Source organism: Populus trichocarpa, chromosome 3, assembly GCF_000002775.5.
Source record: "Populus trichocarpa isolate Nisqually-1 chromosome 3, P.trichocarpa_v4.1, whole genome shotgun sequence".
Taxonomy (NCBI): Eukaryota; Viridiplantae; Streptophyta; class Magnoliopsida; order Malpighiales; family Salicaceae; genus Populus; species Populus trichocarpa.
In genome coordinates, this window is record NC_037287.2 from 4,090,294 (window position 1) to 4,162,382 (window position 72,089).

Genomic DNA, 72,089 nt, shown 5'->3' on the forward strand with positions numbered 1-72,089 from the left:
TGTTTCTTGGAGCACCAAGAGATTAGGTTGTTGCTTAGAAAAACTCCATAGCCGCTAGTAGATCTTTTGTTGTCTGGATTGCCTGCCCAATCTGAGGCGCTGTAGGTATGTAATTGTAAATGAGATGGTGTATAAAACAGTCCATGATTTACAGTGCCCTTTAAGTACCGAAGAACTCATTTCATAGCCTGCCAGTACGGGATTCTTGGCTGGTGCATATACTCACATAACTGGTTAACAACATAAGAGATATTAGGACGTGTTATTGTGTATTATTGGAGTGCCCCAATGATTTGTCGATATGAAGAAGGATTAGAAATGAGTGCTCCTTCTGTATTGAACAATTTGGTACTGGCCATCGTAGGTGTTGCAAGTGGCTTGGCACCAGCCATATGAGTTCAGTTTAAGAGATCACAAATATATCTGATTTGACATAAATGCAATCCATGTGGTTGTCTATCAGCCTCTACACCTAAAAAATAAGACAGAGAACCAAGATCTTTGACCTGAAAAATACTCTGCAGCTGTTGAATAAGTTTGGTAATTTCTAATTCCGCAGATCCTGTCACCAAAATATCATCGACATATATTAAGACAAATATTCTAAAAGTATCAGTATATAGAGTAAACAGCAGGTAATCATTGATAGATTCCTGAAAAACAAATTCAATAAGCTGTTGTGATAATCTGCGAAACCAAGGTCTTGGGGCTTGTTTAAGACCATAAAAGATCTGTGTAATTTGCAGACATAGTTTGGTTTGGTCTCATAAACAAAACCTCTCGGTTGTTCCATAAAACCTCTTCATCTAGAAATCCATGTAAGAATGCGTTCACCACATCTAATTGTCAGATGGGCCAATGAAAATGAATCGCAATAGCCAAAATTAATTGAATAGTAGTTGGCTTAATCACAAGTGAAAAGGTTTTATGATAGTCCATGCCACTTTTTTTATCATACCTTTTGGCCACAAGTCTAGCCTTAAAACGGTCAATACTGCCATTTGGTTTTCTTTAAATTTTATATACCCATTTGTTCCGGACAACATGTTTATTAGATGGACGAGGACAAAGAGACCAAGTCCTATTTTCCATCAAGGCATCAAATTCCTTTCCCATCACAACACGCCATTGTGGATCAGAAACTGCTTGAGTGTAGGATGTTGGTTCAGGAATATCCAAGATTGTAGAAAAGGCTTGCAAAGGATGTCGGGTATTGTAGAATAACTTGTAATCAGGGAATGATTTTGGTCGAGAGTGACCTGTTTTGGAGCGGGTTTTAATGGGAGTGAAGGTGGGTTGTACAATTGGATTGAGGGATGTATTATCGTAATCTGTTAGCGATTGTGGAGAAAGAGATATTGATGGGATGAGAATACTTGTATCAATGGGGTTCTCAAGAGGTAAAGCAGTAGGAGGAGAAGGATAATTATTTGGTGTAGGAGATGGAGAGTGTTGGACAATGTTGAATGACGCAAGAACTGGTATAGGAATAGAAGGTGGAGAAGAATCAGTTTAAGATGGCATAACTGCAGAAATGTTAGATAATAAGTTACTAGATAAAACTGAACTAGGAATTATCAGAAGTGTACCTGCAGCAGGATTTGTGCTTTATGATGTGGTGGGCACAACTATTTCCTTCGCTGGGAAAGAGTGCTCATCAAAGATAACATGTCATGAGATGTATACTCGTTTAGTGGCCAAATCTAGACACCTATATCCTTTTTGACAGTTGGAATAGCCTAGGAAAATACACTTTTTACTTAGGAATGCTAGTTTATTATAATTATACGGGCGAAGGAGTGGATAACAAACGCATCCAAAAACACGTAAGGCCATATAAGTTGGCTCAGTTTTATGAAGTAAAAAATAAGGAGTCTTATTACCTAAGACCTTGGTAGACAATCTATTTATTAAGAATACTGAAGGAACGCATCAACCCAATATTGGGGAGACAAACTTGATTGACCTAGAAGTGTGAGTCCCATTTCTTGGATGTGTTGATGTTTCCTTTAGGCAATGCCATTTTGTTGAGAAGTGTGTGGGCAAGTCAGCCTATGAAATATCTCTTGTGCAATTAATTTTTTTAAAAATTGGATAGAAGTAAACTCTCCACCGTTATCTGTTTATATTTGTTTTATTGATTTTTTTAAAAACATTTTGGCAATGGTTTTAAATTTAACAAAAGTTTCAAACACATCAGATCTTCTGTGCAACGGATAGAGCCAGGAATATCTTGAATAATCATCAATAAACAAAACATAATAGGAACACCCACCAGTTGATTGTACAGGAGAAACCCATACATCAGAATGAATTAAAGCAAGAGGAACAAAAGACTGGCGACTAGACTCTGGGAAAGGTAGTTGCTAAGCTTTGCCAAGTTGATAAGCTAAGCAAAAATCTAGTTTTTTGGAAGTACCTTTGACAGAGAGCTTATTTAAACGAAAAAATTTATCTAAGATGACTTTTGAGGGATGGCCTAGTCTAGAGTGCCAAATGTCTACATTAGCGCGAACCCCTATTGTTGTTGAAAGACATGTGAGGTTCTTATGAGAAGTCTTGCACCCAACTAGGGGACATAAGCCATTTTCAACCACACTATGAAGTAGAATTCTGCTTGTCAGGTTCTCCTTCACGATAAAATCAGTAGCAGTTAAGATAAAGTAACAATTATTATCTAAACAAAATTGATTGATAGAGATAAGATTGGTAGCTGCTTGTGGGCAATGAAGGATTGTATTTAAATGAAAAGTGGACTGGCCAGAATTAAAAATGGTAGAACTAGTGTTTAGAACTTGCAGGCCTGAACCATTTCCAACAGTGACAGATTCTGATACACGAAGGGGTTGCTGATGAGTGAGATTAGACGAGTCTGATGTAATATGAGCATTAGCACCGCTGCCCATGTACCAAATTTGATGATCAAATGTAACATTAGTCTCAGCTACCATGGCTACAACATCTTGAGGAGGAAAACGACCCTGATATGAATAATCAAAATAGTGAAAACAATGAATATCAGTATGTCTAGTTTTACCATAAATTTGACCAACCAGACAGTTGTTGGGTAGCTGTTAAGGAGTGGATCTGGTTTGTGTGGATCTGGTTTGCTTTGACTGATAATTAGAGGAAGATGTATTCTGTATTTTGGTGGGAGGAAGTTGAGGTCCTTTTCTTTTCACATAAGTAGGTACCTTAGATTTGTTTGCAACAAATGCAAAATGAGAACTATCCACGGTATGAACAGAGTGATTGACATCCAGAAGATTTTCATAGCCTAGCAATTCAACTTGAAAATCTTCAAATGTGAAATTAGTTTTACTGGATGCAAAATTAAAGAGGTGACAAATGGTGTATAAGAGGATAGCAGGCCACCAAGAAGAAAAGAGTACAAGTCTTAATCATCAACAAGCTTACCAACTGCTGCCAATTGATTTGTAAGATTTTTGGCATTTTCAAGATATTCGGTACACGATTTGGTACTTTGAGTCAACACTTGAAATTGACGTTTAAGATGGGAAATTCAGTAGCGTGATTAAGAAGAGAAATGAGTCTGCAGGGCAGTCCAGACTTACTTATATGTTTCCAGTCCATAAACAGTGGAAACAAGTTTTTCTAAAAGAGATGCAAGGATCCAACCAAGTAGGCAAACATCTTTCTTTTGCCAAACAATATAGGCAGGATTTAAAGAGCCAGAGGCACTATGTTTTGGAGGACAGGTTTCAGTACCATCAATGAAGCCAACTAAGTCGTGTCCTCGAAGAAGATTAAGGAACTATATTTTTCATGCCAGATAATTATGGGAGCCATTTAGCTTAACAGAAATAGTGGTGGTAGATGGTGGTAGGACAGTTTCAGGAATGGAGGTGTTGCTGGTGTTGGCTATTTGGATAATGCGGAAGTTGGAGAAAGGATCGTTTGAAAAGTATGAGTTTAAAGCTACTCTGATACCAAGAAAGATATAAAGAACAAAGTGACCAATACAAGAAATATCTTTGGCTTTGTCAAATGAGCCGTATAACTTTCGATTACATTTATAGCTTTACAATGTTAACTGTCAAGCGTATAGTAAGGAAACAAATGTGAGAAAAATAAGGAATCAACATAATCAGATGCACAATTGCAGGAGAGAGTCACACATAGCTGGATCATTTGAATTTGTAGTTGAACAAATGGAGTGAGGATTTGACACAGCAGTTGCTCCTGGATTTTCTCTAACAGATTTTGCCTTTGGGCTGTTAATATGGTTTGAGTGAGCAATTGCACATGAATGGTGAGTTGTTAAAGGTCTGGATGGGTAGTAGTGTTTGTGATAATGAGTAGATTTATCTTGCGTCCTAACCAAGGTATATCTGGGTTGTGTGCTATGGAATGTCCCATAAATTTCACAAACAAGTTTAAAAAACTGATGGATTTTTGATAAGTTTCTCACAGATGATGGTAATTGATGAATCCCAAAATCCAAGATGATTAAGAATAAGACTGATGTGTTAGATATTCAATTAGTCTCGTAGTTCAAACAATATGATGCATTCTTCATAGCCCATGTGTCTGGTAGCTTGATATGAAAAGCCTAGGTGGTTGGTAGCTGGTAGTAGGTGGTGCCTGATAAGACAAGGTGGCTGGTGGCTAGTAGCTGGTACTTGCAAAATGTCACATTTAATGGAAGTGAGGACTTTCTGATGCTTAAGTCAGTAATTTTATAATGAGAAAAAGTGCAATGATATTTTAATGAGATAAACTCTAAAAATATGTATGTTGAAAGTGTTAAGAATGAAGAGATTGTGAACCTTGAATTTGAACGATTTATAATGTATTTATAGCCAATAAGATTTATTATTTTATAGAAAGGAGGGGCTGAAGTGTAATTTCACCATTGTGATATCTTGAACTATATTTTACTTAAAATAATACGTATTGGATCAATGTAAAATAATGAGGGACCCGTGTTGGGTTTTGGAAAAAAAGTTCAAGGGAGTGTTGGGCTCGAGCATGGTGTTATTAGAGGTGAAAGATAGGTTCAAGCGCGTTACTTGGATACAAGCACATTGGGCTCGGGCGTGGTAACCGGAGCCCATGAAGGTTCTGGGGTGCATGCCCAGCATCAAGGGTGGTAGGTAGCATGCCTAGCAAGGTTGGGCGTGTCACTCCCAGTAATGGGCGTGCACCCATACGGTGGGCTCAGACTTCCATTTCTGAGCCAGGGTGGACATCTAGCATCGTAGCCCGAGCCAATGCACGTTGCTAGAATTTTGGCTCGGGCGTGGTAAATTGAGCTCACGAGGATGTTTTTAGATTTTTTTAGATTTTTTGAGCCCATTAACTTTGGATTCACCAATAGCCCAAACACTCTCTTAAATCGTTATAATATTCTCAAATACCTTTTTAAACCCATCATGTACAACCTTTCTATCAAACTGTCACAACCTCTTAAATAACAAATGACTCGTATGCTTAGGAGTAATATCACATAAAACTTTATCATTATATATCCTAATAAAAAAACAAAACCAAAACTTGTTTATTAACTTTCACTTTCCAACATTCATTCAACCACTAAAGTCTATACGGTTTATGATACTTTGTAGTATTCAAATTTAATTATCTAATAAGTGTAGTATTAGCTACCATATCCAAGCCAATGCACCTTGGTAGAAGTTGAGTTAAGGTATAGTAGCCCAAGCCCATAAGAGTGTTTTTTAATCTTTTTAAGCTTTTAAGGATTTGTTTTAGCCCGTTAAATTTGAATCCATCACTATATTATATACCTGACAATCATTTTATTTACAATAAACAACCGATCAATTATGTTGTATATATATAAAACATAATTGATCGGTGTAATTGTAATATTAATTTTTTAACTTATTTAGAGAAAGAAAGTTAACTTAATTTATTTAGGAAATGAAAAGGAATATTTGGTAAAGTAAATGATAATTTTCTTTAAACTTCAGTTTAAAAAATACATTAATATTATTTGTTTTCTCTATGCTATTTTTTTCCAAGGTAATTTTATATAAAAAATTAAAATTTTTGAATTATAAAATTATATATATAAAAAAAATCTTCATTAAAGATCACAACTAAAACGCAAACATATAATCATACACTTCTCTCTAAATTGTATAACTTTAATATTGTTTTTTAAGATGTCAACATGGTCTTTACATAATTAGCATTATTTAATATATTATTTTGTATGTTACTGATTTTTCTTTGAAAACAATTTCATTATCACACACACTAAAAGTATTAATGATTATAGCATTTATTTAATTCAATTAATATTTTTATTCTTGATCATTCGGATTGTTAATTTTTTATAATTTATAACATCTGGATATATCATAAGAAGAATTTTCTTAATATCAATCTCATGACTATCAATAAAAAGGAAAAGAAAATTTAATTAGTAATCAATTATAAATTTTCGTATAAAGTTAATTTATTTAGTTCATATATAATCTTTAGTTCATCACATAGTGAAGTTTTTTTATTTACATGTAACTTTCTATCTTTAAACTAGTTTTAATAACTTCTTAAGTGTTCCCTTAGACTACGCTTTATATATAAAACATATTCTTACATAATAAAAATTATGATTGGTTTTACTTTTGCACATAATTTTACAAATCTCACTCTTTGAAAGGCCATTTGTCATGCCTCCATAACTAGAAGTAAAGATACCGGTATCATCTAGCATTTAACCCAAAATAATATAAAGGTTAATTGCACAAAGTTCATTAAGAACAACAAATACTAAATTTAAAGGTATTAAATATCTGTATTTCATAAATAATCACTTAATAATATCAAGTGTTAGACATGATAAAAATCATACTAAAGAATCTTATTATAAGTTCTCAAAATATTAATAATGAATTTCTAACAACAAGTCAAAAGATGTTTTTCATTAAAAAAAAATCATTCAACTCAACTAACAACTTAAACTTGCAACGTCTACTCCATAGCTCGAAACTCACTAGCACCCCTACTTTAATCCTTAACCTATCTAAAGAGGGGAAAAAAAAGGAGAAAGCTAACCATAGTTTAGCGGGTAAAACTCCAAACATACTACCAGAACAAGCACAAGTTTCATATATATATATATATATATATATATATATATATATATATATATATATATATATATATATATATAGCATTGTAAATAATAAAACAACAACTTAAAATAATTTAAAAGATGTTAATAATTTATAGTTCATAAAACATGCCATAAATCAAGTCATCAATACATGCTTTTATTTGGCATTCAATTCCATAACATGGCCTTACTCTCATATTAAATTGCTATGACCACATTGTACCTATAATTAAGCCATTAGTCAACTATTCATGACCAACTATTGTAACCGTTGGCAAGGGCTATCGCCAATTATTATAACCTATTAACGGTCCATTAGAACTCCTGACTAGCTATTGTAACCCGTTGGCAAGGGTCATCGTCAATTATTATAACTCATTGGCGGTCCATTAGAACTAGTTTCAGGGTCAATAACACCACTCAACATAAGACATTACTTTATTCATAGCCATCAGAAAATCATTATACAACCATTTGAAAATCAAATTCAAAACACTATTTTTCATAAACCAGTTTATAAAACATTCTTATAAAAATTATATACTGTGCATTCACAAACATCACATATAAGCAAACTAATTTGAACACAACAAGTGTTTGGTTTTTTTTTAAAATAATGTAATATATAAGGTAGAGGAAAAATACACAATTAAAAAAATATTTATTATATTTAAAAATAATAAAGTGTGTGAAGATTTACTTACCTCTTTTTTTTTAAACAACTAAAATATAAAATCTTAGCTCAAACAACCTCTTCACAAGCATATAACCTGTTAAGGTTCATCTGACACTTAATTACAATAACATGTCCACGACACACTACCTAGAAAACTAACCACAACTCCTAGAAAATTCAGAATTCTATTATGTTTTTTAGGTTGTAAACTAGTCTTAATTACCTTTCTATCCATATATGATTCACCTAGTAATTCATTTTATATAATTTATAATAAGCCCCAAAATCATTCCTGGGTGCTTTTACAAACAACCTACAAATCCTTTACTAATCTCCATAACTTTCTTTATAAAAATCAGATTTATGTGTTGTTATGGTGTTAGAAACTAGAAACAATAAGATTTTCCAACATATAAAATTTGGTTCAAAAACTTCATTTATTCAATACAATTTCTGGGCTGAACGAAAAACCCGTATCAAACATATAAACTAACAACTTCTCCCTTTTATACCTAATTGTTTACCTAATACTTTCAAAACACTAAACACTCTTAATCCATCTTAAAATATCATATAATCTACCATATTCATTTTATTTAGTATTCATACAAATACTATTTAAATCTCTTTAATTTTATGAACATTTCATATAGAAAAAACTTTAATTAATCCAAAACCTTTCTAAATGAAAGGGATTCATATTTTTTACCTTGAAATCAAGAAAATACAATGAAACTTTAATTCTTCAAGGTTAATCTATTTCATTCTTTTTATCTATACCTATTAAAGAACAAGTGATTCTCAAAACTTGTTTTCTCTCAATTATCTTGAAGTTTATAAAATTAGGGTAAATAACTCTAGAGTTTCATCTATTTTTTTTTTATGAACTATATATATTTATCAAATCATGTGAAATTTCCGACTTCCCCCTCAATAGGAAATAATCATAATTATTCGTATTAGGATAATATTATTTTGCAGCTTAAAATTTTCAGGATATATACATTCTCCTTTAATGAGAATCATCAAGCAACACCTTTCCGGCCCTTTCCATTTCCAAATCAGCCGCCAAATCAGGTCCATTTGTCCTCGCTGAGGCGTTGTCTTCTAGATTTCATCGGCAGACTTCACAGTAAATACACCACTAGCTGAGCTTTTCCAAAACATCTTCCTCGGTCTCACTTAACGGGACTGGATAACTTGCTAGCACCATAACTATTTGCATTGAAATCAGATGCGCGAAGCACTCCCATTTCCATTGCTTACTAGGCGTCACCATACATGCCATAGTTACTTCACTTTCAATATCCGAAATCTCTTCTGATACATGTTGAATAAGTGGCTCGTAACCATCTAACCAATCATCCTTCCAAAATCTGATTTTCCTCCCATTCCCTATGGACCAACCAACTCCTGCAATAGCCTGAGGCCAGACTTTACAGATAGCCTTCCAGAGAGCAGATTCCTTCTTCTTACCCTGTATCTGCTGATTCCAATCCTGAGTCTTGACATAGAGTAATTCTCCTCTCAGCACACTTGCCCACAAACTATCTGGATCATTGCATAGAGTAATTCTTTCTGCAAGAGATAAATTACTGCCTTTCCAGGTAGCTAGTTTCTGATGCAATTTCTCAAGAATATTCTTGTATGTCTGTTTGGTGACCCTTCGATGTAATACAGGAACTCCCAAATACTTTCCTAGGTCCTTTGTAGTAGTAAAACCACTAATTTGACTGAGTGATCTTGCTAACACCTCGGATGTATTTTTTGAGAAGTACATCAATGTTTTATTTGCACTAACTTTCTGTCCTGAAGCTGCACAAAACCTATTTCAACATTCTAGTATCCTGCTCAACTGATTCTCATTAGCCTCTGAAAAAAGAAGCATATCATCTGCAAAAAACAGGTGAGAGATAGATGGTCCCTGCCTGCGCATCCTTAAAGATCGCCATGCTCCCCTCTCAACCTCCTTGTTTATTATATGTGACAGCCTTTCTAAGCACAAAACAAAGATATAGGGGGAGAGAAGATCACCTTGTCTAATTCCCCTTGTAGGATAGAATTTATCTGCTGCCCTTCCATTCCAAAGCACACTGAGTGAGGCTGATTCAATATTTACACCTCATAATAATACCCACCACCGAGTGAGGAATGCCAGCAAGTTCCAAGGTTTCTCTAATAAAGTCCCACTGTAACCTTTCATATGCCTTCTCCAAGTCCACCTTGATAATCATAACTCCTTTTTTTTCCCTTTCATGCTGTGCATGGAATGGATAACCTCGTGTCATAATTATGTTATCCACTATCTGTCGTCCCGGGACAAAACTGCTCTTATCAGGAGACACCAACTTAGGCATAAGAGAGGTTTAAGGCGATTAACCAGAATTTTAGTCAGCACTTTGAAGCTGACGTTGCATAATCCAATGGGTCTAAAATGGTGTATGAATTCTGACTTCGTCGCCTTAAGAAGTAAGACGAGAAAAGAATGACTAACCTCTGCTACATCCTTCTTTTTATCAAACACAGCCCTGACAAAATTACAAACTTCCCTTCCCACTACCTGCCATTGAGTCTGGTAGAAGTAGGGCTGGTAGCCATCCGAGCCCGGGGTCTTCAGTGGATTGAAGTAACTGTTAATTGGTTCTTGGACAAGTTATCTAGCTCAGGAAAAACCGAATATAACAACATATCAGGCATCGACAAATCTTCCTCAGTGAATAGTTTTTGATAAAATTCAGTAGCCATCCTCTGCAGTTTGCCATCTTCCCATACCCACTGGTTATTATCATCTTTCAATCCTATGATCTTATACTTTCGTCTTCTAATTATTGCCTTGGTGTGGACATATGTTGTGTTCTTGTCCCCATATCAGAGCCACTAGCACCTAGATTTCTGGTACCACCAGAACATTTCCTCCTGATGTAGAACCTGGTTATATTCCTACACCAGTTCCTTCTACGATCTGACCATGTATGGGTTTTTTCCTCCACTCAAAGCCATCTGAATACCTCCAATTCTGGCTAATAAATTCTTTCTTACAGTGAAAGATGTTTCCAAATACATCTTTGTTCCAAACCTTTAGTGTGTCTGTCATGTTATTTAGAGAAGAAACCTTAATTAGCAAACATCCCATGAGATGTCCAAGCCGCTTCGAATCTACTTGGTCTCTGCCCATGAATGCTTCTGCTAACAAACTGAATTAGTATGGGGAGGTGGTCCGATTTATAATCTGCAGAAGAACCTTAATATACATGTCAGGAAATTTCAGCCTCAAAATTTGATTCCCAAGGCCCCTATCCAACCTTTCAAAAACCCTTCCATAGCCCCTGCACTCTTGTTCTCGCCAAGTAAACTTTGGAACGACACTTCCCGAGTCAATTAATCCACAACTTTGAATACATGTACAGAATCTAAGGCATCTTCTCATGTCAACTGGAGCTCCCCTTGCTTTTTCCGACGCTGTTACAACTTCTTGCACTTCTTTTTATTTAAAAAAGTAATAACATTAACTAAACACTAAACAGAAAACTAAAAAGATGGATACAAATTTTAAGATATCCGATATCGTGCCTTGGAGTAATTTAATTTTTTTATTTAATTATCTATCAATTAATTTTCTTAAGAGGAAAAATAATTTAAGTTCTTTTAAAACACTACTATAATACCTCATTTTCTTATTAAATACCTTTTTTTGGCAAAAAAGTATTTTTTTAATATATACTATGTTCTTTATTTGATAAAAGAAAGTAATTAGAATAAAAAATAAATGACTTGAAATAAAGATAAAAAAATCTTTATAATTAAAACTCTTTTATCTAATTATTAATGAGCTTCTTTGTTTTATGTCTTTTTTTTTTCTTACCACAATATTTTTTTTAAAAGGAATCATAAAAAAAAAAACTAAAAACACAAGTTATAATGATTTTGACTTGAATTTATATAAAAAAATACAATAATAATAATACAATAATCACAAGTTTCTACGGGGAACTTTGCAAAATCTATTTTTATTTAACAAAAAAAAGAGACAGAGATATTAAAAAAGAGCGTTACTAACATTAAAAAATTGCTAATATTTTATTAAAAAAATAAAAAATTGAATAGTATTTAATAAAATAATATCTAAGATATCAGTTTAATTAATTAATTTTAACAAAATTTTACTAAATTTAAAGGAGGACAATCCAAACATCAATAAAATGAAACAAGAAGTTCGGGTTTGTGTGGGCTAGCATTTAAGCCCACACGTCTAACCCCCTTTTTTTTTAAGGATGCCAAAATCACTAGTAGATAACGGATTATTTATTTTTTTAATAAAAATAAATAAATAACAAGTTATCTACTTTTCTTTAACTAAAAAAAAAAACCACATCATCACCCATTTGTTTTATAGAAAATAGACAACCCGTCATCTATTAGTGAATTTGGTAACCTCATGCCGACAAAAAGTCGGGCTCAACCCTTCTTGACTTATAAAATCATTCTATCACCTATAAGCATCCAAGAAACATTTCGTAAACCTCAAAGTAATCTTTAATAAAAAGAAAAAAAATCATTCCTTATAAAAAAAACAAATCTCAAATAATTATTTGTTTTTTAAGTAAGATAAAAAATAAAAAAAGTGCAATGATACTCCTCCTATCAAGTAAAATTCATTGACACCAATATAGAATTTTTTGTTGTAAAACATGGGTAAATGGTAACTTTTTCTCTCCTCACTTGTTTTTTAATGATTTTCTTTTCTTTTTTTTTTCAAATTAAATGATTGAGATGTGAATAAAATAAAGTTTTAATCTAAAACTAAAATTTTTAAAATAAAAAAGACAAAAAAGGAGCTAACAAAAAATACTCAATAAAAATACACTTTTTCACGAGAAGTTTAGTAAAGCCACACCTTTTGTTTCTAGTTTTAATTTGGTCATTTTCTTTTTGTCTTTGTATCACTATATGTCTTTTTGTCTAATTAAGTTTTAAAATATGATAAAAAAAAACCTTTAAATGTCAAGAATATGCATAGAGAAGAGACCATCAACTCACAAAACATCAAAAATAGCACATGAGAGGAAACAATTGAGAAAAAAAAAAGGTTTAATGACCAAAAAAAAAAGAGCACTGCTCGAATTTGGAAAACCGTCAACTCCTTTTGTTTTCTTTTTTCTAATGTAATTGTAATATTATTTTTCCTCATTCAATTAATTTCATGGAGCAAATGAAAACAATTTTAGTGATGCTTATAATTGAAGTATTTTAAATATGACCAAATAAAACTATTTTATTTAATATGGGAACCCAATAAATATGACTTAATTATTTTTACACAATTTCAATAGTTTTATTTATTTATTTTTCACCGAAGAAAACTCTAAGCGTCAATGTTTTTCCTTCTTTTTTTAGAGTTAGACAAAGAAAATGAAAATTAAATATTTACAAAAACAATTAATAAAAATCACACCCTATCAAAATGATTTATTAAATAAATACACATTATGTTCACTAGGAAGGTTAGTTTTTTGAAAAACAAATATTTAAATTATAAAAAAGAAAAATCAATTAATTAGTAATAAATAAAAATTCAGCCCACTTCATTAATTAAAGGATTTTAAAATCATCTAGGTTCCCCCATGTATTTCTTATTCTGTATGGTCTTTTATTTCCTATTTTGTAGCCAATATAATATCAACCAATCAAATAATACTAAATTTGTTAGTTTTTTGTTCTGCAAATGGACTAATCCAAAAGATTTTAATTATGAGCATAATGAGAATACAACTTAATCCAAGCCTTATTTTTGTCCTTATAAAAGTTTTAACACATGAAAATTTATTTTCCTATTTATATATATACTAGTTTTTACAATACATGCTTTGCAGGTGTTTATGTTGTGATTTCTCAAGTAATTTCCATGCTAATCTATTAACTTAACATCTAAAAACAATTGGGATTCTTATAGTCAACATCATTGTTTATATCAACAATAAAGCCGCACCCTAGCATTTTTTTTTATTTTTTTTAAAAATTTTATTCTTAGACTTTATTTCACTACTAGAAAATTATAAAATAACAACAAAATTATCAATGAAATATTTTATATTAGTAATGTCCGATTCCATTAACGATGGAAAATATTCGTAAACAATTACATACATAATTAGTAATGGAATATGTTCTATCAATAATTATTAATGGAATTGGTGACATAATAATAATAATAATTAAAAAATCAATAAATATTTTATTGGTGATTTCATCGGTAACATGACACGTCATTATTTGCCGATTAAATTACTGAGGAAAGTATTTCTTCACCAGTTTCCATTAAAAATTCCATTAGCTAATTTAGAAGTGTTATAATCAACAGTAGCCCCATCCTCTTTCTTCTTCTTCTTCCTTTTCTTCTTTCACTGAAAAAAATAATAGTCTTTTCTTCCTATTTTGTCACAAATCTAGGCCTTTTCCTTACAAGTTTGGCCACTCCAACAATCAGTAGTGTCAGCATCACTGTCGTTGTTGAATGTTTTTTACATATTTTCTACACCAAGTAAGCAAACCTAGCCATTTTGATATTTTTTTGTATTATTTATAGTTTACTTGTATATTTATGTGTTTTATAACCTTTTCCTAGATAATTTGTTATATTTAATTATGATTTATATGTTAGGGTTTGTTTGGGATTTGAGAAAAATTAAATTTGTTTGTAATTTGATGAAATTTTTGTAATTTAGGTTTGTTATACTGGAAAAAATGATGAGTTATTTAATGGGTACCAATCACATTTTGTTAATTTTATTGTTAGGAAATTTTAAGAAAAAAAAACTTTTCTTATGATAACAATTAAATGGTATTAATTGAGATTGAATTAAACAAATGATAGAGAATTAGGTGGGTATCAATTACTTGTTATTAATTTGATTTATTTAGTTATATTTTGATGCCATATTGAATTTTTGTACAACTAATAATTGGTTATTAGTTTGTGAATTCATTTTTAATCAAAGTTGATTTTTGAATAGATGATTACATTATTAATAAATATTATCATCAATATTCTATATAGATTTTCTAAGTAATGGATGATCGTTCTTGGATGTATCAAGATTTACCCTAAGGGTTATATAGGGAAGATTATTGTAAAGAGATTCATGGTTTTATTAATTTCACATTTTTAAATCCAAAGATTATTAGTGGGGGCGAAATTAAATGTGTAGGTATGAAGTGTAAATATAAAAAGTTCCAGCAATCAGATGTTGTGATAATGTATCTTCTAAAAAAGGTTTATAGAGAAATCCCACCAATCAGATGTTGTGATGATTCATCTTTTAAAAATGGGTTTGTAGAGAAATATTTATATTGATTTACACACAATGAACCTTATGTTCCTTACAAGACCATGTTAGAAAAGATTGTTGGCTCAACATCTAGTTCTAGCAACATATATGAAGTTATAGATGATAATAGTAATTGTTATAGAAGTATGGTGATAATTAAATACAATAGAAATAAATCATGGTTATTCATATGAAGATTCATGTATAGATGAATAACCAAATATAGAAACAACTAGGTTTCTTAAACTTTTACAAGATTTTGATAGGATGAGTGCATAAACCATAATTAATTATTGGCCATTTCAAGAGAATTTACCATTATGTAATGTTACCTAAAATAATAATATGTTAGATTAAAGGTTGAAGAGAAGAGAAAAACATTTTACCTAAAATAATAATAATCTTCGTGTGATGTCTTTTATTGTTAACATGTTTCCAGAGTTATTCTATACTACTACAACATCTAAGTCAAAAGGTACGAGCTATATTAATGAGGAAAGGACTTTTCTTGATTGTAAAAGATAGTACAACGAAGCCTTGACAGTTATCAATTTAGACCAAATAGTTAAAGTAGGGGCTTGGGCCAGCAGGACTTTCGAATAAACTTATATAGAGAGGGGTTTTAGCCTAGTAGATTAGGCCACCATTTTTTTTTTTTGTCTAAGATATGCATGGGAATAGGGCACAATCCAATAGCCTAGTAGGTTCTCAGCATAGTTGTAGCAACTCCTTATGTCAGCCTAATGATATTAACATCTTGGCATGTATAGATTCTCCAATGCAACAAAGTCATGTAACTCCTCATGTTAACTCAAGTTAACCAGTGTGACCCGTGACTTGATCTCTTAGCCTGGTCAATCTCCGAGCCGGTTTAACAATTTTATTTTTTTCCTTTCTTATATATTTTATAAAATAAAAAAAAATAAAAAAAAAAGAAAAGAAAAGATAACAAACTCAGTTAAAAAGAGAGGAGACATTTATACACATATTAAAATTAAGTTATTATTGCAATATGTTTCGAGTGAATTGAAATCATAGAAAAATATAAATGACATGATAAATAATTTTGACATATTAATTGGGGTGAAATAATTATATTATTGGTTAAAAATTAATGAGATTAAATTGATTAGTTATATCCATTTAGACCATGTGTGGAAAACTTAGGTCACGTGATCCAAATATGTGGGTTTTGCGAGCAAATTGGGAGATTGTGGGCACCTAAATTAATTGAAGGTTTAAGAGGATGTTGTAGTCAGCCTTTGATGTGATCAGTTAATCTCCTGTATATTATATGTCTGTAATTTTTGTACTTATTATATCACCTCCTCTACATAAGTAATTTGTATTGGTTTCTCTTATTAAAATGAACAAAATAGAACTTATTTATAATTTTAAAGTAACATTCATATATTATATTGTCATCGATCATTTATACCTCATTATCTTTTAACTTCTTTTATAAAAATTTTAAAATTTCTTGATGATATTACATGATAAGTTGACAAAGATAATAATGTTCACTACATCCCCAAAGATATTTACATGAAAGCTTTACAATGTTGTTATCATTATATGTGTTTTTTCTATGTTTGCAGGTATTGTTTAGGCTCACCGCTGGCACAAAGAGGAAGAAGAGTAAAAGTCGATCTAGATCCACCCATTTTTTGTCTTCACTAGGAACGACGTGTGAACCCACGTGCCGTCATTGTTCATCTACTCTCCAAAATCTTCAAACACTATTTTCTTAGTTACTGCAGCCTCTCTAATTAATTCCCTATCCTCGGAAGGTTGATTATCTAGAACTCTATGTTTCTTATAAGACAATGTTAGAAATGATTATTGGCTCAATATCTAGTTCTAGCAATATGCATAAAGTTGTAGATGATAATAGTAATTGTTATAGAAGTATGGTGATGGATACAATAAAAATGAATCATAGTTATTTAAGTAAAGATTCATGTGTAGATGAAGAACTAAATATAAATATATCTAGGTTTTTTAAATTTTTAAAAGATTTTAATGAATCATTACGGAATGGATGCATAAACTGTAATTAATTATATGGCCATTTCAAAAGAGTTTACAATTATATTAGATTAAGGATTGAGGAAGGCCAATTATAACACCACCATTAAATAAGAAAAAAAAAAACATTTTACCATAATTAATAATAATCTTCGTGTAATGCCTTCTATCAGTGACATGTTTCCAAAGTTATCCTTTACTCCTACAACTTCCAAGTCAAAACGTACGAGCTGCATTAATGAGGAAAGAACCCTTGATAGTTTCCAATTCAGACCAAATAGTTAAAGAAGTGGGCATGGGCCAGCAAGACTTTGGAACAGACTTACATAGAGAGTGGTTTCAGCCTAGTGGATTAGCCACCATTTCTTTGTCTTAGATATGCATGGGAATGAGGCACAATCGAATAGCCCAGTGGGTTCACAACATAGTTGTAGCAACTCCTCGTGTTAGCCTAATGATATTAATATCTTAGCGTGCATAGATTCTCCAATGCAACAAAGTCATGGCACATCACATTCTGCATCGGGGCTTCCTTTTGGGAGGGTTACAAATTAATATGGACTTAAGAAACACCCCATGAAGTTGAAATAGAGGCAGCGAAAAATGAAAGGAATATTTGCTAACGGAAGTGTAACACATACATGTTGATACAAAATGTTCAACTTCTATAGACACGGGTACACAGCAAGGAAATTTACGGTTTTGGCATCAAATTCATTCAGTTGATTCTAATGGCTTTGATAAAGATGCAGAGATTCAGGGTATGCTAAGAGATGGAACATGTCAAGGCCTTGGAGATATACCTTATCTGGAGAAGCACAAGGTTGATATTAGTAAGATCGAGCATTTATAAGGAATTGGAGGACTGGATTGCTGCAAATCAATAGTAAGCTTCTTGTATCTGTTTGGTTAGATTTTAAATTTGTTTTATGAATCTTTTGGCTTGGAATGTTTGCGGGCTAGGGATGATTAATTAGTTAACGTTCCTTCATTCAAAGGACGTTAATTGATCGAGATGTTGGTTTTTTCCTTCTACTTGAGAGGAAAAAAAAACTTGTTCGGCAATGTAGATTAGTTTTGTATCGATTCTGTTGTCAAGTCTTTTCAGGTTGATTTAGTGGAATATAGAGGTCAGTGGGTAGCTATTCTTGGAAAATGTACTGCTTCCTCTTTTCAGTGTATGATTGTAGGAGTTTATGCAGCTAATTCTGTTTCTGAGAGGAGAACTTTATGGTCTGATCTTATTATTTTGAAGAATGCCTTTGAGCTCCCCATGGTAGTGCTGGGAGATTTTAATGGAACTTTGCATAGGCATGAGCGCAGTAGTGGCTTTTTGAATGTGGTCGGTTCTTCGAACTTTGGGAACTTTATTCTAGATTGTGAATTACTGGAGTTTCATCTTTAGGGCTCTCATTTTACTTGGTTTCGAGGAGGCTCCATGAGTCAGATTGATAGGGTTTTTACCACTACAGATTTTCATATCTAGTTTCAGTTAACTCTTACTAGATATTCAAGAGGGCTTTCAGACCATAGTCTCATTCTATTGGGCATGGAAAAGGTTGATGGGGTTGGAAACCTTTTAGGTTTGTTAACAACTGATTGTCTCATCCTGGTGACTTTAGTTTAAGCTGTTTTGGGTTGATAGTACCAGAGAGCATCCTGGTGACTTTAGTTTGGTGAAGAAATTGGGTGGGATGGCCAGGCGCTTGCGAACTTGGAATAAAACAGTTTTCGGTCACCGGGATAAAAAATTGTTTGTTATTCAGCAGGACATTAAAGCTCTAGAAGGATTAGGTGAGCAGCGTGGCCTCACAGAATCTGAAAAGCAATGACTTAGTAGTCTTATATATTTCATATCAGTGGGATGTGAGCGAGAAGGTTGAAAGCTTTTGGAGGCAGAAGTCTAGGCTGAATTGATGTCAGTTAGGTGATAAGAACACCAAATTCTTCCACACAAAAATAAATTCATGATTCTAATTATTTTTAATGTTTTCTCGTCTTATTCGTTTTCTTTTCAAAAAAACTCTATAATTAAGTTTATCATCATCATTACTATAATTAATTTTTAGAAGTAGTTTATTTTCAAGTCTCTTTAATTTTTTATATAACCATTTATCTTTTTTATTGATAGTTTATTTTCAAGTCTCTTTAATTTTTTATATGATCATTTATCCTTTTATTGATTCATTTGATTGGTTTTGTCCACCTTTTAAAATAAAGCAATATATATGCTTAAAAAGAATAATTAGTTTAATCATTTAATAACTGTTATTCATTCCTTAATTTTAAATCTAATATATATATATATATATATATATATATCTTTGTTAAGAAGGGGTTTGCTAATTAACCTCCTCGCTTCCAAGGAGGTGACATTGTTAGTATGTTTGCATTTTTACGTACAATAGAGATAAAAAAACTTGCACCTTGCAAGTCACGTTGTGCATACATGTTGTGGTTAGAGTTTTATATATGTAAGAAATTTGTTTTAAAAATATGGTTGATGGGTGTATTTGAGGTTCATTTATTTTTAGGGTTAATATTTATTGAAAATTATTCTCCAACCAAAATATTTTAACATGAAATATTCACTTGATTAAAATAAATTGTGATTGAATGAAAAATTGATTTTAAAAAATTCTTTGTTGGCATGTTATGTTCCACATTAAAAATTACAAAATTTTCATGTAACTTATATAGTGAAAAGTTAGAGTTAAAATTGGATCTTTAGGGCACCAAAGCTCTTAACGAGAAGAAGCTATGGATTAAGCGGGCTTTGGGCTTAAGCCATGCTCACTCGACTCGGCCCTAGATAATTAAGGTTGATAAATGACGGGAATTAATTCAAAACTAATTTTACATTAATTTTTGTTTCAAAATTCAATATAAATATGTGTTGAAAGAAGATTGTTTTGCAAATATTTTTGGACTCTTATTCACCTTAGTTTTTTCATAATATTGTTTTTTGTTTTTTTTTTCTACTCTAAAGCTTTGATTCCGTTATAGAGAGATTTTGAGTCATATTTTTTATAATTCATGATCCTTGTTTAGCAGTGCAGCTATTCATGGTGGCGGTGTTGAAATATTAGGAGCCTAATTATAATAATTTTGTTTACATCAAAAAACAAATAATAAAGTCTTAAGAACAAATGATTGATCACAATCATATATTTTCTTTTAAATTAGCTTTTACGTGCTTTAATAAGTGTTTTAATAATTTAGTTTTTTAAATTTTCTTTATGCAATTATATTCAAGAATGCTTAATTGAAATGATGAACAGTGTTCACAGTTTACCGATGAAATTTATTCCGTTGGTAAAAATGACACATCATCATTTTTTTTTGCTTTGTTTTAATTTTTTTTCCACTGTAATTCTCTCGGTATTTCCGTTTGTATTTATCGATTTAATTTCTGGTAGTAAATTAGATTAATCTTTTAATAATCTAGTTTTTTAAATTTTCTTTATGCAATTATATTAAAGAATGCTTAATTGTTTTTAAGATTTTAGTTTGATCTTATAATTTTAGTATTTACATACACTTTTCTTATAATCAATTTAAAAAAAAAACTAATTTGAATTGATTAGTTTTTCGATAATAATTAAACTTGCATATTCTTCAATTTCTCGCACAATCGTTAATTGCTTTTTCTTCTGTTTTTTTTTCTTCTCAATATTGAATGATATGTTTTGCAAGAGATTAAGATACTAACAAAATTTCTAAAAAGAATATCATGAAAACTTTATAATATCATCATGTCATATCATATCATATCATATACATATCCATCAATTTATTTGTGTCATGCACTCAATGATAAAAAATTAAAAAAAAGAAGCTATGATAAATCGATAATATCATTAGTTAACATAAAAGAAGTAAAAGAGACTTGCAATAAAGAAATTATTAATTTTTAATAGTCCCGTTTTTAATTTTCTGTGATAACAAAATAGAAAAATATAATTTTTTGTGAGTTATTTTTAACACAAGGACCAATCAAAACAATTTTAATGATGGATATGCATGCATGCATGTATGATATGATATTGTTCTTAGACGAAAAGTATGATTTGAGGTTAAGAGACTTAAACGTGAAGTAAAATCTCTTGTCTATAGAGTTGAGGGTTAATTTGACTTTACGACTAGCAAAATGCACGGAAAATCTTACAAGTTTTACCAATCTATTAAATATATTCAATTCATTGCATTCCAAGTTTTCATTTGCTTCTTGAAATTGTCCGAATTCACTCATCTAAGTTATATATATCATGGTACGACTTAGACTCTCACATATGCCAAAGCAGAACTGAATTTACATTTTTATTCCCAGCTCTCCTTTTGTTTCTCGAGAGATTATTATTGTTTGAAGGTAAGACTAGCTAGCAATGGAAGGAAAACAAAAATTCCTCCATGGAACACTAGAAGCTACCATCTTTGATGCAACACCTTATACACCACCATTTCCCTTCAATGTAAGTAGTCCGCCATTCGAGTAGCTACATATGTAATATTGTTCTTTTTGGCGAGTAAGATTGACCCAAATATGCAAAGGGATAAACCCTTCTTTAATTCTTTCATGTCTCAAGATTTTTGAACTCATCGAGCCTTGGATATGTATGTATATATGTATAGTGTGCGTGTGGTCTTAACAGCGTGCAGAAGATCTCACTTATTGTCCAAAAATTCTGTTCTGTAGTGTATATTTATGAATGGAAGCCCCACTTACGTGACTATCAAGATAGGCAACAAGAAGGTAGCAAAGACGAGCCATGAATGTGATCGAGTTTGGAATCAAACTTTTCATATTCTCTGTGCTCATTCTCTGGATTCAACCATCACCATCACAATGAAAACAAAGTGCTCCATCTTGGGAAAATTCCACATCCAAGCGCATAAGATTGTCACCGAGGCAAGCCTAATTAATGGCTTCTTTCCACTGGTCATGGAAAACGGAAAGCCGAATCCTCAACTCAAACTCAGGTTCATGCTGTGGTTTAAACCAGCAGAACTTGAGACAACTTGGGCAAAAATACTCGACAACGGTGAATTCCAGGGACTAAGAAACGCTACATTTCCTCAAAGATCCAACTGTCATGTTACACTCTATCAAGATGCTCACCATTGCTCGAGTTTTAAGCCTCCATTTGATCTTTGTGGATCTCCTACAAAATTATGGGAGGATGTTTACAAAGCCGTTGAAGGAGCAAAGCATTTGATATATATTGCAGGCTGGTCTTTCAATCCTAAGATGGTGCTAGTAAGTGAAGCTCTATCACAATATATAACCCCATTAGTTTGCATATAGTCTTACCTTTATTTTTCTTCTTGTCTTGAGAAACTAACTGATCAATTTACTGCAACTTGGACAGGTTAGGGATCCTGAAACTGACATGCCTCATGCTAGAGGAGTAATGCTTGGTGAGTTGTTGAAGCGAAAAGGAGAGGAAGGTGTGGCAGTGAGAGTTATGCTTTGGGACGATGAAACATCCTTGCCATTCATTAAGAACAAAGGTGTAATGGGAGTTCACGATGAGGATGCCTTTGCTTACTTCAAACATACTAAAGTAATATGCAAATTATGCCCAAGATTGCACCATAAGTTCCCTACTCTCTTTGCTCACCATCAGAAGACTATAACTGTGGATGCCAGAGCACGTGATTCGATAAGTGAGAGAGAAATAATGAGTTTTGTAGGTGGATTAGACCTTTGTGATGGCCGCTATGACACAGAGAGACATTCCTTGTTTCACACACTCAACACAGAATCACATTGTTTTGATTTCTACCAGACAAATATTGCTGGTGCTAGTCTTCGCAAAGGAGGGCCTAGAGAGCCATGGCATGATGCTCATGCTTGTATTGTAGGTCAGGCTGCTTTGGATGTACTAACCAACTTTGAGCAAAGGTGGAATAAGCAATGTGACGGTTCTGTATTAGTCCCTATCAGCTCCATACCAAATCTTATGCACCAGCCTTTTCCTTCAAGCGTTTCCAATGACAGAAATTGGAAAGTGCAAGTTTTTCGGTCAATCGACCATGTTTCGGCAATCCATTTGGCTAGAAACTTGAGGGTGGAGCGAAGTATACATGAAGCTTATGTAGAAGCGATTAGGCGTGCAGAGAGGTTTATATACATTGAAAACCAATATTTCATAGGAGGGTGTCAATTGTGGGATGAGGATAGGCACTGTGGATGCACAAATCTAATACCTATTGAGATTGCACTCAAGGTAGTGAACAAGATCAGAGCAAAAGAGAGATTTGCAGTGTATATATTGATGCCAATGTGGCCTGAAGGGGTGCCTGACAGTGAACCAGTTCAGGATATATTGCATTGGACTAGACAAACAATGGCAATGATGTACAAGCTAGTAGGAGAAGCATTACAAGAAAGTGGTGAGCCAGGACACCCAAGAGATTACCTGAACTTCTTTTGCCTTGCAAATAGGGAAGAGGAGAACAAGGGAGAGCTTGTTCCTCCATATTCACCGCATCCCTCAACACAATATTGGAATGCACAAAAGCATAGGAGGTTCATGGTATATGTCCATTCCAAGCTCATGATAGGTATGAGTAGAGCTACTGGCTATACATCTTGACTCTCTTTATACATAAAATTAGTGAATTTAACTACTTAACGGGGGACAATCTGTGATCATGCACTAATCAACTATGTTTCATTTCTTTGTTGGTGTTTGATTTTTCAGTGGACGACGCTTACATGTTGATAGGATCTGCAAATGTGAATCAAAGATCAATGGACGGCAGACGTGACACTGAAATTGCAATAGGATGCTACCAACCCAAAAATGGTGAAAACACGAGAAATCCTCGTGACATCCTAGCATACCGTATGTCGCTGTGGTATGAACACACAGGACTTGATGAAGAAATTTTCCTAGAGCCTGAAAGCTTGGCATGTGCACAAAGGATGCGTCTAGTAGGGGAGCAAATGTGGAACGTTTACGCTGGTGAAGAAGTTGTGGACATGGAAGGTGTGCACCTGGTAAACTATCCTTTGAGAGTAACTAAGGATGGTGCTGTTGAAGATCTTGTTGATGGAGGTGGTAACTTTCCTGATACTAAGAGTCCTGTCAAGGGGAGAAGATCAAACATGCTACCTCCTATTTTCACTACTTGACGAATCCTGAAGAGATCGTAGTTTGGAAAACATATATACTATTGTGCAAGAAATATTTGATGTAAATATATGTTGAATAATTTGTAGCTTTTACATTCAATAATTAGAAATGAAAAAACAAAGAAAAGGAAATTTAAATACAAGTAGCTCATTATCATTTTTTTTTTATTAACATAGGTGTTCAGGCCAACTTGCGTACACCTCAATTATATAATTCTATGGGTCCTGAAGTTAACGATCATGTAAACCTTCAATAATCCCAAGGTTTGTGAGACTCGAACTGGTGATCTCTAAGAAGCAAATACATGACTTGATCAGTTGAGTTATACCTCTTTAAAGAGTTCATCATCATTTTCATTGGATGAGTAGCTCTGAATTGAATTCTTCCAACATTTAAAATATTATCTCTAAATTGAATGTATGTTTTTGCATTATAATTTTTAAAAATTTTCTTTTGTTTTAAAAAATATATTAAATTGATATATTCTTAAGTATTTTTAAATGATTTTAATATACTATTATAAAAATTAAAAAAAATTATTTTGATGAATTTTAAATTAAAAAATATCTTATATCATAATACTAAATCCAATTAAAAAAAATGATTGTGTTCACCTGATTAAAAGATATTTTCATCAAATTTCTGATGTTCAATTGCTTTGTGAAACATGAAACTTAATAATGCAAAAGACGTTAGCATCAAATCATAAAACAAATTGATGGACAAAGTTGAACAATGACAAATTATTAGAGTGGTATGGACCCAGGAAGGCATGTCAATCGCTATGATTGGAATGAGCCGATGTCAATAATTGAGTTATAGCAATGCCTTGTCATCTTTTCAATAATTCTCCTCACTGGCATTTGCCCACAGACAGTGACAAGGTATATCCTTTGCCTTGCCCAGGTCATCCTCTTTAATCTTTTCCACACACGTCTCAATCACCAGGTAATAAAAAAAATTAAAAAAAAAAAAACTTACATATATATATATATTTATAAACATGTAACATTTTAAGTTATGATATAAACAAGCATAATTTAATGATTTTATGTTATTTTATCAATAAACCATTAACATTAATTTATTTGTTGTTGATTTGCTCTGATCAAATGTAACAACATTAATATATATATATATATATATATATATATATATTGTAAGAATTAAAAAAAGAAAAAATTACTAAGACAGCATTGATGTCATCGTTCTGACATTGTCATGATACAATTAGCTATTACATAATCTTACGAGGTTTATAGTTGGAGAACTTGGAGTTTAAGATTACCAAATATGATTAGCATCTGTGCCTGTATCCCATTATCTATTGCACTGTTTTCTTTCCCAGGAAAAAAAAAAAAAAAAAACAAAGAATTCTACACTCCCTTTCACTCTGTTTGGTCAGTGAGATACCAAGGGAAGAAAAGAAAGGAAAAGAAAAGAAGCCAGGAGAAAAACGTTCATATAATCACATTAATGATATAGACTTATCCAATTTCTTATCAAGTAGAGTGCTCTTTTGCGTGTGTGTATATATATATATATATCTGTGAATGGACAGAAGCTCAAGCTCTTTGGAAATAAGTGAAAGAATCTGTGCAGTGTTTATACCTTTAATCGGTATTATACAAGCTGTGGTATTGAGTTTTACTGCTTGCTTTGATCGCCACCTTCCTCCCAAGAAGCTCCAATACACCATTGATGACCTCCGTAGGATAGCTAGCAACTCTCTCTGTATGTTTTGCTCTTTTCCACTCTGTCAGGAACTAATGGTTATGGTTTTTAGTTTTTGACGTTATGTGTTTGTTGGTGCTGGTGATATTGCAGTTACAGTCAATGAAGTTGAGGCATTGCTTGAGTTGTTCAAGAAGTTGAGCAGTTCTGTTATTGATGATGGCCTTATACACAAAGTAAATCAAATCTCTTCCCTCTTTTATTTCCTGTATATGCATGCGTTTTTGTTCTGATTTTTCTTAATTCTTATGGGATTTCTTCGTTGAATTTTATGTGTTAGTACTGTACTTAATTGAGATAGATTTGAAGAGCTTTGAGCTAATTTGAAAGGCTAGTTTAGAGAAGTACAATTTCCTTCGCAGATAATAATAGAGATAGGAAAAAAAAAGAAAAAAGAAAAGGTGTTCTAGGCAATTATAATCACTGTAGAAGTCAATTAATATACTGAACTTATCCTTGTTTCCTTTGTGATTTGAAGGAAGACCTCAAATTGGCCCTGCTGAAAACTCCAGCTGGTGACAACCTCATCTTGGACAGGGTAGATTCAGTGTGCCAGCCTATAACTCTTTTTTTCAAATTTACGCACTGTTCGTCCATTTCATATGATTGTTGGGAAGTAAGATCACCAATCTAGTCATGTTGCTAGCCACAAGAATGCATTTCAGTAACTTATGTGGCTTTTTGGATCATGGGGTGGATGTATATGTGCATCAAAGAACTCATTGATAGAGCTCTATTCCCATATGATACTGAACATGGTATCAAGCATCGTCAGTTTCTTTCTTTTACAATCTTAAACTAGTTTGCATTAGGAATACCCTAGCTCTTAGGCTGCAGCTATAGCTTCTTCTTTCTTTCTTTTTTATCCACCCAGCGCATGACTTTCGATCATCTTTCCTTTGGATTTGTAACTCATTAGCTCATACCTCACCATTTCTTCTAGTTATTTGCTCTTTTCGATGAGAAGAAAAATGGGGTAATTGAATTTGAAGAATTTGCCCATGCACTCAGTGTTTTTCATCCTCGCGCTCCCATGGAGGCTAAAATTGACTGTGAGTGTTTTTGCGAATAATGCAGCCTTCTTTAGCTGTTTACTTTATGTGATTAGAGCTTAGATTTTCGTGTTAAAAACCATTGGTTTCTTTCTTCCTTTGGTTTCATGCAGTCGCATTTAGGTTGTATGATTTGAGACAGACTGGTTTTATCGAGCGGGAAGAAGTGAGTATCCCTTTGTTTCTATTATGACTAGCCAGATTGCAACATCAAAATCACGAACATGTGCATGTAATACTGTTCTTTCATGTGTTGATCAGCCACTAACAGGTAGTTTTCAGGTCCGGCAGATGTTAAATGCCATTTTGTTGGAGTCTGGGTTGCAGATCTCAGAGGAAAGTCTTGAAGTTATCATTGACAAAGTAAAGAAAGCTGGTTTCTAAGCTAAAATTTGTTCCTTCTGTGCTTCTTTCAGTTCCACTTCTTTCCTCTTTCCTTTCAAAGCTTTTGACATTCACAGTGTTGGCTTCCATATATATCCCAGACATTTGCAGATGCTGATGCTGACAAGGATGGTAAAATTAACAAAGTAGAATGGAAGGCATTTGCTACTCAGCACCCAAACCTCTTGAAAAATATGACACTTCCTTATTTAAGGTAACCTGCCTCCTCGTCCCCTTCTCATTCTTGTTAAGACAATGATTTCTCTCTGTTACCAAGTTCAGTTTTTGCTAGCTAACTATTTTGCTTAGCATCCGTCGGCATTGATTTTCATCTGTTTGGTAATGATTGTTGTGCTTGAACCCAGCATTGATTCTAGTAAGGACAGAGCACCTGTGGAAAGAAGTAAAATTTTCATGTTTGAAAGGATGTTTCTCGATTTCTCTTTTCAAATTTACTTCCTTGATTTTGCAAAGGGATCTCACAAGGATTGGATTTAATGCTTCTAAAGAAGAGGAAAGATGTGGAACATATGGGTCTTGAAAGAGGTTGATACGGAGGATGGTATAGTAAAAATGTTCATATAGAATTTTGAGGGGTAACTCAACTGGTTAGGTCTTGTGTTTGCTCTTTAATGATCACGAGTTCGAGTCTCCTCAGGATCACTGAAGGCTTGTATGGTCGTTAACTTCAGGGTCCGGGGGATTAGTCGAGATACGCACAAGCTGGTCCGGACACCCACGTTAATTAAAAATAAAAAAATAAAAAATAAATGTTCATATAGCCTTTCCCAGAAACTTCCTTTGGAAGTGAAATGAGCTTTTGCACTTCTGAATCTGTACTTTGAAAGGCCATCACTCATACGGTGTTTGTGTGAACTCATTTTGCAGGGACATCACCACAATGTTTCCCAGTTTTATTTTCAACACAGAAGTTGAGGACTGAGTGTCGTTGCTGCCAATTTTTGACGAGGTCAGATGCTGAAACACGTCTGGCAAGGCTTTAAATCCATGATGACTATTCAAAAATGCTTTCAGCTGGCAACAGATTTTGGATTTTGCTTGGAACCTGTTTATGTTCATGTTGCCTTAACAAGAGTGACTTGAGTTTTAATTGGATGGTAATGGCATGACTGGAATCGCAAGTAGGTCAAACCCATGGCATGCCTTCCTGTAACTCATTGTAAACTTGTACAATGTTTGGGTTTTTTTCTTTTTTTAAAGACATGTTATAACAGTAAATTTAAAAAAAAATTAGTAGAATTACCCGATATCTTTTATGAAAACATCAATTTCTTTTCATAAAAAAAAACCATAATATAAATCAAATTTTAAAAGAATATTGACCAGGAATAGAAATCTTATAATTATAACAACTTTATAATTTTCTAACTAAAACATTATTGTTCCATGAACTTTATCTTTACTCTAAATTTATTAATAAAATATAATTTAAATATTAAAAATAAAAAAAAAACTTTATTAATTATAAATATATTTTACATGAATAAAAATCAATATTACATGTAACCAACTAATTAACTAATATTCACTAATAATTGTTTTAATAGTGGTGCTTGTATTCCTGAATTTCAGCATAATCATAACCCAAATGTTGGAGGTGAAAAGAGAAAAGAAAAATTAGCCACATACAGAAGTTGTTAAGCAATAGAAACCTAATTTGGCACTATTAGTCCCCCAAGCAGTAGCAATGCAAATATTTGGTAGAGTTTGATTAGTATCTTGGGGTGAAAAAGACAATTAAAAAATCAGACAAAACAGATGAAGAAACACTAACAAAATTGTGTTTGAGAATAATATATAAAATAAAATACTTATCTTAATATTCCATTTGGAAAAGAATTGATAAGATAAAATAAAATATTAAAAAAATTATCTTGCTCTTACCTTTAACATGTATTATTAAGATAAAGTATTTATCCTAATATTCTATTTGAAAAATAATTGATAAGATAAAATAAAATATTAAAAAAATTATCTTTTATCAAATTTATGAACTTGAAAGAATAATTGGACATTAATTTATTAGAAAACATTTGCAAAACTGACAAATGCTATTTTTCTATACATTAAAATAATATTTTTTTTAGTTCAGTTATTTTTATTTTTAACATCAATACATTAAAAAACATTAAAAAAATCAATTTAATACTTTTTAAAACTAAAAACACCTAAAAACAGAAATAAAAATTGTGTCAAACACCACCCAACACTAAAACAATGGCATGCCGGTGACTGATTATGTATAGGGGGATATCCCTATAAAAGAAGGGGGAAATTAACAATGAGAACATAGATGAAGAGATGAACTAGTATGCCAGGTCTGTCAAGCAAGCCAGCAAGTGATACATTATGTTATTGTTAGGGATGCTAAAAAGTTAGCACTCGGCCGTTGACATCTAGAATAGAAGCAAGGCAATTTTTGTAACCCACCACACATCCTTCACGTATTGTTCACACTTCTGAGATAGTGGAACATGAGGCCTTGTGCGAACTCAACATGTAAAACCATTCTCAAAATAGTGCACAACTCTGCTATAAAAATTGACCGAACAGATACCAAGTCTTGATTTCGTGAGAACAATATTAGCATCTAGAATTGTTGCTCAAGAAGGCAGGATTAAGGAATTATTCTCGACCAAATTATGTGCCAGGTTCTGGAGAAGTTGCTTTTGATTCCTGCTGGCGGCCTCTGTCCAACCTGAAGCTGTTAAGAGTTAATTTCTTTCTTTTCTACAACACTTGAGAAGAAGAACGAAAATGAAGTATTTGACTAGATTCAATGATAGTATAACGTGTTAGAGCGGGACAATCCCCTCGAGGATTCCCTTCTCCCTTCTCGTCTCCTTCACCTGAGAATGGATACTAGGCAACATGAGATTCACTTTCATATATTGGATAACAAGATAACGTAATGTAGAAAAGGAGGAAAAGGACTATATTTGAAAAAAGGCCTGGTCATGTATTTCCTGTGATGATCTCACCATTCCACTAAAGTTACTGCCCACCAGTTCCTCATCGGTTAAAATAAACAAAATTCTCTTTGCAATACAGAAATAAGTTGAACGTTGAAAAAGCTATACTGCCAGAACCTAACTGGTCAGAATTAGGTGCAAGATGAAGCTCGCCAAAATCCACAAATACAAAAATATGAGAATGCATCTGTGAAAACCATATACTTCAAACCAGCCCCATGCTTGTGAGTAGTTACTGCTAAGCTTGTGAGTAGTTACTGCTACGATGTATGAAACAATGGGAAAGCAAAGCTATAACTAAATTGATCAAAAGTCGAGTACAAACTAGAAACTATAATTGAGATCATGCTTTAGCAGATTGTAGCTTAAAACTTCTCTCTTTTCATGTAGTTTTTTTTAGATAAAATTAACAGTTGATGGTTTCAAAAACCATTAAACATCTACAAGACTGGGAGCTCCTGCCCATACAAAAAAATAAATCCTATAAGTCACCATTTTTGGCTCATTGAATATAAAACTGCATGGAAGGGCATCTGTTTTGAGTAGCATGCTAGTTTGACATTAAAGTTATTTGTTGGTTTCATCATTACAATATAGGTGACTTCGAAAATATTATTGGAATAAACACATTAAAATACAACATTATTTTGATTTTACCTGTCCGTTTTGTTGCATAAAAAAACAGATGACTGCTCTTTCTATTTTTAAATCATTCTAGAAGCAAGGCATAATTTTATCCCGTTCAAAACTCAAAAGAGAACAACCACAGAAGACATATACCTGACTTCTTGCCCACCATGATGCTTTAGTCTCCACGGTACCTCCCTGATTGGCGTTGCATTTTCAAACTTCCTGATGGGATGGGAGGGAAGTGACTAGTACCAAAGAGATTCAAAAACTTTCTTAACCTTTGTCACACTAAGAATCAGTCTTTCATCTGCAGAACATTAAGATAGTATAAATTAAAAGTTATCCCGAATTTGGTAATGTCAAGTGATACAAGAGCAACATACAAAAAAAAATTGTACACAAGAAAATTAATCTTAGAAAAGCTTCGATGATAAATTATCAACTAGACAACAGATGAAAAGATACATTGTGCAGCCTAGGAACTCCATTTCACACCCATCTCTGAGTCCACAATCATACTAGCAGCTTTAATTTATGTCACAGGCTGTTTCACTGAACCTAGTCTCATTTAGTTGACTCCTTTGGTACTTTCACCAAACAAAGAAAAACCTGAGGTATCCTTTGAATCAACAACTCTTCGCCTTCGCCCACCGTGCCTCATAATGTTCAATAGTTACATTTACCTAAAATGACCGTAGATACAGGGAAAAAAGAAACTAGCAACTGTCATAGCTATGAATCTGATGTTTCTTTGAATTGTTGACATAATTCTCAACAACTAGGTGCAGAAATGCCTATCCTGACAATAATGCAATCGCCATTTCACAAGACTGATAAATTTCATGTTATGCCAGAACCCTACTTCAGGTAAACTTCTCACGGAACCTATATCACATAACAAGCTCTAAGATAACAAAAGGCTAATAAACTATAAACTGTAAGCAATAATTGTCCAATTTATACAAGAAGCTGACTATGCTTAGCATCTTCTTTGAACAGAAAAGCTAATTCCCTGAACCTACTCTCGTTCAGACGACTCCTTTGGAGCTTACACCTGACAGATAAACCTGAGATGTCCTTCGAACCAAAGACATCTTTGCCTTAGGTCACTGTTCCGGACATAAAAAGCCCTAAAGTAAGACCACCAAGATAGTTAAGAGGCTAATAAACTAAAATTGCAGGCGCTAATAGTCCAATTTATACAAGAAGCTGACTATGATTAGCATCTTCTTTGAATCAAAAAGCAAAAACTGTAACAAGGTAATAGATTATAAGTTGAGAAGATATTCATCTAAGTTGATAGGAGTCGGCATGGGTGATAAAACACGCAGTTTGTTACACTCATATTAAAGTAAGGCCACCAAAATATGTCGTGCCATACCAAAAGAATGGTTGTGATTATTATCTATACAGCCATTTCATCTACACAAACCAACAGAAGCTGGTTCCTATATACTTGTTCAATTGCTAGAATTATCTCATGGCTCTATAGAAATAGACATGATTTAAAGGACATCAACATCAACCCAAGATCTCTTTGGTCCACCTCTACTACTTCAGCATACTATCTAGTATAGCCCAAAAACCTATCCTGATATTACAAACACATATACTCATACCCAATCCTCATTAATGTCTCAATAAGTAAACATCAAGAGGCAACTATCACAACCTCCAATATATTCAACAATACAATAATTTAGCCAGCCAAATATCATCTCATGCCATCCTCAAGTAAAATCTTAGAGGCTATCTTGCTCTTCTACAATTTCTCTGACATGAGTGGGACAGTCATCCACCTTGTAGCATTTTGAACACCAACTTAACAGATCTATACTGGTTCAACTGCAAAATTCATATCTATGCGCCAAAAAATTACCCGGCAAGGATGTAACTGAAGAGAAAAGGGTTCAACTTGTACAGATGAACTGCAACAAGATATGAGAACTTGGACACCTACAGCCCATTTGAACGACATACTCTTACATAGATCTAAACTAATCATTAAGTATCAACAAATAAATAATGACAGCAAGTAGGAAGAATAGAAGTCACCAAAATTAGCTTTAAGGAAAGACTTTAGAATTTAGATCCATGAAACTCATAACAGAAGCAGAATACCTGCCTATGACGCGTATAGTAGCCAGCCTCTTGTAAGTTGTAACACTACATGCCCATTTCCTTCAGGAATTCCATGCTTTATCTTGATGCATGAAGAAGTGACTTGGTATCCATGGAGGCAACCATTATATATTTGACTAAATTGTGTTGCAGAACAAATTAGATGAAGAATTAGAGAGCGTGTGCTGAAATAAGGGTTGTAACAATGTCGCATAGCCATAGATAGGATGAAAGCCAGGAAAATTTTGATCAGGGAGGAAATTGGCAATCACTTCCATCCAAGATTCAAGTCTAGGGATGTCACCATCCAATTTCCACACACATTTTTGAAGTGCTGAAAAATGGGATGCATACATTCCAATAAGTCCATCCAAGAATCCAAAAAATATACTATACCTTTCCACAAGCTGCACCAATTCTATCTCCACACAGCCACCTCCGGTCACTAATCAAATCCAATCAAAATGGGAAGCTTTAGAATGGCTAACCACATCATACCTGTCAAGTGTCAACTTGACAATCTAAACCCTCTAATATGAGATCAGTTCTTTTCCTTTGTCCAAAATAGCTCCAATCATGAACCACCAAAATGAAAACCAAGACCCTATGGTGTATCCTCCACACCAAAAAAAAAAATGACAGGGCCTAGTAAATAGAGTATAAAAACAGAACGAGCATTTGCAAGAAATTCCCTACACGCATACTCTAAGCTACAACCCTATAACATTAGCAAAAGTCAATCTTCAAAAGCTACTCTATAGCAGTAATCCATACTGCTAAACACTTCATATGGAGTTGTAGGGACCAAACAGTAAGCTTCTATTGTAAACTAAACATGAATAGAAGAATATAAAACCATGTAAGAGATAACTCAAGAAAAATTTCTATCAATCATGAGAACCTAAACAATTCCATCTCAAATTCATGACATCCCAAGCTTCTTGCCTGAAGGAATGTCTAGAGCAGAACAACTCAGTTGTAACCATGGTGCTATTAAACAAGCATTCGTTTTCAAATAGTATCATATTCTGCAACTCCTATACTGCATGATTAAGCTCTGTATCTCATAAGAGAAACTACGACAATGGAATGATTGCACTATTGACGCAGATACATTGCAAAAAGGACTTTCTATCTCCTTATGTGCCAGAAAGGAACAGCATGATCTCCAATCATATACCAACAGAAAATTACTTAATTATGTACAGAATATCCTATGATATACAAAATCTCTTGTCCTAATCATACTGCACAGAATGACATGCATTCAGAACATATCCTTCTACAGCAAGCCACACCCTAAATACCTTGGACCTAAGGAATAAATTGTCTTGTCATGTCTAATAAACAGCAAACCCGCTAACCTATAGCACCTTGAGCACATTGCAATTGCAAAACTGTAAGCTTCAAAATCTACATTTTGTTCGACCAAAAGAATTGGCTGCGCTTATGTAATCCCACTACCTATATGCCTCCAGGCATTACTTCATTGATTCCCTAGCAACTAATATCAAACAAAATTGTTTCTAGCCTTCACCCAGCTCAGTCAGAAGAGATGATTTACATCGATACTTAAAGCTAAAAAGGGCAGTCACAACATTGAAAATTACCATTATATTATGAAATGGAAAACCAAGGTTTCTACTAATTAAATAAAGCAGTAACAAATTCCTATGAAAAAGCATTTTAGAATAGCTAGAAAAGTTGATCAATAAAAGACTACTGGTTCATCATACACATATAGATGAAAGACACTCCTCGACTATTGAGATATTGGCAGGAACAGGCAGCCAGAGTAACAACTTTGCACTTCTTGGATTTGAACAGAACCATCTCAACGACGAGGCATGCGGGGCTTCTCCCATGAAGCAGGACCAGGGCCATAGAAAGGACCCTTGTCAGCAGCACCCTGAGCAACAAAGTAAGTTTTTTTTTTTTTTTCAAAAAAAAAAAGAGCATTCAACTTGGTAATCACTAAAAACACAAACCTAATTCCTAATTATACGAGCGCACCTACCAGATGAACTGCATACCCATCCCCATATGGAGGAGGAAAAGCCCCTTCTGGAATACCGAACTTCATCCCATATGATCCACCTTCCACCAAAACAGATCAAGTTAAGGAGATTAGAAGCAAAGCTATAGTGCTGACACCAACCAAACAAGGAAAATGTACTAAATATTTCAGCTAAGTTGATGAAGAATGAGCAAAAATCTGTGGGAAAGACAGGATAAGGATGTGTTGAACAGCAAGAAGGCTTGATATAGTCAATCTCAACTCCCATGTGAACAGGAAGTCAATTATATGATAGATGCACTGGCAGGAGAGGGTAGATGACTCTCTCCATCACAATCAGAAATAGAAACTAATCTCGACTTTTGTTAAGCTAGAGCACATTAAGCTCCAATATTGACAAAATGAGGAGAGGAAAGTTGAAAGAAACACAGAACAAGTATAAGAATTCAACACATCAGTTAACAGCTAAACTAAACAATAACAAACATACAACACAGTTATACCAGCAGCAGCACTCCAGGGTGGTCGATTATCAGAACTAGAAAGCTCTACACGTAGCTTTTCAACTTCACGTGCCATGGAAACCAAATTCTTCTCCATTGATTGTCTCTGCTCCACCAACTCAATGTTGGCCTTCTTTTCATATTCAATTGCAGCTCTAGAAAAAAAAAATCACAATTGAAGAAAGAAATAGGCAATCCAACCACAAACAACCAAGGCAATCCAACCAACCTAGTATGCATTAGCTCCTGGTGCAAGCCCTCAATCTCACCCCGTAAAAGAGGAATTTGGTGATTATCAGCTTGCAGTCTCGCAACATCTTGTTTCAGGGTTTGGACTTGCCCAACCAGTTCCTGCTTCGAACTACTCAGCTTCTGAATCTCCGCACGGAGTTGTACAGTCTCATTCTTCAAAGGCTCAGTCACACGAAGATCAGCCTCAAGCTTCAATCCCTTCTTGATAAGCACATCTTGTTCTGCACGAATTTCAGCAATCACAATATTCATTCGATGAAGCTCTTCCTTTGCAGCGCCAAGCTCTTGCTGCAGACCCATACGATCTTCGATCAGCCTACGGTTATCACCCAAGAGGCGTCGGATTTCAGCATGTTGCATCTCAAGCTCCTCCTCCAAGAAAGCAGGCTGTGGCATCGGATGGCCACGAATGAATGGTCGTTCAACGATGAATCCCCGCCTGTCGTTATAAAGTTCACGAGGGATGCGATTTCTCCCTGCCATTTTAGGGTTTTCTGGAAAATTCCGGTTTCTTTCTTTTCTTCCCTGCAAGCCGAGAGAGAGAGAGAGCGAGCGATAATCAAACAACGATTTAATGAGATCCTTTATTAATTAATTGTTTTTCAATTTGTGATCCTTTATCAATTAATTTTCTTAATGCATCCTTTCTGCTTAACTTCATTACTTCCAAATTTGTATACTAAACTAGTTATTTGATACTCGAATAATTTTATTTTTTAATAAAAAAATATAAATATATAAGCTTTTTTTAACATGTTTTTTATCTATAAAAAATTCTCAATTAAAAAATAAAAAGTTTATATATCTATCTAATTAAATAATTAAAAAATTATTTGTGCCAATAAATATATAAAAAAACATTAATAATAAAGACTAAACTGAAAAAATTAAAAAATAAATATAGATCAAGATATTTAATCTCTCAACACGGGTCATGTATTAAATTATATTTAATAATTGTTTTTTCCTAGAATAAATTATTTATCCAATCAAACGATGTAAAAAAAAATCGTTAATGATAATTAAAGACTAAACTAGAAAAATAAAGAGATAAATATAAAACAAGATATTTAATCTCGCAACATGGGTCATGTACATAATTGTTTTTAATAACTTTGTTTCTTGAAATAAGTTTTTTATTTAATCAAATGATAATAGAAACAAACACACATATAAAAACGATTGAATAAAATCAAAGAAAAAAAATATTATGCAATGCTATACATATTCGGAAAAAAAATATATTATAATTTTATATAAAACCAAGTAAAAAATAAGTGATATTTAATTAAAGACTAAATTGAAAGATAAATGTGATTATAGACATCTAATCTCGAAACACGAGCTATAGACTTAATTGTATTTAATAACATTGTTTCTTGGAAAGAATGTTTTATTGAATAAATGATAATAAAAAATCATGCATAGAAAAGTGATTGAAAAAAATTAAAGTGAAAAAAATTTAAGTATTGCTACAAAGAAAGAATATTTCCTAACATTAAAAAAAATGTTGAAATCATAATTCTTTAAAAGCAAGGAAATATGACTAAGAAGGCAAGGAAATATAAAAGGTTTAATATAATAGGTTTCTTCTAAATCAAATCGGCCCCAATGCTACAGATCAATGGTGCAATACAAACAGCTAAAGAAAAAGGTAATTCGTTCCTAACCACTTCTTAATTTGAAATTACAATCTTAAGAAAAGAAAAATTATTTGCATTGTTGATTATAGAAGAAAATGAAACTATTTTGAATGATTATAACTAGCTTGTTCAACCATTGCTGAAAGAATTAAAAGATGTTATTTTTGAAGAGATTCTTTTGGGTTTACCACCCATGAGATAAAGTCAACATCATATGTACCTTGTGCTTGGAGCTTCATTACCAAACAAGATTGTCTAAGGATTGAATCCACCTCACCGAGCTAAATTACAAAAACAAGTGGAAAATTTGATGGTTAGGGGACTAATTAGGAAGAGCACAAGCCCTTGTGCTATACCAGCTTTACTTGTACCAAAGAAAGATGGAACATAGTACATGCGTATGGACAATAAAGCAATCAACAAAATCCCAAACAAATATCGATTTCTTATTTCAAGACTTGATTATCTATTTGATTAGTTGTATAAAGCCAAAGTGAGGGTAGGTGATAAATAAAAGACCGCTTTTAAAACCACCAAGGGTTTATATGAATGACTAGTCATTCCATTTGGTTTATCAAATGATCCAAGTATATTTATGACATTGATGACACATGTATTTTAGCCTTTTTAGATAAGTTTGTAGTGGTAAATTTCAATTACATTTTTATGTACAATAGGTTTAATAAAAAGCATAAGGAGCATTTGAAGAAGGTTTTTGGCACTTTAAGGAGCATCACTTCTTTCTCAACCTCAAGAAATGTCATTTTCTTTTCTGATAACATTGTTTTCGTTGGCTATATTATTTTTAACACATGAATCAAAGTTGACTTATGCAAGGTGGAGGCAATCTTGAGCTAGCCAACTCTAAAAACTATTTTTGATATCTAAAGCTTTCATGGCTTGGTTTCATTCTATAAATAGTTTATCAAAAACTTTAGCACATTAATTGCTTCTATAATCGAGTGTTTAAAAGGAGGAGTTTTTAGGTGGAATGATGTTGCTCAAGCTAGTTTTGATCTTATCAAAACTACGATGATCAAAGCTCTCATCCTAGTTCTTTTAAATTTTGAAACAATCTTTAAAGTTAATTATGATGCTTCTGGAGTGGGAATTGGGGTTGTTCTAAGTAAAGAAAAGAGGCTGATAGCTTATTTCAATAAAAAAGCTAAATGCTACAAAGAAGAAATAGTCCACCTATGATAAAAAGTTTTATGCCATCATCCGAGCACTTTACCATTGGACTCATTACTTGCTACCTAACAAATTCATGCTTTATTCAGATCATGAAGCACTCAAATATTTAAGTAGCCAACAAAAGCTCAACACTTGACATACAAGATGGGTAGAGTTTCTCCAACCCTTTCAATTATATTGAAACATAAATTTGAAAAATTAAACCAAGTGATAAATGCTCTAAGTCAAAGATGTGCTCTTATAAATGCAATGCAAGCTTTGAAATGATCAAAGAATTTTATGAAGATGATCTAGATTATGGCTCTATTTGAAAAGCTTGTTCAAGTGGAGTAAAGAATCAGCATTTCTTGCAAAAATAACTTTCTATAAAAAAGAAAAACACTTTGTATACCACAAAGTTCAATATAGGAAGTTATAATTTTTAAGGCACCTAGTGGTGACCTTATTGAACATTTTAGAATGGAGAAAACACAATAAGAGCACTTTTATTAGCCTCAAATAATTTGTGATGTTAATCGAATTGTGAACATGTGTAGAACTTGCCACAAAGCAAAAAAGTATGGTAGCAATACTAGATTGTATGCTCTTTTGGTAATTCTAGTTGTACCATAGAAAGATGTGAGCATGTATTTTATTCTTGGACTACCTCAAACTTAGAAAATAAGGGATTTTATTTTTGTAAGGGTGGATACATTTTTAAAAATTGCACATTTCATCCCTACCAATAAAATATTCAATGCTACTTATGTCGCTGACTTGTTTTTTTAGGAAATTATTTGACTCCATGAAATTCCAAAACCATTATTTTTTATCATGATATCAAGTTTTTAAGTTATTTTTGAAAGAAGTTTTTGGGAACCAAGCTAAAATTCAATACTTCCCATCATCCTTAAATAGATGGGCAAACTAAAGTGGTGAATTGCACCTTTGGTTCTTTGTTAAGAAAAATATCCAGAAGTGGGATTCATTACTTCCTTGTGTTAAGTTTGTATACAATCAGTCTCTTTGTCAAACAATAAGCCATAATCCATTTGAAGTTGTTTATAGGAATCCAATCAATCCTATAAACTTATCTCTTTATTTAATTAAAAATAATTTGACTATAGATGCTTTAAAATATGCCAAACAACTTAAATAACTTCATGAATGAGTCAAGAAATTAGATTAAGATGAAAACTAAAAAAAAAAATACAAGAAGCAGGTTGATAAGCATAAAGAGTATGTCATGTTCAAACCATGTTATGAAGTTTAGATCCATTTGAGAAGACAACGATTTCTAACCAGAAAGTTTCCTAAACTTCAAACACTTGCTAATGGCCTTTTAAAAGTCTTACAAAAAAATGGTTATAGTGCTTACAAGATTGAGTTGTCGAGTGACTATGGAGTTTCAACAACTTTTAATGTGTCTGATTTATGTCCTTATATTGATGATGAGCCACTAGACTTAAGGGTGAGTCTTTTTCAATTAGAAGAGAATGATAGTCATGGATCAAGTTTAAATCTAGCCTAAAAACCTTTGGGTATTCAACCCACAATGGAAGAGTTTTCAGTCCAAGAGGTGGATATAGACCTGATTGCATCTTGTGGCCAAATTGGCTAAATCTGATTAGTTTAAAGTTATATTTAAGTCTATTTGAGTTTTCTATGTGTCTCTATTCATTTTTTTTTATTCAATTTGGGTTTTCTATGTTTGAAGGTTTATCCCAAACTTAAGGTTGGTCAAGACTTAATTAATGTGTTTTTATTATGGCTTTTCATATTCTTGGAGGGATGTTCCAAGCTTATTTATGTCTACTTTCATATTGTACTTTAAGAAGTTAAGTCCATGAATTATAGTACTTTTTCAAGTTTGTTTTTAAAAAAGCTTTCTTATCTCTTAGGTGGTTCCTAGAGTGATGAAGTTAACCTATTATTCTACATCTTAGAGTTGTATGACTTATTTTTAAGAGTGTTTCAATTCTATTTTAATAAACTATCTTCATTTTTTTCAACTCAAATTGTATCATGTTGATAAATAGGAAAAATCTGATAATATGAGAATCAATAAAATTCCAAAACCTCGCGGTTAGACCTCTTACACTCTACATATGTTTCTAATTAGTTTTTATTTAGAAATTAGCATATAATGAAGCGATAACTACCTTTATCAAATGAGAACTAGAATGATAGATTGTGAACCCTTAAAAAGGGATATTTATTCTAAGAAACACCCTCTTGTAGAAAAGAACATGAGTATAAGAAGAAAGATTGCAAACATCTAAATATGTTTAAAGAATAAAAGAAAAACTATTGATGTGCTTGATTTTATATGATTTTTACATACTCTTACTTTTAATTTTATGTTAATTTATCTTAATATTTCTATTTTATATAGTTTTTATTTATTTATTTTAATTTATATGCAGGAATAAATAAACTCACATATTTTAGAGTAAAAATTCATCATTCGATCATTAAATTCTAGATAAACATTAGCCTTCAATTGATTGAGCCTCATTGTATTGAGAAAGCCCATTTTGAAGCCAACTAGTCATCTTTTCGCGCTGCGTTATGAGTTAGATGATAGTATTTTAAAGCCTAAACAATTTTCAAGATAAATCATGTATATGCTATCATAATCTTGGTTGTTTAGATGGTATTATAACAAGTAAAGATTTTCTTAGATGCATAAGACCATGCATAAAATATTATTCACTTTTAATATAAGAAAAAAAAAACTAAAAGAAAGTTAATATTCAAAATATTATTAGGAATAACAATTTATTATCACTCACTTTAAAATAAGGATAAAAATACCTTATATGAGGTTTATATCCAAAATACTATTGGAAATAACAAAACTCATTCACTTATAATATAAGGATAAAAAAAATTTGCAATGAATTCTATTTGAAAATATTATTTGAAATGATGCAATTGTTAAAAATTCCAAGTTTATCCTGAAAGAAACCTTAATGATAATTGATGAAATTTCACTATTCCAAACCAAGTTCTTGACTTTGAAAATCAAGGTTTGTTCATCTTAGCAAACCCGCCTTTATAGGCAGAGCATAACAAACAAAGAAAAAAATAATACTGCTTATCTTCACAACTTGGCTTAATATAGGTGTTAATACCTTCCATTTATAAAATCAATCCCTTGTTTAGAATCTTTAAATACCATTTAGGGTTCATAATAACTATAATATTAGGCGACGACTCGTAAACCAACCAAAGACTATCTAGAACACCGCCCGAGAAGGATCACTACTACGTCGCACTCCCACGAATAGGGTACGACACCATGTAAAAAAATAAAGCAAAATTATGTCCTACACACATCATCAAGACCTCATGCAAATAAAAATAGCATCAATCTCTTTACTTAAGAGCTTTGACTTTTATGATGTATAACAAATAGAAATTTTAATAGAAATTTTTTTTCATGAGCTTAATGTTTCATGTTTTGCTTCCTAATGTTTTGTCTAAAGAATGATCAATAAAGAAAATTTCTCTTATTCGTCGATGACTTAAAAAAAATCTATTAAACAATACAACAAAAGATAAATTCTTCTCTGATTTTTTTTATATGAACCAAATTATTAAAAGAAAATATGTTTTAGTAGCCAACTAAATAGGTAAAGTTACCAAGACATGTTCCATATCTCTTGCATATGGTCCCATCATGTTCATTACTCTCTTCTCTTCATCAAAAACACATTTGGCCTTAAACCACCATATGCTTCCTTCAAACCTCTCAAAGCTACAATCCAAGATAAATTTTCTTGCATGCTAATTTCACATGTAAGCCAATCAAATCTTCACAACTTGTACTATAACACAAAGATAGCCCTTTTCAAAAACTTCAAACCCTTTAAAAATGTACATTACTTGAACAACTCGATTTGTGTCATTCTTTCATTCTATTTGTCAAAACATGAGCTTTAAGATAGACAAACATCTTGAACTAACACAATTCCTCTAGTTTTATCAGCCTTTTTATGTCTCTTTAAAAATGGGTTTCATTAAAGTATGTTATTGGGGTGTCTATATAGCACCTTTTCCTTGCTTTTCAGTTTCACATTACACCTAGATGGAGCAACCATGACTAGCTACTCCCTGCACATCAATAATTGAAAAACTTGTAACCACTTAATGGAAAAAAAATACCCTTCTGATTTATTTATTTTTTTAGTTATTCAGAATCTCATATAATTTAGGAGAATACCCAATAAAAATCAAAGAAAAAAAAGCCTACAAACAATACGAATATCAAGAAAACTTCACTTAATCCTCAAAGAGATCAATAAAATAAACAAAATAAAAGGGTAACAAATTAACCAACTAACAATCATGGGAGATATAATAACTAAGGCACCAGGTTACATCATCTCACTTAAATATGAAAATGTAAAAATAGCAATATAGCAACCATACTCTAGTTTCTCCTTGTAGGTTGGTCTCTCATTGTAGTCTAAAAAGGAAAGAAAAGACTAAGAAAATCTAGCACATAAAGAACTTAAAGATATGAAAATCATAGACTAAATATAATTTCTTGGAAGAACATCCTTTATTCTAGATGACAAAATACCTTTGCTTTTATAAGAATGGAGACAAAGATGTTATACTAATTTTAACCAAAGAATAAAAGCTTACCCACATAACTGGATTGTAGCTAAAGAAAACACATAGAATAAGTTATTACCATACATAAGAATTTATAGCACTCTTTAAAAGTAGGCAAACCTAATCTGTAACGTGAGAGAAAAAAGACTTAGTCAACAACTAACGATAACTAAAATTATAAAAATAATGATAATTAAGGCAACCTAAAAAAACCTATAAAATTATTTAATGGAACAATCCCTTACCTATATTTACCATGAACCTCAAGCCCTAAAAACTAATAAAAAAATAAATTAAATCTAGCCTCTTGTTTTTTCAACTAATTTGTTTCCTGCCTAAAACAAAGTAATTTTTTATCAATAATTATAAAAGGAAAAAGAAAGGAAATATGAAAATATAACCTTTTTTCTTCTCTAATTGGTGACAGTATGTAAAAAAAAGATAGTTAACATTACATTCTCCATTTCCTTCCTCTTCTGTATATCTTTTTTAATATTTCCTAAAAAATATTAAAAATGCACTTCTTAGTATTCTTTTAATAATTCAAGTACTTGTTACTCATGAATACATGTATTCTTACATCATTACACATATTTTTCCGACTCTTAATGTTTCAACTTATGAAATGCTATCAAACAAGTTAATTTCATACATATACACATATTATGTTTTCTTTTCCATATAATAATCACCCATATTTCTTTAAAAAACCCAAAAAAATTCAAGGAAAACCTAAGAAAAGACCAAAATACAAAATCAAGCTATCACAAAACAGTAGTCAAAACGGTCTCATCATTTTGAGAAATGGTTTGACCGTTTCTTGAATCGATCTAGTTGTTTATCAAAATAACTAGCTTGTTTCTGCTACTGGAAAGTTTCCCCCTTCGATTTGTTTTGGTCAAAATCTTCACCCTTGTATCCAACTTAAGTTTTACTTTCAAGATCAATCCTAAATCATATAAGTTGTATGCATAACACACCAAAAGATGAATTTTTAAATGAACAACACTCAATCTCCACAATTTCTAACATTCAAGAACTTATCTTTCCTTCTAGTTTTTTCATGCATAACTCAATTTCATCACATTCATGGTGTTATGCCATCATAATCATACATAAGATCATATAAAGACTACACCTAGAACTTTCCTCTAATTAGCTGAACTTAATTAGGGTTTTTACCCTTGAATTTCTCTTCAATTTGTGGTTTAATTCTCCTAATTACTTCTTATTGCATTATTATTTTATGGAATCTATATAAAATACAATAAATTCTCCTTAATCTACATGAACCTAATTTTACAAACATAATTGGGGTTTTTCCCTTCCTCTTTAAAATTAAGTAAAGTGGGAGAATAAGAACGTTAAAGCACCTTACCAAATAGTCTTGAATTCACAATATTACTTCTTGAATACTTTCTTGATTGATTTCCCTTTTTTCTTTAATTTTTCAGCTTTTCCTTAATTTCCTTGAATACCCTATTATTTTCTTGATTCTGCGTACTTAATTTCTTTTTGTACTAATCATTTTTTTTGTTTCTCTCAATTCTCTATCCTGATGTGCTCTCTCTAAAAAATTAAAAGGTCACAGAAAGTTCTCCCTCTCTTTCCCCTTTTTATTTTTAAAGTGACGACTCCTATCTTTTCTAAGAGAAAACTGTTAACTTTTTCTCTTTTTTATTTTTAAAGAGGACTTATTTCATTTTTAACCCTTTAAGTTCTCTACTTCCTAATTGAGTTCCTCCCCTTTTAGGTCAATCCTAGTGTTCATCCTGAATCCCTTTTTCTTTATACAATTTTAGTCCTCTTTTTGTTGTTGTTGTTGTTGTTCTTATTAGGGATTTTACATTATAAATACCCAAATCAAGTAATCTTAGAGTCAGAAGAGATATAAGAGAAATGCATACAACTTTTATGTTCATGAAGTTCTCAAAATAAGTTGATCTAATAGGGAATATAAGATTGGAAGTTATAAGTTGGAATTTGGTATTTTTTTTAAAAAGAAACAAATTAAAGTAGATTTGGACCAAAAAAAAGAAAATACCAAGGAAAAGATCATGAATAGAGTCGATAAAAGAGTTTTTTTTTTTTTTACCATTGAAAAAGGAGGAAAAAGTAGAAGGAAAGAAGGAGAGAACTAAAAGAAACTAGACACTGTAGTGGAGTGCTTCTTTAATCGATTCCAAGGAAAAGAGCTTATATTCTTCTTCTTAATTTTCTTTTGATGTATTCCACTAAGAACATAGTTTTATTTCATATTTATTATGAATTAAATTTTATTTCTCTAAGGCTTTGATATAGTATAGTTTTTATTACACAATTTAAATTTCAAGTTATTTTATTTCTAATTTTTCCATGTTGGGTGTTTATCCTTGATCTTATTGCTCATAATTTTCTGGCCATTTACTATTTGATCTATTGAATTATAATGATACTAAAAGGTAATTTATGATTAGAAGCTTTCAAGATTAAACACTATTATTTGAGCAAAAGATATAAATACTTTACCGCAATTAGTGTGATTGATTTTTAGAAAAAATCCAAAGATCTTAATGAATCTTTAATTAATTTAATTTACATAGAGATATGTTGAATTATTAGGTAGATATATTTTTAATGTTATTTGAGAGAAAACATTGAATAATTAAGGGATGTTTTAATCCTCAACAAGAAGATTTAAAATTTTATTACAAGAAATTGTAAATTGTGTGGGATTAACTAGGTGAAATGAAAATCTCTAGATTTGTTTTTGTTATCTTTATAGACTTAAATAGTAATTAATTTGGTAAATTCCAATACTCAATAGCATAAATAATGATCTGAATTCTATGGATATAAAGATCTAGAAACCCATAATAAAGTTTGAACACAATCCTAGAAAGCCAAAAATCAGATTTAAGATAGAAAACATGGCACAACTATTACTTTGAATTAAGACACCAACACCATTGAAATTCAAAACTCAACCTAACAATTAGTGAATCACGAACAAGTATAAGAAAGACACCACAAAGATAGTTATTCTTCGATAAGTCAATTTTAGTTCTCTCCAGAACAAAAAAAATATGATTTTTCCTCTCTCACACACAAATATTATTCTGAAATCAAAGTTTGCAAAAACAATAAATATAATCCAAATAATCCTATTTATAAAAAATAAAAAATGTCCTAAACAATGTTGAAAAAAATAAAAAAGAGTTCGAAAAAAAATAGAAAACAATTCTTAAATTAACTAGGAAACTAATACAAATCCAACACAGTAACTTCTAGATCTTATCGTATGGACTTCTTAATGTCTGATCACTATGAAATTTTAATGGTACATTAAAATAGGCCTTTGGAATCTTTTGGTAAAATGTTAGCCTAATTCAATGGTCAATAAAAAACAATGTTTGTTAGCATAAAACTATGCATTAGAAAAAATCAGCCAAAAACCTACTTAAATGTCCTTAAATAATAAGGATTGTTCCTTCCAAATTCAACTCTTATAAGTAAGTATGAAAATCTTTGTAACAAATGATAATACAAACCAAGTTATGTCTAAATTTTGCTTTAAAATGCATATTGACCAATTTTGTAAGTTTGGGCATATATCTCAAATCGTACATCGGATCGAGCTAAAGTTTTACACAGAGATACTAGACATATGAAATAAATTTTGGAAAAATTTCAGATCAATCGATTTTTAGGAACATATTATTTAAATAGGTAGAAGTTGTTGTTACTGTTTTGGCATATTCATCAACAAAGTATTCTTTCTTAGCTATTTTTGCTTAAATTAATCCAGACCTCTAATAAGTTAATTTTAGATAGGAAATAGAGATTAAATAAGGCTTATTTAGGCCCTAAAATTGTGCATGGGCTTAGGGTACAAGGGTTCCTAATGTGGCTTGAATTCATTGAAGAATTCGAGTCCATACCTTGTAAGGATTCGAAGTCCCACGTGGACTTAATGTGGCAGCATCTAAAGGGATCTTTCTCTTAGATTTCTTTTCCTTATTTAGAAGGTATTCCTAACACATCAAGGAAACTTAGAGGAAGAAATATAAGAAAGCAAATTCTAGCAATCAAAACAAAGTTTCCTAATTGAATTCCTACACTAAAAGTTACGATCAAAACACTACTTAGGAGAGCTCGAAGATTTCAACTACATAGAAGAATTCTAATATGAAGAATTTGTTTCTATTATCATATTTTATTTAATTTATATTGAAAAATTATTTTTAATTTGGGTTTATTCTAGCATATTAGACATTATTTAAGAGTTTGTTTCATTATTGGACTTTAGTTGATTCCTAGTTTGGGCCTACTGTCTAACAACCCAAAAGGGATCCATTAGGGTTATTTAGAGGAGACTATATAATATTTTTGGAGCTGTACATCTCAGCAGCTTGGTGATAATAAATATGAGTTTCTTTATTTTGATTGTTTGTGGTAAGGCATCATTTGTTTATAGGGACAATGATAATGACAAGGATCGTGTAATCGACTTATCGAAGATTAACTAGTTTTGTGGCATCATTTAAATACTTTGGAGTTTTAGGTACAAGCTTATCTTTAGGTCTAAGTTTATTCCAATACTTTTGGTTCTTAGGTACAAGGTTACCTATAGGTCAAAGTTTCATTAAACCTAGTTTTTAGGTTTTGAGTTATATTTTAACTTCATTAAGGGTTGCTTTACTATGTGATCATGAGGTCCACATTCGTTATTGCCCCTTAGTTTCCTTGTAAAAGATATAAACTCCTAAAATGTTTTGCTAAAATATCCTTTTAATGTTAGGATTAACTATCGCCACCTATCTTTTCTTGTAGAGCATGGAAAGTTGTTCAAACAAGAATGCCCAATTATGTGGCCATCTCTAAGCCTTAGTTGGAGTTAAGCCCTTCTTGCACATGGATTAGGTTGCCCTATATGTGTTAAAGCCTCATTGAAGTCAGTCTTGGCCCAAATGTTCTAAACAAAACCATTCAATACCTCATTTAGATTCCTGGCCTTTAACCATGTGATTGACCCAATTGGCACCTCTAGTGAATCGATTGTCAAGGTGGGCTGATCCATTTCATCATTTTTCTCTTTAAAAGTATTCGACATTGAATTATCATCTATATCAAACAAACAGAGAACAAAAATATTGAAAGTAGCACTAACACAATACTCATTAGATCCACTTTGTAGATGTTGTCATTGATTCTTTTTACAGATTTGGAATAGAACATCTCCTCGAGTTTGTAATTTTGATTTTATATGGGATATAAAACTCCCCAAAACTAATCACTTGGTTGGAAAATAACTCGTTTATGCTATTTATTTGCCTTGAATGCATAGTGGTTCTTCTTCTTCTCTATATGTTGTCATACACCTTCTTGGTGTGCCTTTACCATATGTGCTTTTCTATTTCCATCAAGAGTAACCATTTCATCAACAGGTAAATGAATCAAATATGTTGTGGCATGCATGACGTCGAATGATGGGTTTTCCTCCTAGATTGGAGGGTTTTAGGATTAATCATAAAATTATAATTTTGAAGGAGTCGCCACCTAGTATTATGGTCACTAGAAAACCTAATGGTTCGCGAGAGTCTAGGTAAGGACACTAGTTGTGCATGTGAAAGACGCATCACCCCCAGTTCATCCTATTTATGGTAAGTTGTATTGTAGATTAATTATTTTTCTAGGCCATATTTCTATTCGTTGGTCAATCTATGGTTCAAGGTAGATCTCCCTTTGCGAGGAAGTTTCTACCTTATCAGGCTAAATCCTAATCGTTCTAGGGTCCAAATTTCAGTATCACATTTATTTTCTATTTTGTATCTTTAATATATGAGGGATATACTTTATTGTGTAGTTTTATACCCTTAAATAATAAAGTCGACAACTAATTCCTAATATTTATTGATATTAATTCATTTAATTTGATAATAGGTGATGCGAACCCTAGCGAAATTGAATGAAATTCACGAACTCAAGATCTATCTAATCCAAGTTTGCTGAAAATAGGATGAGCTTATCATGATGGAAGACTTGCTCCAAAGCAACAAGGCTATAAACCAACCCAATCACAACACCTACACTTGGAGACGAGCAAAAGAAGTATAAATTCACAACAAAGATTGGTAAATTCTTTGAAGAGTTGAAAGTTCAATCAAGAACCAAGATTGACAACCAAAGGTCGGCAAAAATCAGAATATTTTAGAAAAAAAAAGTATGCTGAAAATTATTCTCAAGAGCATTTATACTCCAAGCCAAAAACCCTAATTTCTCTAATGGGTCACATATAAACCCAATCATTTCTATGATTTGAAAAGGACCATCTCATCAAGGCATCAATTTTGATCTCCTTTGTTTAAGGAACCTTTCCTTTCTCATATGTACCCAAACCCAATAACTTGGTTTAAACCTCACCAATTTACGTCCTCTATTAGCCTTGTGTGCATATTGTTTATTTTTTTTCTCTATTTGTTGCCGAATCTTTGCATGTAAATCCTCCACCACCTGTGCTTTTTTAGTACCATCAAGACTAACCATTTCATCCACAAGTAAATGAATCAAATCTAATGGTGTCAAAGGATTAAAACCATAAACAATCTCATATAGTGAATAATTAGCAGTAGAATACACACTATGATTATATGAAAATTCAATAAATGACAAACAATCTTTCTAATTTTTAAGATTCTTTTGAATGATAGCCCTTAACAACTGAGTTAAAGTTTGGTTAACAACTTCAGTTTGGCCATCTATTTATGGATGACAAGTAGTAGAATATAAAAGCTTAGTCCCTAACTTACCCTACAAAACCTTTCAGAAGTAACTTAAAAACTTAACATCTCGATCTGACACAATGCTCCTAGGAACACCATGTAGTCAAATGACCTCTTTAAAGAATAGGTCAGCTATATTTGTTGCATCATCAGTTTTATGGCAAGCAATAAAATGTGTCATCTTGTAAAATCTATCCACAACAACAAATATTGTCTCTTCCTTTCCTAGACCTAGGTAGACCAAAAATAAAATCCATAGAAACATCAACCCAAGGTTCCTTAGGAATAAGTAAAAGTGTGTGTAACCCATAAGGCATTACTCTAGACTTAGCTTGTTTACATGTTATGCACCTATCACAAATTCCTTGCACATCTCTTTTCATGTTAGGCTAATAAAAGTGTTCATGTAAAACATCCAAAGTTTTTGCAATTCCAAAATGCCCCATTAAACCATCCTCATGAGCTTCTCTTACAAGCAATTCACGCAAAGAACAATTAGGCACACACAATTTATTTTCCTTAAACAAAAATCCATCATGCTTAAAAACCTATCCTTGGCCGAAACTTTGCACTCATCATATATAGAACCAAAATCATTATCATCAAGATACAATTCTTTAATATACTCAAATCCTAATAATTTAGTATTCAGAGTATTAAGAAGAACATACCTTCGTGACAAAGCATCTGCAACCATATTTTCCTAACCTTACTTGTACTTAATCACATATAGAAAAGTTTCAATAAACTCAATCCACTAAGCATGTCGCCTATTTATCTTACATTGAACCTTCAAATGTTTTAATGATTGGTGATCGGTACGTATAACAAACTCTCAAGGCCATAGATAATGATGTCAAGTTTCTAATGCTCTCACTAATGCATACAACTCTTTGTCAGAAGTGGGATAGTTAAGAGCTGTACCATTGAGTTTCTCACTAAAATAAGCAATGAGACGTTTCTCTTGCATTAGAACAGCTCCAATACCTATTCCTAAAGCATCACATTTAATCTCAAAAGCATTATTAAAATCAGGTAAAGATAGTAATGGTGCCGAAATTAACTTTGATTTTAACAAGCTAAAAGCATTTTCTTGTTCTTTACCCCACTTGAACCCTATGGATTTCTTAATGATTTTAGTCAATGGAGAGGCTACCATACTAAAGTCTTTAACAAACCTCCTATAGAAACTAGCCAAAGTGTGAAAACTTCTAACTTCTGTTATTGATTTTGGTGTAGGCCATTCTTGAATAACCTTAACCTTAGCCTCATCCATCTTTATACCTTTTGCATTAACAACATATCCAAGAAAAATAATTATATCCATGCAAAAGTCACACCTTTTCAAATTAGCATATAAGGACTCTTTTCTAAGCACATCATGAACTTGTCTCAAATGATCCATATGCTCATCAATCTCTTCACTATAAATCAAAATATCATCAAAATAGACAGCTACAAACTTACCAATGAAAGCCTACAAAATATGATTCATCAATCTCATAAAAGTAATAGGTGTATTAGTAAGTCCAAAAGGCATAACCAACCACTCATACAAACCATATTTAGTTTTAAAAGCAATTTTCCATTCATCCCCTTCTTTCATCCTAATTTTGATGATAACCACTTTGAAATCAATTTTCAAAAACATTTTAGAACCATGCAATTCATCCAACATATCATCTAATCTGGGAATATGATGTCGATATTTTATAGTGATGTTATTGATAGCCCTGCAAATGACACACATTCGCCAAGTCTTGTCTTTCTTTGGAACAAGAAGCACATGAACTGCACTAGGACTCATGTTCTCACAAATGTATCCTTTCGACATCAACTCCTCCACTTGCCGTTGGAGTTCCTTAGACTCTTCGGGATTGCTTCTAAATGCTCCTGGAACAAAGTCGATCTGATGTTCAATTCCTCTAATTGGCGGCAAGTCACTAGGAATCTCTTATGGAAAGACATCTTTAAATTCTTGTAAAAGAACTCTAACAACATTAGGAACACAGGAATCCAAATTATCAGAGTTAAGTATGCCTCCTTATACATAAGTAAAATCATAGGCAATTCAGAAAGATAAGCATGTTTAAGATCACTAGATTTTGCAAAGCAATTAAGGTTTTTCCCTACTTTTTCTACACACTCTTCTTTTCTCACCCTTTCTTTCTTCTCTCCACTCTCAACCTCCCTTCTATTTGTTTTTTGCCGTGACCCTCCTCTAATTTTTCAAGGGCCAAAACTTCATCCCTTTTTATTTTCAACTCATGGCTCACTTTATTTTCAATCTTCCTCACATTCTCACCATGTTGTTCGACTTGTTCTTCCATTTTGGCCGAATCTGAGTGCTCCTCCTCATAGCTTTTCTTCAACTAAATTTGATGTTCGTACACTTACTTTGGTATTAGTGGGGAAAGTGTATAAATTCTATATCTTTCTTCAATGAATACTTGTTCTTAAACCCCTCATGCTTGGTTTTTCTATCAAATTGCCAAGGCCTCCCTAGTAACAGATGAGTGGCATGCATAGGCACAACATCACATAACACTTCATTCTTATACTTGCCTACTGAAAAAAAAATCATCACCTGTCTATTCACCTTAACAACACCACATTCATTCAACCATTGAAGCTAATAAGCCCTCTCATGCTTTATGGTATTCAATCCCAACTTTCTAACCAAAGTAACACTAGCAATATTAGTACAACTACCACTATCAATGATCATACTACATACCTTATCGTTGATTACACATCTAGTATGGAAGATGTTCTCCTTTTTTGCTCTACATCATCCTTCTTAGTCTGAAAACTGAGCAACCTTCTAATCACCAAAACTTCATCACCAACAACATACTCTAAATCACCACTATCCTCAAGTGGCATCTCATCACAATCAGACTCCTCACTAGTGGACACAATCTCTCCATCATCCCTTAGAATCATAACTCGGTGATTTGCACACTTTGATGCATTACCCTCTCTTCTATAATTCATCTTTAAACCCGAAGAAGACCCCAAATAAGCTCCAAATCGTGTACTACCCTTCCTTTTCAACTACCCTTCAACCTTAATGGCCAAATGCACTAACTCTTTCAATTCAACATAAGATTGCAACTCCACAACATTAGCTATGTCTCTATTCAAGCCATTCAAAAACCTAGACATAGTAACTTCCTCATCTTCATTAACATTAGTTATAATCATAACCACCTCTAATTCTTTCTGATACTCCTCCACAGTCTTATTACCCTGTGTAATCATTTTTAAACGATTAAACAACTCCCTATAATAGTGTTTAGGAACGTACCTCTTCTTCATTATTGTTTTCAACTCCTGCCACGTGTTAACTGGTCTTTCTCTATTCCTTCTTCTTTCTACCACCAATCTCTCCCACCAAACCATGACATAATCAGTAAACTCCACTACAACTATGTTAACTTTTTTTTTCTTCAGAGTACCTATGGATCTCAAAAATGATCTCCACCATTTTTTCTCAATCTAAGTAAGCTTCCGGATCAGTTTTTCCCTTAAAGGTTGGGATTTTTAACTTAATACTACTCAAATTTCGGTTTACTTCACCCAAATCATCAAAATCCCCTCTATATTCAAAATCCCTATGTGGCTGAATACGTCCCCTCCTTGGCCAATTCTCATACCTCTCTCCCTTATATCTACGGAACCCACTACCACGTTTAAGATCATCTTCGGCTTCATCTGTAAGTTTCCAGCAACACTCTCCTCCTTCATAGCTTCTAATATGCTCCCTACGCCTTTTTCCACTCAAATTACCTTTCTTTAGTTCTTGAAATCACTTAGCAACAATTCAGAAAAATAACCAATTACATAGTGAATTTATAAATTTGATATAGACTCAAGAAGTAAGAAATTTATGAAACTAATAAAACAAAACTACGATGACAAATTCACGAGTAGCAATGCAAATTTGTGCGAGAAATATGACAATTTCAAAATGTGAAATAAACTAAATGGAAGCAATAATACTAAAGAGATTTACTATCCAAACTGAAAATTAAATCAAACAATGATATAATCTGAAAAAAAAAGAAGATAAAGAGCAACATAACTTCCCAATGACCAATTTTATTTCCCCAGCTCTCGGCCAAACACCAAAATGTTGATTTTCTTCTTCTTTTGTTTTTGCGGCAACAATCAAAATTTTCAAGATCAAACCCTTTTTTTTATACCAATTCGACAATCAAGAAATTTTTTTTCAAGAACACACTTTTTTTATGTATATTGTAATGACCCGACTTTTTCAGAGCCAAAATTGATGGAATTTTTATTTTTTTTAATCGCCTGGTTCTGGATGTTTTTCACCATATCATTCTGCAAATTTATAATTACATTTCATTCATTAACAAGGCACAATCCACGTAGGATAACGTAAATCAACATTCCCATAAAACATATTCTTAATACACATGCCCATAATATTTTATTTTCATACTCGTAGGTTTACATTATATCATATTGACATACTCATAAGTTCACATTCTTGTTCTAGTCTCGGTATCATCACGAGTTCATTTGAGAGTGTCGAACAACAAGTTACACAACTAGTACTTTCGTTATCCTAACCTTATGTAATTTAACAAAATGACATCCTCATAAGAAGAATAACACATACGTATATTCATACAAATCATATCTACATGATCGCACATTCACATTCGTGTTCCATTTCATTTTGTCATTATAAGTCTTTAAAAAAAGGGTTGGATGACTAATTGAGTGATTTACACGTCTGTTCATACAGAACTCATATCACCCATAACATGCGAATATATAATTCTTTTCAAATGAGTGACCGTGAAATGAATTTCCTTACGCACCATGTTGGTATGATGTCCCTGTTACAACACAAGGTAATTTCAAGCATTATAGGCAATTTAAAAAAAAAACATAATAAAGCAATATTAACGTTACATTTCACTCATGGACCAAAAGAACATAATTCTTTCATTTCTCCTCACTTATGTAAATACCATCCTTAATAATTCATCAATTATCGAGGCTAATTACAATACTCAGACCCGATCTGCCATCTCGAATACCGTTAACCGAACTAATGTTATTCTCTATTTAAAGCATAACAATCGTAGTTCATTCATATACTTGGTATATACAGAACATAGTACCCAATGAACGCATCAACTCTTGAAACGAACTCATAACTCCCAAATTCGGCAGTCCTCTTAGGATGACATTAGCCGAAGCTAATCATTTGTTCATCCCGGTTATCCACTTAAGATGCCATTAGTCGAAGCTAATCATTTGGTCATCCCAGTCATCCACTTAGGATGCCATTAGCCGAAACTAATCATTTATCAGTCCCAGTCATCCATTTAGGATGCCATTAACTGAAGCTAATCATTTTTCAGTCCCGGTCATCCACTAAGGATGCCATTAGCCAAAGCTAATCATTTGTTCATCCAGGTCATCCATTTAGGATGTCATTTGCCGAAGCTAATTATTTATCAATCTCGGTCATCCACTTAGGATGTCATTAACCGAAGCTAATCATTTTTCAGTCTCGGTCATCCACTTAGGATGCACTTAGGTGAAGCTAATAATTTGTCAGTCCCGGTCATCCACTTAGGATGTCATAAGCCGAAGCTAATTATTTATCAATCTCAGTTATCCACTTAGGATACCATTAGCCGAAGCTAATCATTTATCCATCCTAGTCATCCACTTAGGATGCTATTAGCCGAAGCTAATCATTTGTGAGTCCCGGTCATCCACTTAGGATGCTATTAGCCGAAGCTAATCATTTGTCAGTCGCAGTCATCCAATTAGGATGTCATTAGCCGAAGCTAATTATTTTTCAATCCCGGTCATCCACTTAGGATGCCATTAGCCAAAGCTAAACATTAACCCATCAAACATTACAGAGGCAGTTAATGTAATCACTATAACAAGATATTATATCCTTAGTAATACACCAACAAACATTCCATAACAATTTAACATTTAGTATAACACAACAATAAACCCTTCATATTTCTCATCCAACCATTCATGATGGATAATGTTCAATACAATACAACAATAGATCCCTCGTAATACCTATACAAAAATTCATCACAATTACATTCAATAAAATACAACAATAGAGCCCTCGTAATACTCATACAACCATTCATCACAATTACATTCCATAAAATACAATAGTAGATTCTTCGTAATACTCATACAATGATTCATCACAATTACTTTCAATAACTACAAGAGTAGATCCTTCAAAATAGTCATACAACTATTTCTTACATTTACACTCAATAAAATACAATAGTAGGTCCTTCGTAATACTCATACAACTAATCATCATAATTACATTCCATAAAATACAACAATAGATTCTTCGATACTCATACAACTATTCATCACAATTACTTTCAATAACTATAACAATAGATCCTTCAAAATACTCATACAACCATTCGTCACATTTACACTCAATAAAATACAACAGTAGGTCCTTCGTAATACTTATACAACCATTCGTCAGCAACCCTAATTCATAATAGCCCAATCAACATCTTATAGTCGGTTAATATTCATCGCAACACGATAATATATCCACTTCAAATAGGTCATTTCAGAACATTAACATTTTCATCATTATTTCAACATTCATCAAGAACTCGATCAACATTTCATAGTCATTTCAACAATCATCTAGAATTTAATCAAACACTTCATCATCGTTTCATCATTCAACAAGGATTTAATAATAGATCATCATAAGTAAATCATTTCAAAACATAAACATCATACAAGAAAAAGGCGGGAACCACCCACCTGCTCCACCTGCGGATTGTCCTTATCCTGATGATGGTCTGATCTCGGCCACACCAACTAAGACATCAATGGCCACAAATCAGTACATTTGCATCCTTAAATCACATTCATCACCATACTTATTTTAAGAGTCCATATGTTCACATTCAAGTGTTCCATATTTTACACCATCATAAAATGAAATTGTTACAAGCACTTTAGTCATTTCTGCCCGGGGGATCTATTCTAAGAAATCGACAGTGGAACTGATTCATTGCTAGCCACACAATTCAACAACGAAAACTGTTTCACTGCAGGCCACCCAATTCGACAACGAAAACTGTTTCTTGTAGGCCATATAATTCGGCGAAGACAACTGTTTCGCCGCAGACCACCTAATTCAGCAGCAAACACACTTTCAACGGCGAATGCTAATTCATTTCAACAAACACACTTTCAGCAACGAATGCTCATTCGCTGCAAACAACTCAATTTTGGCAGCGAAAGCTGATTCGCTGAAGACAACACAATTTCCTTGCACAAATACTATTTCACTGCAAATAACAGAACTTCGGCAGCGAACGTTGATTCGCTGCAGACAACACACTTTCGACAGCGAACACGAGTTCGCTATAGACAACACAATTTCGGCAGCGAACACTAGTTCGCAGCTGACAACACAATTTTGGCAGCGAACGCTGATTCCCTGCAGACAACGCACTTTCGACAGCGAACATGAGTTCGCTGTAGACAACACAATTTTGACAGCGAACACTAGTTCGCTGTTGATAGCATAATTTCGACTGTGAACGCTGATTCGTTGCTGACAACACACTTTCGACAGCAAACACTAGTTCGCTGCAGACAACATAACTTTGGCAGTGAATGCTGATTCGTTGCAGACAACACAGTTTGCGGCAGCGAACACTAGTTCACTGCGGACAACACAAGTTCATTTAGCAAGGTTTTCTGAATTCATTCAATCCATGTTTTCAATTACATTATGGTAACACATCAACACCACCATTAGCAATTTCATAACTCACAAGTGTTCATTTCCGGTCACGAACTTAATTCCCTTAAGGTGTTCGTCACGGATAAATCTCTCATTATTCCCTCAATTCTTATGGTTGGACATTGCTGCCCAACACACTTAGCTACACATGCAAATCATCATATTTCTCACAAGTATAATCACAATCACAATTCATAATTCATTCTCTTGATTCACAATTACACATGTTTGTTCATTAATGAAACAAAACCGAAGCGTTATATGGTGTGGTTCCTGTTTCAGCTGCAGCATGCTTTCAAGGTTCATTAATAACATAATTTGCCCTTAACATCATTCCACCACCTTTCCATATAATTTCATCAATCAAATATACAGAATTTACATCATCAACACAAGTATGATTATGTTTTTAACTAAAAAATGTTCTTAGAAGTCTCACGAGATCATCATCCATGCATTTTATCACTTTAATACATATTCTATCCAGCCCTCACCATGGTCAACCCTCCCTTAGGTTCATACATTCAAAATTGTTCATGTTTCTTAAGTAAGGGTCTATGCATGTGTTCATTCATCTTTTGTTCTACATAGGTCTATCCATTTAGTCAAGATTCTTTGAGTTAAGGTGCAAGAACACCACCCCTTCCATTTTCGAGTTTTCTTCCCTTTTTTTGTTTGAAATCTGGGCTAATAGCCAGCCAAGAGAAGGATATTGGTCTTACCTCATGTTTTTAGACATTTTTTAGCAGGTTTTGGTGGTATGATTCTTCCCTCAAGTCCCGGTTATCTGCTCTCCTTCCTCTGCTGGTTGTTTCCAGCCGGCCATAATGTAACAACCCGGCTTTCTAAGCCCAAAACAATAGTAAATTTTTTTTTATATATATATATTTAATACACATGGTGCCGGTAATCAAAGAACTTGAATCCTCACATCATCAAAATACAATCCATACAATCAACAGTTCATTCAAAAGCGAATCTTACACAAACACATAATATTAAGGTTGCATGATTTGGAGTTCATATTAAAAATATATATACATGGACATGAGTTTGCACTCTTATACTTCTAATAGCCATCACAATTTTTAAACAAAAAGGATCTAATAAAAGTTATACATTCAGTACATTGATCCCTACAAAATACATTGTGATTTAGAATGCATCTACTTAATTCCTTGCAAAAGTAGGTTCCCGTGTATCGGGTATCCTAGACATCTCGTTGGTGTGACGTCCCTGCAGCAGTACAAAACATTTAAGAGAAAACAAATACTTAATAATAATAATAATGGTAACTAGCGGCCTAGCAATTAAATAAGCATTAACATTTATAATTTCTTCATGTATTTGATGTAACAATTAGTAGTACATATAGATACACAAGTTTTCAAATGCCATTCGCCGAAACTAGTCGTTTATTTGTCCCGGCTATCCATCCGGATTCCATAGCGATAGCTGCGTCGCTGCCAATCCTAAAATCGGCAGCCGAAACTACATCGCTGCCGATCAAGGAATCGGCAGCGAAACTGGGTCGCTGCCGATGTCTGTATCAGCAGCGAAGACTGCATCGCTGCCGATCCAGAATCGGCAGCGAATACTGTGTCGCTGCCGATCCAGAATCGGCAGCGGAACTGCGTCGCTGCCGATCCAGAATCGGCAGCGAAATCATCCCTTTTTAACCCGGCCATCCATTCGGACGCCATTAGCCAAAGCTAATCATTCTTTGTCCCGGCCATCCATTCGGATGCCATTAGCCGAAGCTAATCAGTCCTTCATCCCGGCCATCCATTCGGACGCCATTAGCCGAAGCTAATCATTCTTTGTCCCGGCCATCTGTTTGGATGCCATTAGCCGAAGCTAATCAGTCTTTTGTCCCGGCCATCCATTCGGATGCCATTAGCCGAAGCTAATCACTCTTTTATCAACAATTAAGCGTTCGACAATTTAATATCGGTTCTAACAATATGGTAGTACTCAAGTTAAAATATTCCAAGATTCAACGTATGAAAAAGAAAGGTGCAAGTCACCTACCTGCTCCACCTGTGGGTCGTTCCTGTCTTGATGATGGTCCAATCCCGACCGCACCACCTAAGACATCAATGGTCACAAATCAGCACAGTTGTATTTATTTTATTTTTGAATCACATTCATCATCACACTTATTTCAATAGTTCATATGTTCACATTCAAGTGTTCCCTATTTTACACCATCATATCATGAAATTGTTATTAGCATTTAAGTCATTCCTGCCTTGGAGGCTTATTGTAGGAATCGGCAGCGAGAACTGGTTCGCTGCGGGCTGCCCAATTCGGCAGCGAGAACTGGTTCGCCGCCGGCTGCCAGTTCGGCAGCAAGAACTGCACCGTTGTTGGCGCCACAGTTTCGCTGCACAACGCACAACTCGGCAGGGAATATCACTTCGCTGCAGGAGGTTCAGCTGCGGCAACGAAACAGAATTTCGCTGCGCAACACACAAATCGGCAGCGAATATCAAATCGCTGCAGGAGGTTCAGTTGCGTCAGCGAAACAGAATTTCGCTGCGCAACACACAAATCGGCAGCGAATATTAATTCGCTGCAGCAGGTTCAGTTGCGGCAGCGAAACAGAATTTCGCTGCGCAACACACAAATCGGCAGCGAATATTAATTCGCTGCAGGAGGTTCAGTTGCGGCAGCGAAACAGAATTTCGCTGCGCAACACACAAATCGGCAGCGAATATCAAATCGCTGCAGCAGGTTCAGTTGCGTCAGCGAAACAGAATTTCGCTGCGCAACACACAAATCGGCAGCGAATATTAATTCGCTGCAGCAGGTTCAGTTGCGGCAGCGAAACAGAATTTCGCTGCGCAACACACAAATCGGCAGCGAATATTAATTCGCTGCAGGAGGTTCAGTTGCGGCATCGAAACAGAATTTCGCTGCGCAACACACAAATCGGCAACGAATATCAAATCGCTGCAGCAGGTTCAGTTGCGTCAGCGAAACAGAATTTCGCTGCGCAACACACAAATCGGCAGCGAATATCAAATCGCTGCAGCAGGTTCAGTTGCGGCAGCGAAACAAAATTTCGCTGCGCAACACACAAATCGGCAGCGAATATCAAATCGCTGCAGGAGGTTCAGTTGCGGCAGCGAAACAGAATTTCACTGCGCAACACACAAATCGGCAGCGAATATCAAATCGCTGCAGCAGGTTCAGTTGCGGCAGCAAAACAGAATTTCGCTGCGCAACACACAAATCGGCAGCGAATATTAAATCGCTGCAGCAGGTTCAGTTGCGACAGCGAAACAGAATTTCGCTGCGCAACACACAAATCGGCAGCATCAATTTCAGCACAATCATCACAGTAGAACACATTAATTCCAGCAACAAACATCACAGCAGAACACATTAATTCCAGCAACAATCATCACAGCAGAACACATTAAGTCCAGCAACAACATCACAGCAGAAACACATTAATTACCCCCTAGTTAAAGCCAGCCCTCTACCATGATTTGTTAGATGTTCTGAAATTGACTTTATTTCACTTTTGTTTGCTTGTTCTCTTGGTTAATTTCAGCTTCCTTCACAGCTGGCTTAGGTCTTAGATCAATTCTTTTCTTAGGGTTTTTCTTCTTCATTTTCGTTTTTGATCTTACGGGGGAGAGGAAGAGAGTTTCATGACCCATACCTTCTGAATTTAACTAAGTTTGAGGAAGGTTTGACACTATTCAGCTGCTGGTTCTCCTCCTTCTTCTTCCTCTCACGTTTTCCAGCTCTCTTTTTCCTCTCCTCTATGCAGCTGCCCACTCCTCTCTCAAGGTCTCATCTCTCCCTCACAAGTTCACAAAGTAATCTCTACTGGTCTGATTCACGTTTCTGTTGTGAAAGGGGAAGGGAAGAACGGCATGCAGCTGCTGGATTTGGAAGAAGATGGGTCATTCTCTCTCCCCTCTTTGTATTTATACTACCCATCCAATGAAATGGGTTGTTTGGGGGTTGGTTTAGGTGTGTCCTTATCCTTGTTTGGTTTATCGAAAATCATTTTTACCCCTCCCTCCCAGCTCTGCGTCACTGTTCATTGAGAAATCGGCAGCAAAAACTGCATCGCTGCCGATTTCTGCATCGGCAGCGAAAATTACGTCGCTGCCGATTTCTGCATCGGCAGCGAAAACTGCGTCGCTGCCGATCAAGAAATGGGCAGCGAAAACTGTGTCGCTACCGATTTCTGTATCGGTAGTGAAGGCTGCGTCGCTGCCAAGTCCAGAATCGGCAGCGAAAACTGCATCGCTGCCGATTTCTGCATCGGCAGCGAAAACTGCGTCGCTGCCAAGTCCAGAATCGGCAGCGAAAACTGCATCGCTGCCCAGTCCAGAATCGGCAGCGAAAACTGCGTCGCTGCCGATTTTTGCATGGGCAGCGAAAACTGCGTCGCTGCCGATTTCTGCATCGGCAGCGAAAACTGCATTCATCATCATCTCTCTCTCTCTAAATATATATATATTTTCCTTTGGGTGTTTACATTCTCCCCTCCTAAATATGAATTTCATCCTCGAAATTTAAGAAGTTTCACACTCCATACCTAGTAGATCAAATAAATTGGGGTACTTTTTTCTCATCTCAGCCTCCCTCTCCCAAGTTTCCTCTTCTACTTGAGCATTTCGCCATAAGATTCTAATGATGGGGATCTTTTTGCTTTGTAACTCCTTCACTTCTTGATCTAGTATCCTTATGGGCCTCAATTCCAGTGTTAAGTCTTCCTTGACCTCTACTGGGACCTGGGGTAGAACTCGGGCGGGGTCTACGTTAGCCTTCCTTAACAAGGAGACATGGAACACATCATGGACCCTGGCTAACTGTGGGGGCAAATCCACCTTGTAGGCTACTGGTCCAACTCGTTGTAAGATTTTGAAGGGTCCAATGAAACGGGGAGTTAACTTTCCTTTCAATCCAAATCGTAACATGTTCTTCCATGGGGCTACCTTCAGGAACACCTGGTCCCCCATACTGAACTCGAGAGGTCTTCTCCTCACATCGGCATACTTCTTCTGTCTATCCTATGCGGCTTTGATGCGATCCCTGATAATTCTCACTTTCTCCGTGGTGACTTGAACTAACTCTGCGCCATATAACTTCCGGTCCCCAATTTCCTCCCAACATAAAGGAGTTCTACACCTCCTACCATACAAGGCTTCATATGGGGCCATCCCTATTGTGGCTTGGTGACTATTGTTATACGTGAACTCCACCAATGCCATGTGTTCCTCCCAGTTTCCTCCAAATTCTAGCACACATGCCCGTAATAGGTCTTCCAAGACTTGAATGACTCTTTCTGATTGGCCATCCGTTTGAGGGTGAAACGCAGTGCTCATGTCCAATCTTGTCCCCAAGGCATGTTGTATGCTCGGCCAAAGTCGAGAGGTGAACCTAGGATCTCGATCCGATACAATGGACACCGGAATCCCATGAAGTCGTACCACCTCATTTATGTAGATCTTGGCAAGCTTGTCCACCGAGTCGGTCATCTTTACAGGCAAGAATAGTGCGGATTTCGTCAACCGATCCACAATGACCCATATTGCATCATTTCCTTTTCTCCCCTTGGGAAATCCCGACACGAAATCCATGGTGATCATCTCCCACTTCCATTCTGGAATTTGTAATGGCTGTAATGGTCCCGCAGGCCTTTGGTGTTCAACCTTGACTTGTTGACATATCCCACACTTTGACACATACTCAGCTATTTCCCTTTTCATATTAGGCCACCAATAGAGGTGTTTTAGGTCTCGGTACATCTTAGTACTGCCAGGATGTATGGAGAAGTTGGACTCATATGCTTCTTGCAGAACCATACGTTTGACTGTTTCGTCATCAGGCACGTACAACCGTTGTCCCATCATCAAGGATCCATCATCCGCTACTCGGAATTTCATTTCTACCCCGGCCTCCACATTCTTCCTAATCTTGGATCCCACCTTGTCATGGAATTGGGCATGTAGTATCTGTTCTCGATACGTTGGTCGCACCAATAATTGGGCTACTAACCCACCTCTTGCATCAATTCCCAAATCTGCACCCAACTCTTTTAATTCTGCCAATTGCCGCTCCTTTCCCACTGTTAAGCTTCCCAAGGAGGCTTTATTTTTGCGACTGAGGGCATCTGCCACCACATTTGCTTTCCCCGGGTGGTATTCTATGGTGCAATCATAATCCTTAATGAGCTCTATCCACCTTCTTTGCCGCATGTTCAACTCCTTTTGCGACATCAGATACTTCAGGCTCTTATGATCAGTAAAAATTTGGGTTCGAGACCCATACAAATAGTGTCTCCATATCCTCAAGGCAAATACTACAGCTGCCAACTCCAGGTCGTGCACCGGGTAGTTCACCTCATGAGTCTTTAATTGCCTTGATGCATAGGCGATCACCTTCCCATGTTGCATCAAAACACACCCCAATCCCTTCCCCGAGGCATCACTATATACCACAAAACCCTCGGTCCCTGAGGGGAGAGTTAAGACTGGAGCAGTGGTGAGCCTCCTCTTCAATTCTTGGAAGCTTGCCTCACATTCTTCCGACCACACCCACTTCTTATCCTTCCTAGTTAGCTGGGTCAAAGGGGTTGCAATCAGGGAAAAACCTTCGATAAATCTCCGATAGTATCCTGCAAGTCCCAGGAAACTACGTATTTCAGTGACCGAAGTCGGTCTTTCCCATTTCAAGACTGCTTTGACTTTTTGAGGGTCGACAAAAACACCTTCGGCTGAAATGACATGTCCCAAAAACGTCACTCTTTTCAGCCAAAATTCACATTTACTCAATTTTGCATATAACTGGTGATCTCTCAAGGTTTGTAAGGTTTGTCTCAAGTGTTCTTCGTGCTCCTTGAAAGAATTCGAGTACACCAGTATATCATCAATGAATACCACCACAAACTTATCCAGGTATGGTTGGAAAACCCGATTCATCAAATCCATGAAGAGGGCTGGGGCGTTCGTCAACCCGAACGGTAACACCAAAAATTCATAGTGTCCGTAACGAGTTCTAAATGCGGTCTTTGCTACATCCGCTTCTTTAATCTTCATCTGATAGTACCCTGATCTCAGATCTATCTTCGAAAATGCCCTCGCTCCCTTTAATTGGTCGAACAAATCATCTATCCGAGGTAACAGATACTTGTTTTTCATTGTTATTTTGTTCAACTGTCGATAGTCAATACAAAGCCTATGGGTTCCATCTTTCTTTCTTACAAATAGGACCGGTGCTCCCCAAGGAGAATTACTGGGCCGTATGAACCCCTTGTCTAATAATTCCTGTAATTGAGTCTTTAACTCGTTCAGTTCTGCTGGAGCCATCCGATATGGTTGTTGGGCTATGGGTGGGACTCTAGGAAAAGTGTCTATAGACACCTCTACCTCTCGCTCCGGGGGTAGTCCTGGTAGTTCTTCTGGAAACACATCTGGGAAATCCTTCACCACAGGAATATCCTTCAATCGTGGACCTTCATCATCAGAGTTTAAGATGTATGCGAGGTATCCCATACATCCCTTTCTTAAAAGTTTTTGGGCTGTTACCACCGATATTAAAGCATTCAGTTTGGGAAATCTCTCTCCTTCAAAAGTCATTTTCTCGCCCTTAGGTGTTTGAAAGGTAACAGTTTTAGCATAACAATCTATTAGTGCCTTGTATTTACTCAACCAATCCATGCCTAGTATTATGTCAAAATCATGCAGCTCTAAGGGAATCAAGTCTACTTCTGTTTCATACCCGGATAAACTAACCCCCACATCCACATATACAATATTTGTTTTAACCATGTTTCCCATTGGAGTTCCAATTACAAACCCCTTCTCTACTATTTCTACTTCCTTTCTCAATTTAGTGACACTTCTTTTAGCAATGAATGAGTGGGTGGCACCCGGATCAAACAATACATGCATATTAAAATCATTCAACAGTAGTGTACCTGCCACCACATCCGATGCAGCCCTGGCCTCCTCCTGTGTCAGGTGGAAGACCCTCCCTGGGGTCCGATCATTTTGTGCCCTCGGCTTCCCTCGACTGGAGTTTGCCCCTGATTGAGAAGATCTCACTGGCCTATTAACGGTGACTGACTGCTGGTGGCTCTGACTGGGCTGTCTATAGCTCTGTACTTGTCCGGTGTTTCTTTTGGGGCAGTCCCTCTTGTAATGACCTTTCCCACCACAGTAATGACACCCTTGGCTAAGATACTGGCAGTTCCTCCACCTATGACCCTCTCCTCTGCACACAAAGCATCGCCTAGGGGAAACTGAGCAGTCCCCAGGGTGTTTTTGTCCACATTTTACACAAAAAGGATAGTCAACTCCCCTGCGGTCACCGGTCCCAGTTGAAGAGTTTGCCCTCGAGTGCGACTGTCCCGCCATCATTCTCCCACTTGACTGTTGGTGAGGCGGTAATATCAAACTCCCCTTCTTTCCGTGCTGCTCAAACACCCCACTTTTTCCTTTCTTCGGGTGCGGTGGTCTGCCGCTGAAATAGTCCCCATCTCTCTTTTTGCTTATACTCTGATACCCCCCTTGGCTTTCTCCAATACATGCCTCTAGAGCTTGTGCAGCCTCAATCAACTCCCTCACCGATTTAAATCGCAAGGCGATCAATCCTTGTCTCAAATCCTGTCGTAAACCATCAGCAGGTTCAGTTGCGGCAGCGAAACAGAATTTCGCTGCGCAACACACAAATCGGCAGCGAATATCAAATCGCTGCAGGAGGTTCAGTTGCGGCAGCGAAACAGAATTTCACTGCGCAACACACAAATCGGCAGCGAATATCAAATCGCTGCAGCAGGTTCAGTTGCGGCAGCGAAATAGAATTTCGCTGCGCAACACACAAATCGGCAGCGAATATTAATTCGCTGCAGCAGGTTCAGTTGCGGCAGCGAAACAGAATTTCGCCGCGCAACACACAAATCGGCAGCATCAATTTCAGCACAATCATCACAGTAGAACACATTAATTCCAGCAACAAACATCACAGCAGAACACATTAATTCCAGCAACAATCATCACAGCAGAACACATTAAGTCCAGCAACAACATCACAGCAGAAACACATTAATTACCCCCTAGTTAAAGCCAGCCCTCTACCATGATTTGTTAGATGTTCTGAAATTGACTTTATTTCACTTTTGTTTGCTTGTTCTCTTGGTTAATTTCAGCTTCCTTCACAGCTGGCTTAGGTCTTAAATCAATTCTTTTCTTAGGGTTTTTCTTCTTCATTTTCGTTTTTGATCTTACGGGGGAGAGGAAGAGAGTTTCATGACCCATACCTTCTGAATTTAACTAAGTTTGAGGAAGGTTTGACACTATTCAGCTGCTGGTTCTCCTCCTTCTTCTTCCTCTCACGTTTTCCAGCTCTCTTTTTCCTCTCCTCTATGCAGCTGCCCACTCCTCTCTCAAGGTCTCATCTCTCCCTCACAAGTTCACAAAGTAATCTCTACTGGTCTGATTCACGTTTCTGTTGTGAAAGGGGAAGGGAAGAACGGCATGCAGCTGCTGGATTTGGAAGAAGATGGGTCATTCTCTCTCCCCTCTTTGTATTTATACTACCCATCCAATGAAATGGGTTGTTTGGGGGTTGGTTTAGGTGTGTCCTTATCCTTGTTTGGTTTATCGAAAATCATTTTTACCCCTCCCTCCCAGCTCTGCGTCACTGTTCATTGAGAAATCGGCAGCAAAAACTGCATCGCTGCCGATTTCTGCATCGACAGCGAAAACTGCGTCGCTGCCGATTTCTGCATCGGCAGCGAAAACTGCGTCGCTGCCGATCAAGAAATGGGCAGCGAAAACTGTGTCGCTACCGATTTCTGTATCGGTAGTGAAGGCTGCGTCGCTGCCAAGTCCAGAATCGGCAGCGAAAACTGCATCGCTGCCGATTTCTGCATCGGCAGCGAAAACTGCGTCGCTGCCCAGTCCAGAATCGGCAGCGAAAACTGCGTCGCTGCCGATTTCTGCATCGGCAGCGAAAACTGCGTCGCTGCCGATTTCTGCATCGGCAGCGAAAACTGCATTCATCATCATCTCTCTCTCTCTAAATATATATATATTTTCCTTTGGGTGTTTACATTCTCCCCTCCTAAATATGAATTTCATCCTCGAAATTTAAGAAGTTTCACACTCCATACCTAGTAGATCAAATAAATTGGGGTACTTTTTTCTCATCTCAGCCTCCCTCTCCCAAGTTTCCTCTTCTACTTGAGCATTTCGCCATAAGATTCTAATGATGGGGATCTTTTTGCTTCGTAACTCCTTCACTTCTTGATCTAGTATCCTTATGGGCCTCAATTCCAGTGTTAAGTCTTCCTTGACCTCTACTGGGACCTGGGGTAGAACTCGGGCGGGGTCTACGTTAGCCTTCCTTAACAAGGAGACATGGAACACATCATGGACCCTGGCTAACTGTGGGGGCAAATCCACCTTGTAGGCTACTGGTCCAACTCGTTGTAAGATTTTGAAGGGTCCAATGAAACGGGGAGTTAACTTTCCTTTCAATCCAAATCGTAACATGTTCTTCCATGGGGCTACCTTCAGGAACACCTGGTCCCCCATACTGAACTCGAGAGGTCTTCTCCTCACATCGGCATACTTCTTCTGTCTATCCTATGCGGCTTTGATGCGATCCCTGATAATTCTCACTTTCTCCGTGGTGACTTGAACTAACTCTGCGCCATATAACTTCCGGTCCCCAATTTCCTCCCAACATAAAGGAGTTCTACACCTCCTACCATACAAGGCTTCATATGGGGCCATCCCTATTGTGGCTTGGTGACTATTGTTATACGTGAACTCCACCAATGCCATGTGTTCCTCCCAGTTTCCTCCAAATTCTAGCACACATGCCCGTAATAGGTCTTCCAAGACTTGAATGACTCTTTCTGATTGGCCATCCGTTTGAGGGTGAAACGCAGTGCTCATGTCCAATCTTGTCCCCAAGGCATGTTGTATGCTCGGCCAAAGTCGAGAGGTGAACCTAGGATCTCGATCCGATACAATGGACACCGGAATCCCATGAAGTCGTACCACCTCATTTATGTAGATCTTGGCAAGCTTGTCCACCGAGTCGGTCATCTTTACAGGCAAGAATAGTGCGGATTTCGTCAACCGATCCACAATGACCCATATTGCATCATTTCCTTTTCTCCCCTTGGGAAATCCCGACACGAAATCCATGGTGATCATCTCCCACTTCCATTCTGGAATTTGTAATGGCTGTAATGGTCCCGCAGGCCTTTGGTGTTCAACCTTGACTTGTTGACATATCCCACACTTTGACACATACTCAGCTATTTCCCTTTTCATATTAGGCCACCAATAGAGGTGTTTTAGGTCTCGGTACATCTTAGTACTGCCAGGATGTATGGAGAAGTTGGACTCATATGCTTCTTGCAGAACCATACGTTTGACTGTTTCGTCATCAGGCACGTACAACCGTTGTCCCATCATCAAGGATCCATCATCCGCTACTCGGAATTTCATTTCTACCCCGGCCTCCACATTCTTCCTAATCTTGGATCCCACCTTGTCATGGAATTGGGCATGTAGTATCTGTTCTCGATACGTTGGTCGCACCAATAATTGGGCTACTAACCCACCTCTTGCATCAATTCCCAAATCTGCACCCAACTCTTTTAATTCTGCCAATTGCCGCTCCTTTCCCACTGTTAAGCTTCCCAAGGAGGCTTTATTTTTGCGACTGAGGGCATCTGCCACCACATTTGCTTTCCCCGGGTGGTATTCTATGGTGCAATCATAATCCTTAATGAGCTCTATCCACCTTCTTTGCCGCATGTTCAACTCCTTTTGCGACATCAGATACTTCAGGCTCTTATGATCAGTAAAAATTTGGGTTCGAGACCCATACAAATAGTGTCTCCATATCCTCAAGGCAAATACTACAGCTGCCAACTCCAGGTCGTGCACCGGGTAGTTCACCTCATGAGTCTTTAATTGCCTTGATGCATAGGCGATCACCTTCCCATGTTGCATCAAAACACACCCCAATCCCTTCCCCGAGGCATCACTATATACCACAAAACCCTCGGTCCCTGAGGGGAGAGTTAAGACTGGAGCAGTGGTGAGCCTCCTCTTCAATTCTTGGAAGCTTGCCTCACATTCTTCCGACCACACCCACTTCTTATCCTTCCTAGTTAGCTGGGTCAAAGGGGTTGCAATCAGGGAAAAACCTTCGATAAATCTCCGATAGTATCCTGCAAGTCCCAGGAAACTACGTATTTCAGTGACCGAAGTCGGTCTTTCCCATTTCAAGACTGCTTTGACTTTTTGAGGGTCGACAAAAACACCTTCGGCTGAAATGACATGTCCCAAAAACGTCACTCTTTTCAGCCAAAATTCACATTTACTCAATTTTGCATATAACTGGTGATCTCTCAAGGTTTGTAAGGTTTGTCTCAAGTGTTCTTCGTGCTCCTTGAAAGAATTCGAGTACACCAGTATATCATCAATGAATACCACCACAAACTTATCCAGGTATGGTTGGAAAACCCGATTCATCAAATCCATGAAGAGGGCTGGGGCGTTCGTCAACCCGAACGGTAACACCAAAAATTCATAGTGTCCGTAACGAGTTCTAAATGCGGTCTTTGCTACATCCGCTTCTTTAATCTTCATCTGATAGTACCCTGATCTCAGATCTATCTTCGAAAATGCCCTCGCTCCCTTTAATTGGTCGAACAAATCATCTATCCGAGGTAACAGATACTTGTTTTTCATTGTTATTTTGTTCAACTGTCGATAGTCAATACAAAGCCTATGGGTTCCATCTTTCTTTCTTACAAATAGGACCGGTGCTCCCCAAGGAGAATTACTGGGCCGTATGAACCCCTTGTCTAATAATTCCTGTAATTGAGTCTTTAACTCGTTCAGTTCTGCTGGAGCCATCCGATATGGTTGTTGGGCTATGGGTGGGACTCTAGGAAAAGTGTCTATAGACACCTCTACCTCTCGCTCCGGGGGTAGTCCTGGTAGTTCTTCTGGAAACACATCTGGGAAATCCTTCACCACAGGAATATCCTTCAATCGTGGACCTTCATCATCAGAGTTTAAGATGTATGCGAGGTATCCCATACATCCCTTTCTTAAAAGTTTTTGGGCTGTTACCACCGATATTAAAGCATTCAGTTTGGGAAATCTCTCTCCTTCAAAAGTCATTTTCTCGCCCTTAGGTGTTTGAAAGGTAACAGTTTTAGCATAACAATCTATTAGTGCCTTGTATTTACTCAACCAATCCATGCCTAGTATTATGTCAAAATCATGCAGCTCTAAGGGAATCAAGTCTACTTCTGTTTCATACCCGGATAAACTAACCCCCACATCCACATATACAATATTTGTTTTAACCATGTTTCCCATTGGAGTTCCAATTACAAACCCCTTCTCTACTATTTCTACTTCCTTTCTCAATTTAGTGACACTTCTTTTAGCAATGAATGAGTGGGTGGCACCCGGATCAAACAATACATGCATATTAAAATCATTCAACAGTAGTGTACCTGCCACCACATCCGATGCAGCCCTGGCCTCCTCCTGTGTCAGGTGGAAGACCCTCCCTGGGGTCCGATCATTTTGTGCCCTCGGCTTCCCTCGACTGGAGTTTGCCCCTGATTGAGAAGATCTCACTGGCCTATTAACGGTGACTGACTGCTGGTGGCTCTGACTGGGCTGTCTATAGCTCTGTACTTGTCCGGTGTTTCTTTTGGGGCAGTCCCTCTTGTAATGACCTTTCCCACCACAGTAATGACACCCTTGGCTAAGATACTGGCAGTTCCTCCACCTATGACCCTCTCCTCTGCACACAAAGCATCGCCCAGGGGAAACTGAGCAGTCCCCAGGGTGTTTTTGTCCACATTTTACACAAAAAGGATAGTCAACTCCCCTGCGGTCACCGGTCCCAGTTGAAGAGTTTGCCCTCGAGTGCGACTGTCCCGCCATCATTCTCCCACTTGACTGTTGGTGAGGCGGTAATATCAAACTCCCCTTCTTTCCGTGCTGCTCAAACACTCCACTTTTTCCTTTCTTCGGGTGCGGTGGTCTGCCGCTGAAATAGTCCCCATCTCTCTTTTTGCT

General features: G+C 35.1%; 3 protein-coding genes and 1 long non-coding RNA gene across 10 annotated transcripts; 2 read left to right on the forward strand and 2 right to left on the reverse strand.

The window, feature by feature from the left end:
• Nucleotides 1–21,423: 21,423 nt before the first annotated feature.
• On the forward strand, nt 21,424–24,437 carry LOC18096739 (phospholipase D alpha 4). The gene is made up of 4 exons (XM_006385290.3): nt 21,424–21,606; nt 21,831–22,391; nt 22,504–23,701; nt 23,842–24,437. Exons 1-4 carry the CDS (start codon nt 21,520–21,522, stop codon nt 24,273–24,275), a joined length of 2,280 nt encoding a protein of 759 aa, XP_006385352.1. The 5' UTR covers nt 21,424–21,519; the 3' UTR covers nt 24,276–24,437.
• Nucleotides 24,438–25,566: 1,129 nt separating this feature from the next.
• On the forward strand, nt 25,567–28,729 carry LOC18096740 (calcineurin B-like protein 10). Of its 3 annotated transcripts, none has more exons than XM_024596515.2 (8): nt 25,567–26,010; nt 26,104–26,186; nt 26,489–26,548; nt 26,954–27,062; nt 27,176–27,228; nt 27,354–27,425; nt 27,548–27,660; nt 28,335–28,729. In XM_024596515.2, the coding sequence occupies exons 1-8, from the start codon at nt 25,830–25,832 to the stop codon at nt 28,387–28,389; spliced, it is 726 nt and encodes a 241-aa protein (XP_024452283.1). In that variant the 5' UTR covers nt 25,567–25,829; the 3' UTR covers nt 28,390–28,729. The 3 variants fall into 3 exon arrangements, with proteins under 3 accessions (XP_024452283.1, XP_024452284.1, XP_006385353.1); XM_006385291.3 differs by having other exon boundaries at nt 25,574–26,010; nt 27,345–27,425; XM_024596516.2 differs by lacking the exon at nt 26,489–26,548 and having other exon boundaries at nt 25,569–26,010; nt 27,345–27,425.
• A 1,028-nt stretch (nt 28,730–29,757) lies between these two features.
• LOC18096741 (protein FLX-like 3) lies at nt 29,758–36,581 on the reverse strand. Of its 5 annotated transcripts, XR_002981089.2 has the most exons (5): nt 35,940–36,572; nt 35,711–35,865; nt 35,208–35,287; nt 34,927–35,099; nt 31,227–31,376 (listed from the first exon to the last, which is right to left on the reverse strand). XR_002981089.2 is itself a non-coding variant. In XM_024598348.2 (4 exons), the coding sequence occupies exons 1-4, from the start codon at nt 36,443–36,445 to the stop codon at nt 35,089–35,091; spliced, it is 756 nt and encodes a 251-aa protein (XP_024454116.1). In that variant the 5' UTR covers nt 36,446–36,577; the 3' UTR covers nt 34,790–35,088. The 5 variants fall into 5 exon arrangements, 2 of the variants coding, with proteins under 2 accessions (XP_024454116.1, XP_006385354.2); XR_002981090.2 differs by lacking the exons at nt 34,927–35,099; nt 35,208–35,287 and adding an exon at nt 29,758–30,316 and having other exon boundaries at nt 31,220–31,376; nt 35,940–36,581; XR_002981091.2 differs by lacking the exons at nt 34,927–35,099; nt 35,208–35,287 and adding an exon at nt 29,758–30,329 and having other exon boundaries at nt 31,220–31,376; nt 35,940–36,581.
• Nucleotides 36,582–58,949: 22,368 nt separating this feature from the next.
• LOC127905062 (uncharacterized) lies at nt 58,950–61,925 on the reverse strand. Its single transcript, XR_008058718.1, has 3 exons — nt 61,661–61,925; nt 60,019–60,075; nt 58,950–59,223 (listed from the first exon to the last, which is right to left on the reverse strand). It is a non-coding gene; the product is annotated as an uncharacterized LOC127905062 (long non-coding RNA).
• Nucleotides 61,926–72,089: the final 10,164 nt, after the last annotated feature.

Excerpts from the sequence above, each read along its gene's own strand:
- LOC18096741 (XM_006385292.3), bottom strand. The coding sequence starts at position 36,445 with ATGGCAGGGAGAAATCGCATCCCTCGTGAACTTTATAACGACAGGCGG. Across the intron at positions 35,288-35,710 it reads ACCCTGGAGTGCTGCTGCTG|GTGGATCATATGGGATGAAG; the intron begins GTATAACTGTGT and ends TTTTGGTGGAAG. Across the intron at positions 35,100-35,207 it reads ATGGGTATGCAGTTCATCTG|GGTGCTGCTGACAAGGGTCC; the intron begins GTAGGTGCGCTC and ends TTTGTTGCTCAG.
- LOC18096740 (XM_006385291.3), top strand. The coding sequence starts at position 25,830 with ATGGACAGAAGCTCAAGCTCTTTGGAAATAAGTGAAAGAATCTGTGCA. Across the intron at positions 26,549-26,953 it reads ACAACCTCATCTTGGACAGG|TTATTTGCTCTTTTCGATGA; the intron begins GTAGATTCAGTG and ends CATTTCTTCTAG. Across the intron at positions 27,063-27,175 it reads CATGGAGGCTAAAATTGACT|TCGCATTTAGGTTGTATGAT; the intron begins GTGAGTGTTTTT and ends GGTTTCATGCAG.
- LOC18096739 (XM_006385290.3), top strand. The coding sequence starts at position 21,520 with ATGGAAGGAAAACAAAAATTCCTCCATGGAACACTAGAAGCTACCATC. Across the intron at positions 21,607-21,830 it reads CACCACCATTTCCCTTCAAT|TGTATATTTATGAATGGAAG; the intron begins GTAAGTAGTCCG and ends TCTGTTCTGTAG. Across the intron at positions 22,392-22,503 it reads TCAATCCTAAGATGGTGCTA|GTTAGGGATCCTGAAACTGA; the intron begins GTAAGTGAAGCT and ends CAACTTGGACAG.